Source organism: Myotis nattereri, assembly GCF_964212035.1.
Source record: "Myotis nattereri genome assembly, chromosome: X".
Taxonomy (NCBI): Eukaryota; Metazoa; Chordata; class Mammalia; order Chiroptera; family Vespertilionidae; genus Myotis; species Myotis nattereri.
This window is the reverse complement of record NC_138078.1, coordinates 143,997,578-144,069,666: the sequence shown is the minus strand read 5'-3', so window position 1 is coordinate 144,069,666 and position 72,089 is coordinate 143,997,578. Positions and strand designations below refer to the sequence as shown.

At 41.1% G+C, this 72,089-nt stretch overlaps 1 protein-coding gene across 2 annotated transcripts; it reads left to right on the top strand.

Annotated features, from left to right (window-relative positions):
* Positions 1-22,654: 22,654 nt before the first annotated feature.
* KLF8 (KLF transcription factor 8) lies at positions 22,655-53,543 on the top strand (the record flags this gene model as incomplete). Of its 2 annotated transcripts, XM_081115096.1 has the most annotated exons (5): positions 39,881-39,952; positions 44,990-45,554; positions 50,074-50,176; positions 50,798-50,937; positions 53,129-53,543. In XM_081115096.1, the coding sequence occupies 5 exons, from the start codon at positions 39,881-39,883 to the stop codon at positions 53,308-53,310; spliced, it is 1,062 nt and encodes a 353-aa protein (XP_080971222.1). The 2 variants fall into 2 exon arrangements, with proteins under 2 accessions (XP_080971223.1, XP_080971222.1); XM_081115097.1 differs by lacking the exons at positions 39,881-39,952; positions 50,798-50,937; positions 53,129-53,543 and adding an exon at positions 22,655-22,720 and having other exon boundaries at positions 50,074-50,180.
* Positions 53,544-72,089: the final 18,546 nt, after the last annotated feature.

Sequence of the window (72,089 nt, the reverse complement as noted above, 5' to 3'; positions counted from 1 at the left end):
TTTAGGCTAGCAGTCTAATGGGCAGGCTTGATTGAAACAGCAGCTGAAGCAATCCTGGTGTCTGGGTTGGCTCAGCATCTGAAACAGTTTTCCAGTTTATGCCTTCATAGGAAGTATGGTATGATTAATGATGCTTTCCCTCTCTGCACTGTTAAGAAGCATAAAATAATAGGTGTGGTGTTTTTGTTTTTATTGATTTTATTTATTTATTTTAATGAATTAAATTGATTGGGGTGTCATTGGTTAATAAGACTATATAGTTTCAAGTGTACAGTTCTATAATAAATCATCTGTACATTGCATTGTATGCCCACCTTCCAAAGTCAAATCATCTTCCATCACCATATATTTGGCACTTTTTACCCTTTACATCTCACTATCTCCCTTCCTTCTGGTAACCACTATACTGTCGTCTGTTTCTGTGAGTTTCACTTTAATATGCCACATATGAGGGAAATCATAATCCTTAGCTTTTTATTACTGACTTATTTCGCTTAACATAATATTCCTGAGGTCCATCCATGTTGTTGCAAATGGCAGTACTTTGTCTTTTCTTATGGTTGAGTAGTATTCCACTGTATATATGTACCACATCTTCTTTATCCAATCATCTATCGAAGGACACTTGGGTTGTTTCCATGTCTTGGCCACCTTGAATAATGCTGCAGTGAACATAGTGTTGCATATGACTTTGTGAATAAATGTTTTCAAATCTTTCAAGTAGATAGCCAGAAGAAGGATTTCTGGGTCATGTGGCAACTCTATTCTTAAATTTTTGAGGAGCCTCCATACTGTTTTCCATAGTGGCTGTACCAGCTTACATTCCCACTAGCAGTGAATGAGGGTTCCTTTTCTTCCACAATCTCTCTAACACTTGTTATTACTTTTCTTGTTAATAATAGCCATTTTAACAGGTGTGAAATGGTATCTCATTGTAGTTTGTTTTAATATGTCTTTGATTTTTTTAGAGAGAGATGAAGGGAGAGGGATAGATAGAAACATCTATCGTCTGCCTCCTGCACGCCCCCTACTGGTGATCGAGCCTGCAAACTGGGCATGTGCCCTGACTGGAAATCGAACTGATGACCTCCTGGTTCATGGGTCAACCACTGAGCAACACCAGCCGGGCTCATTGTAGTTTTGATTTACATTTTCCCAAATGGCTAGTGAAGTTGTGCATCTTTTCATATATCTACTAGAGGCCTGGTGCACGAAATTCGTGCATGGGTAGGGTCCCTAGGCCTGGCTGGCAATCAGGGCCGATCAGGGCTTTCTGGCTGCTGGCTGGGGCCTTCCTTCATTTCGCGCCACCCCCTGGTCATAGCGAGTGATCGAACTCCTGGTCTCCCAGTCGAACTCCCGTGGGGACAATTTGCATATTAGCTATATATATTGGGAGAAGTGTCTGTTCAGGTCCTCTGCCCATTTTCTAATTGCTTTTTTTTGCTTGGTGTTGAGTTGTATGAATTCCTTATAGATTTTGGATATTAACTCCTTATCAGATAGGTAGTTTGCAAATATTTTCTCCCATTCCATAGGTTGTGTTTTCAACTTGTTTATAATTTCTTTTACCTTTCAGAAGCTTTTTTAGTTTACTGTAGTCCTACTTGTTTATTTTACTTTTGTTTATTATGCTTTGGTGTCATATCCTAACATTCATTGCCAAATGGTACAAATTTCCATTTATAAGATAAATAAGTTCTGGGGATCTAATGTGCAGCATGGAGACAATAGTTAACAATACTGTATTATATACTTTTAAGTTTCTAAGAGAGTAGGTCTTAAAAACTCTCACCACACTCACATGCACACACACAAACACACACACAAATGGTACTATGTGAGGTGTTGGATGTGTTATCTAACCTTGTTGTGGTAATCATTTTGTAATATATATATATATATATATATATATATATATATATATATATATATTTATATCAATCATTGCCATGATCAATGTTAAGGAGCTTTTCCCCTATGTTTTCTTCTAGGAGTCTTTTGGTTTCAAGTCTTACATTTGTCTGTAAATCATTTTGAGTTCATTTTTGTGAGTGTTATAAGATGGTAGTTCAGTTTCATTTTTTTAAACATGTGAACATGTAGTTTTCCTAACACCATTTATTAAAGAGACCATATTTTTCTTATTAAGTATTCTTGGCTGACCTTTCAAATATTAGTTGATTGTATTTCCATGGGTTTATTTTTGGGCTCTCAATTCTCTTTCATTGGTTTATATGTCCATTTTCATGCTAACACTACAGTATTTTGCTTACTATAGCTTTGTAATATAGTTTGGAATCAGGAAGTGAAATCATTTCATTGTTCTTTCTAAGTTTTTTTTTGGCTATTTGAGGTCTTTTGTGGTTTCCTGAGAATTTTAGGATTATTTTTTTCCATTTCTGTAAAAAAAAAATGCCATTGCAAACCTGATAGGATTGTATTGAATCCATAGATGGCTTTGTGTTGTATGGACATTTTAATAATATCAATTCTTCTCAATGAGCATGGGATTTATATAAATTTATTAGTTTCTGTTTCAGTTTCTTTCATCCAAGTCTTGTACTTTTCAGTGTACAGAACTTTCACCCTCTTGGTTAAATTTATTCCTAAGTATTTTATTGTTTTTGATATAGTTATAAATGGGATTATTTTATTTATTTTTTAGATAGTCCATTGTTAATGTAGAAACACAACTTATTTTTGTATGTTGATTTTTTTATCCTGCAACTTTACTGAATTTGTTTATTAGCCCTAAAAATTGTTTGGTGGAGTATTTAGATTTTTTTATATAAGATCATGTCACTGCAAATAGACAATTTTACTTACTTTTTCTGATTTGGCTGCCTTTTATTTTATTTTTTATTGAGTTTATTGGGGTTTACATTGGTTCAAAAAACTATACAGGTTTCAAGTGTACAACACAGCAAAACATCATCTACACACCCATCTTGCACCCATTGCTCAATGCACAGTCTCTTTCCATCCTCATTTTGCCCACCTCCACCTTCTTTGATTCAGACTACCCCCACCTCCATCCCCTCTAACAGCCGACGGTATGTTCCATGTATCCATGTCTCTATTTCTATTTTGTTTGTCAGTTTATTTGTTCATTAGATTCCACATCTAAGTGGGATCATATGGTATTTGTCGTTCTCTCACTGGCTTATATCACTTAACATAATAATCTCCAGGTCCTTCCATCCATGCTATCACAAAAGGTAAGATTTCCTTTTTTTTTTAATGGCCAAGTAGTATATCATTGTGTGAATGTACACAGCTTTTTTATCCACTCATTTACTGATGGGCCTTGGGCTCTTTCTAGATCTTGGCTATCCTATATAATAAAAAGCTAATATGCAAATTGACCGAATGGCGGAACAACTGGTTGCTATGACACACATTGACCACCAGGGGGAAGACACTCAATGCAGGAGCTGCCCCTTGGTAGTCAGTGTGCTCCCACAGGGGGAGCTCCACTCAGCCAGAAGCTGGGCTCATGGCTGGCGAGCACAGTAGCAGTAGTGAGCGGGAGCCTCTCCCGCCTCCACTGCAGCGCTAAGGATTTCCGACTGTAAGCCGTTAGTCAGACATCCTCTGAGGGCTCCCAGACTGTGAGAGGGTGCAGGCCGGGCTGAGTGCAGGAATTTTGTGCACAGGGCCTCTAGTTGTAAATAATGCTGCTATGAACATAGGGGTACATACATTCTTTCCAATTAGTGTTTTGGGTTTCTTTGGATATATTCCCAGAAGTGGGATTGCTGGGTCAAAAGGTGTTTGTTTGTTTTTTAAATCCTCACCTGAGGATATTTTTCCATTGATTTTTAGAGCGAGAAGAAGAGAGAGGGAAAGACAGAGAGAAACATTGATGTGAGAGAAGCACATCAATTGGTTGCCTCCTGCACATGCCCAACCAGAGCCTGGGCCTGGGAGGAGCCTGCAACCGAGGTACGTGCCCTTGATCAGAATCAAACCCGAGACCCTTCAGTCCACAGGCTGACACTCTATCCACTGGGTCAAACTGCCTAGGGCAAAAGGTATTTTGATTTTTAATTCTTTTAGGAAACTCCATGCTGTTCTCCACAGTGGCTACACCAGTTTGCATTCCCACCAGCAGTGTACTAGGGTTCCCTTTTCTCCAAATCCTCTCTAGTACTTGTTTTTTATTGATTTATTGATGATAGCCATTCTGGCAAGTATGATACCTCATTGTAGTTTTAATTTCCATCTCTGTGATGACTAGTGATGTTGAGCATTTTTTCATATGTCTGTTGGCCACCTGTATGTCCTCTTTGGAGAAGTATCTACTGAAGTCCTTTGTCCATTTCTTGATTGGGTTTTTTGTCTTCTTGATGTTGAGTTGTATAAATTCTTTATATATTTTGGAAATTAACCTCTTATCAGATGTATCATTGGCAATTATGTTCTCCCACACCGTGGGTTCCCTTTGCATTTTGAGGATGGTTTCTTTTGCTGTGCAGAAGCTTTTTCATTTGATGTAGTCCCATTTGTTTATTTTTAATAAGCACCTATAATGTGATTTTATTCACAAGAAAAACATTCTTATATATAAGTACCAAAAACAGTGTGCTGTAGGAGGTGTGGTTCAACCATGACCTCCACATTTGAATTTGTATGATGAAATCTTTCAATGCTGTGATTTGGTAATAGGGGCAAAAGTCGAGATTTGATGTGTTTGGGAATGTGAGAATTGGTCAAAAGATTTTTTTTTTAGGCTCTGCTTGTGTTAGGCCATGTAAGGAACCTAAAGCTGTTTGGATACCTCTCTGAGGAATGAGTATCATTAAACATAGATGATTAGTGGCCAGTTATTACAGCTTCTCCAGCAGGAGTGCATCTGCCAGATGTTCTGTGCAGACTGACAGATGATTAAAATCAAGTGGCTCTAAGTAAAATTGATTGGGCCTGGATAAAGCTACCAGAGTCCTTTTTCCCCTCATACTAAAAATAATCTCCATAAAGAAAAAAATATGATCCTTAGCTATCATTAAAGCTAGAGTTCAGAAATATTTAGATGGGGAGTAGTGGCTGACCTTCAGCCTCTCCTCTGTAGCCTCTCCCGCTCACAATGCAGTCTCCCCATCTACCTAATTGATGGCTTGAGACAGACTCTGAACACTGGGAGGCAGTAGAGATTAAGCCCTCCTATACCCTGGCATGTACTTGGTTATGAGTGAGATATTAACTCTGAGTGGTTGCATGGATTAAATAAGACCAATATTAGGCTATTATTATTATTATTATTATTATTATTAATTTTCTCCAATTGTGTTCCTCTGAGCCATCTTTATCTTAGCCACCTTTTTCATCATGGGCCTTCAGCCCCTACCCAAGGCAAAATGGGAATCTCAATATTATAGTGAGGAACAAATAAGGGAATGCCTATAAAGTGCTTAGCAGAGGAGTAGGTACTCAGGATACGGTAGCCATTATTATTAGCTGCTTCTACAAAAAGGAATTTTAAAAATATTAACAATAGAAAGCATTCCTTGTTCTGAAGATCAACAAAAAGTACTTCCCATGGATCCACCAACTGCTGGTTTCTAACACCCGTAGAGCAATAACAGGCTAGCAGTATGTATATTCCCATTATCCTAATGAGCTAAATCCAGACCTTTAGTCCTCTAAGTGTGGCCCCCAGAATAGCAACATCAGCATCACTTGGGAACTTGCTAGAAATTAAAATTCTTGGGCTCCACCTGCGACCTACTAAACCGGAAACCTCGAGGGTGGGGCCCTGCAGTCTGTGTTTTGACAAGATCTCCAGGTGATTTGAATGCACATTCAAGTGTGAGAACCATGAAGTGCTGGAGTTTTAAGTGGTGCCACAAATTTTTTTTGTTAATCCTCACCTGAGGGTATTTTTTCCCCATTGATTTCCAGAGAGAGTGGAAGGAAGGGAGGAAAAGAGAGAGAGAAAGAAAGTTTGATGTGAGAAAGACACATTAGATTGGTTGTCTCAGAACTTGCCCTTGACTGGGAATCGGATCTGTGACCCTTCGGTCCCCAGATGGACGCTCTAACCACTGAGAAAAACCAGCCAGGGCAGTGTCACAAAATATTGATTCTATGAGGTACTTTTTAAAATAAATACTATGCATTTCTGAAACTCTAAGATGGGAACGATATCCCTGGTTGAAATTGTCAAGACTAGTTTTAAACAAACCCTAAATGCAAAAGTAATTCCACAGCAAATGGCCTTTTGGGTGGTCACCATGGAATAGTGCCTCCTGCTTCATTCCTACTGAGATCGTTAGCCGAGACTTCACTGTTCTCACTCTAACAAAATGTAGCCAAGGACAGATGTAAACATGCAAAAAGGACTGTCATATGGCAGAACTTGTGCAGATTTAAAATAGTTCCTTCCCCAGTCTCTAGAACCTACTTCTGAGGATCTGAAATCAATAAAAATATATTTTAAAAAACACCTTTTGATAGTTTAAATAAGAAATGATGTGTGTGGTTTGTATTAGTAGTATTATTTATATACAGGGGTTTGTGTATATGTAGGTTTAGAGTTATTTGTATGGAAAATAATACAGTATTAATAAATAATAACACAAGAATAAACTGTTTCACATACTCACAACTATAAACCTACATTTGCCCACTCCTTTACATATCATTTATTTAAGCTGATGGGATTCAGGCAAGTAAGGGTTATAGTACGTTTCTGATTTATAAACAATTCATCCTATTTGTTTTTTTCTAATTATAGAAATAATACAAATTTTTTAAAAATGTATTTTATTGATATTTTACAGAGAGGAAGGGAGAGAGATAGAGAGTTAGAAACATCGATGAGAGAGAAACATCGATCAGCTGCCTCGTGCACATCTCCCACTGGGGATGTGCCCGCAATCCAGGTACATGCCCTTGACCGGAATCGAACCTGGGACCCTTCAGTCCGCAGGCCAACGCTCTATCCACTGAGCCAAACCGGTTTCGGCATAATACAAATTTTTTATAGAAAACAGAAAAGTATAATAAAGGAAATGAAATTCCCATAATCCTTCAATGACCTGCAACGTTAATCCCATGTCCAACTCCAATATTGTTCCAATTATAAAAATAATTCATGTTCATTATAGAAAAATTTTCAATAAAATAAAATTTTCATATAATCCCACTGCTATCATTTTTTTAAATACTGAAATGTGTTTCTGTAGTAAAAATGTGTATGTCGTCCTAGTTGGTTTTGCTCAGTGGATAGAGTGTCGACCTATGGACCGAAAGGTCCCAGGTTCGATTCTGGTCAAGGGCACATACCTCGGTTGCGGGCTCTTCCCTGGCTCAGGCCCTGGTTGGGACTCGTACAGGAGGCAACCAATTGATGTGTTTCTCTCACATCTATGTTTCTCTCTGTCTTTCCCTCTCTCTTCCACTCTCTCTAAAAATCAATGGAAAAATATCCTCGGGTGAGGATTAAAAAAAATGCGTATGTCGGACAAAATTGTGTTGTTTTACACTTAACGTTTTTACATAAATATTTTGCATGCTCACTGAGAATATTGAAAAACTTAAATTGTAATGGCTATCTAATCAATTACATGGATGTACTATAATTTACCTAGCCAATATCTTATTGTGAACATTTTGCTTTTTTCCAACTGTTATTATTATAGTTAAATCTGGGATGCCCTTCCTTTGTCCCCATCTCTGCTTTTATGATAATAAAGGTATTTATATTTACCCTTGCACTTGGTTACCTGGCAAACATTGTGGGAAAGCATTTTGGCCTCTGTGAGATGCCATCCCTGGCCCGAAAGTCCTTATGGTTTTGCTCTAACCAACCAAGAAAACAGGTGGTTGATGGTATGGAAGCCATATTACACAAGGGATGGACTAAGCCGCCATGGATGTTTATGGGAGAGAAAAGAAGGTGAAACATTTGAGGGAATATGACATGGAAGAAGTAGCTTTGCTCTATTTCCCCTCAGATGTCAGTCCCAGAACTGATAGGTAAAACTCTCAAAGAGACATATTTCAGTTCAACATAATAATAGCAAAAATTTATATAGTGGGTACTCTGTGCCAAGGACTGTTCTAAGCATGTTGCATGTACATGTATTTTTCTTTTTCTTTTTCTTTCTTTGCATGTACATGTGTTATGTTATATAACCCCCTCAGTATTCCATGAGGTGGGTACTGTTAGAATTCCTATTTTACAAATGAGGACACCAGGGCCCAGATACATTAAATAACTTATCCAAGGTCACACAGCTGTAAGTAGTGAAGCTAGTATTCACACACAGACATTGTGGCTCTCAATTATCCCCTTCTACCAATTTTATTGGGTACTTGTCGTATTACAAGCACTGTGCTCAGAGCTAAAAGTATCAAGATGATCGAACTGACAATTGAACTTCTGACTCCATGCAACTGACAAATGGGTGAGTCTGACATAAAAAGATGGGTGTCCTCTAACGCAGTGATTCCTCCGAGAGAAATATGTCAGAGTGCTGGAATAGGGCCCTTTAGCCCAAACTGGAGGTTCAAGGAAAACGTCCTGTAGCCCTAGTCGGTTTGGCTCAGTGGATAGAGCGTTGGCCTGCGATTGAAGGGTCCTGGGTTCAATTCTGTTCAAGGGCACATACCTGGGTTGTGGGCCCGATCCCCAGTAGGGGGCGTGCAGGAGGCATCTGATCACTGTAGAAGTGTGTTCAGAAAAAGTGTAAGCTTCATCTAGGTTCCCTGGGAAACTTCCATAATCAGCAATTCTGCCAGGGGCACTAAAGGAGGAGGCAGGCTTGCTATGTATTTATTGATTTGGGAGTTCAACCTTTCTGTAAACCAAGGTGACTAGTAAAGGAACTCTTGAATTGGAAGGAGAATTGAATTCAATAATTGACTCCTAAAAGTTCAATTATTTATATTTCACTTTTACAATTTAGAGTTTTAGACCATAGCTGAGTACCACCTGTACCATGATTTACTTAATATGCTTCCTTAAATAAGCATACTTTATCTTCCTAAAAATATTTTATCAAAAATAACACAACCATAAATAGAAAACTAGTTTTACTCTCCATAAATAGAATGTATACTATTAGAAACTATTTATCTCTGTACCACCTAAGGTAATTCTTACATTACTAAAAAAATCATCAGCCGAAACCGGTTTGGCTCAGTGGATAGAGCGTCGGCCTGCGGACTGAGGGGTCCCGGGTTCGATTCCGGTCAAGGGCATGTGCCTGGGTTGCGGGCATATCCCCACTAGGAGATGTGCAGGAGGCAGCTGATCGATGTTTCTCTCTCGTCGATGTTTCTGACTCTCTATCTCTCTCCCTTCCTCTCTGTAAAAAATCAATAAAATATATTTAAAAAAAAATCATCAAAAATAGCACTAGCATAAATAGAAATCTAGTTTTACTCTCTATAAATAAATGTGTACTATTAGAAACTATTTATCTATGTATCACCTAAGATAATTCTTCATATTGCTATTGGAATGCATACCACATGTTGAAAAGCATTGGATAAAAATAATCTCTTCAGGCCCCTCCTACATCGGCATTCTGTGCTTGGGTGAATAACTCTTGCATCCAATGTGTGCCTCCAATATTTTTTAATGCATTTTTATTGATTTCAGAGAGGAAGGGAAAGGGAGAGAGAGATAGAAACATCAATAATGACAGAGAATCATTGATTGGCTGCCTCTTGCACACCCCACACTGGAGGTCGACCCCGCAACCTGGGCCTGTCCCCTGTCTGGAATCAAACCATGACCTCCTGGTTCATAGGTCCATGCTCTGAGCCAGGCCTTGCAGGCCCTCCAATATTTTATTGTCAGCATATTTGTGTATATTCTTTCTACCTGTCATTCACATAGTCCTGATAATTTGTTTTGTGTGTTTACACTATGTTAGCAGCTGTAGTATCTCCATGACATACTAATTAGACTCTCTTCCCAGATCAAATCATTTATCTCACCCTAGGAAGTGAATTATACTGCTAATGTGCCTGCCTTACTCTTTTAAATTCACTGCTAGCCTGGCTTGAGAAGGTGATGTCCTGACATTGTGACTTCATGGAAGGCTGCTGCAGTATTTGTAATATTAACTTGAGAGGCAATGATTACCATAATATAGGGCCATTTGGGCAAAGGGCAGAGGAAGGACGAATAAAGGTGCAGTACTTCAATAGGTGTGTTAGTGGGAAGGTTTAAAGAAAGACATACTTCCCTCCTTCTCTCTGTTTCACTCTCTGAGAGAAGTGATAAGACTACAATGGACAGAAGGGTGAAGGCTCATTCCCATTGGTTTGGAGGATAGTGGGAGATAGACACAACCCCTCTGTCAGGAAAGTGACAAATGCTTGTCATAATACAAGGATGAGAAGTATGAGCCTACCTGTAGGGGGCTTGCAGGACCCTGGCGTCTCTGAATTAGCTCAGTGATAAATAAGTTTCTGTTCTATTTATACAGGTCCTTAGACGCAGGAGGTGGGGAACATCCAGCCCTTGGGCCCTTGAAAAATCATTTGGTCTGGCCCTGCCAAGGCATTAGGGGTGAGTTAATTAAATGTCTGACCAAATGCAGCAGGCTAATTTTTAAGTTGATAATTTTGTATGGCCTGTGAATGATGCTATAAATATCCAAATGGCCTTCGGCAGAAAAAAGGTTCTCCACCCCTGCTAGACAATCGAGCGTATTTATTTGTTTAATATGAAAACAAGAATGCAAGTCTTTTTCTTGTACACTCAATAGGATCCTTCCCTGATTTAGGAATATACATTTTGGGGACCAGACTAAGGATGTTATTCTTTCCTGAAGATGAGACTGAGGCTCCCAGTTTTTCTGGTTTGGCTTGGTTGATGATTACAAATCTCCTCTCCTCCAGTTTATGGGTGTTGTAGCATCCAGGGTCTAACCTGGTGTGAAAAACCCATGCATACCTAATCACCTAGCCCCAACACACACATGCACACACACATACACTCCTACTCAAGCCCTTTGCAGATAAAGTTAGCAGTCAGAGGCACAGCTGAACTTTGGGAATTAACAGCCTGCCAGAGCTTGCCTTGGGATGGTTCTCTGTGAGGAGAATGTCAAACCCTGCTCAACCTGCTCCTGGTCCAGTGGCCATTCCTAAGCTGAATTTAGTCATGCGTCTGAATGTCTCAAGCAAGCAGTTTAGTTATAATTTCTGTAAGTTGGTTTATTTATATATACAAGATGGGAGGTACGGAAAACATGGAGGTATGGTCCCAACATCTGTGGCTAGAAAGAGACTCAGTCTAAAGCTAGTAGATTTAAGAGCTGTCATGGCTAAGAATGACAGTTATCCTTTATTAAAGTGCTTTCTTTATGCTATTCACTGTGTTTTTTAGGCTATCCTATCTAATCATAGACAAACATGGTAATTGACCATACCTTCGCTATACCTTCCATTGGCCAATCAGCATGATATGCAAATTAACCACCAACAAAGATGGCGGTTAATTTGCATACATAGGCTCCAAGCGGCGGAGGGAAGACTGAAGGCGAGCCAGAGCAGCGAAGATGGAAGATGGAAGGTGACTCCGGCCAGAGCGAAGGCCTGGGTCCTGGGTGCCGGAGGAAAACCTGTGCCAGCAGTCAGGAGAAGGGAAGGCCTATTGCACAAATCTCTTTGTGCAACAGGCCTCTAGTCCTATATAATAAAAGCCTAATATGCTAAATGTCCAACCACTCGCTATGATGCACACTGACCACTAGGGGGCAGATGCTCCAACTGGTAGGTTAGCTTGCTGCTGGTGTCTGGCCAATTGGGACTGGGCAAGATAGGCCAGACATGCCATGGAGCCCTCCCGTGGTCCCTCCCTGGCCCTGATTATGCACTGGTGGGGTCCCTCTGCCTGGCCTGCAGAAATTAGGCTGAAACTGGCTCTCCAACATTCCCCAAGGGGTCCTGGATTGTGAGAGGGCACAGGCCAGGCCAAGGGACCCCACCAGTGCACGAATCCGTGCACCGGGCCTCTAATTATCTCATAAGGGGCAAATCCAGGGCTTTGGGAGCCTGAAGCTTATCAATTTTGGGGACCTTCTTTAAGAAAAAAGCACTGTTTCATCTCTCCCAGTGTCTTGGAAAGGGCCCATTCAAATGAGGGGCCCTGAAGCTCGAGCTTTAATAATTTCACTGTAAAGCCAGCTCTGCCTCTTATTTAATTTTTTTGACAATTCTGAGAAGTCCTAGCAGCATACCTTTAAAAGAAGTAGGTGAGCCATAGCCAGTTTGCTCAGTGGATAGAGAATTGACCCACAGACTAAAGGGTCCTGGGTTTGGTTTTGGTCAAGGGCATGTACCTCAGGTGCAGACCGAATCCCCAGCCCCAATTGGGGCCCAGTATCTCTCTCACATCAATGTTTCTTTCTCTCTGTCTCTCCCCCTCCCTTCCACTGTCTCTAAAAAAAAATGAACGGAAAAATATCTTCAGGTGAGGATTAACAAAACAAAAAACAAGCAAACAACAACAAAAAACCCTAAAAAAAAAGGTGAATAAACTGAATTTAAGAGAAGTGAAGTTACTCGCCCAAGATTGTGCAGCTTGTAGGTGAAGTCAGTGTTTTTCTCCCACAATCTCCTTCCAGGCTTTCTCCTCTCAGCTAAATAGATTTCGTTCTCCAACACAAACTTACCCTTTACAGACAGTAACCTTAGTACTGATCCCTGGGATGCGTGAGGAACTTAACACTGGTTCAACATTAGCAGAGGGGCAAAAGGTCTCCTCCTAGAAGGAGGAATATGCCCGCTGGGAAACTGCAGAACAAGAAGAAAGTGGGTGAGGAGGGACATTTTTTTCCCATTAGAACTGAGCTATGCACTGGTTTCAGCTACACTTTTGTTGTTCTGTGAACAGTGACCTAGGAATGTAGGGTTTTTTGTTTATAGACTGCTTGACTTCCCTCCTCTCTCAGACCAGCTCTCCCCTGTTGTGCCCTAACTCCCCTTGCTCTCCCCACCCTTCCTCACTTCACCATAGTCTTCCCCACCTTCTTCACCCCAGCTCCCCAACAAGCCTTCTTTTTGTTGTTGTTGTTCTGGGAGCAGGGAGGGTGGTTTTCTTAATGAGGCTTTTCCTTCCTCTCTACAGCCCTCAGACTGGGCTCCACCCTAGTAGCTTGTCAGCTGGCTTTTGTGAAAAGGAGAAGCAGGAGGATGAAGAGGAGGAAGAGGGAATGGGAAGAACAAGCATCTTGTGGACCCTGACACATGTGGTGTCTGCATATTTATTTTTTAACTTTATTTTTATTATTGACACTAATACAGATGTTCCCCATTTTCCCCATCTTTACCCACTTCCACCCAGCCCAAATCCACCTCCCTTCCCTCTGGCCATCACTTCACTGTTGTCTGAGTCGATGGGTTATGCATATATGTTCTTTGGCTAATCCCTTCACCTTATTTCATCCAGTGCTGCCCCCTCCCCTCTGACAGCTGTTAGTGTGTTCCATGTAGCCATTGTTTGCATATTTCTTAGCTGTTCACTAGATCCATGATAAATTTAACTCAAACTTCTCATCTGACTCTTTGGGTATATAGAGGAAACGACAGACCTATTAGTTCAACCAGGAGTCTCCCTAAAGCTCAGAGTGAGATGGAAGCAGTTGAAGATATTATAGGCTGCTATTTCCTTCCTTCCTTCCTTCCTTCCTTCCTTCCTTCCTTCCTTCCTTCCTCCCTTCCTCCCTTCCTCCCTTCCTCCCTTCCTCCCTTCCTCCCTTCCCTTCCCTTCCCTTCCTTTTTTTTTTTGGTTAATCCTTACTCAAGGATATTTTTTCCATTGGTTTTGAGAGAGAGTTGAAAGGGGGGGGAGAGAGAGAGAGAGAGAGAGAGAGAGAGAGAGAGAGAGAGAGAGAGAGAGAGATGTGAGAGAGACACATCGATTGGTTGCCTCCCATACCCGCCCCCCCACCCCAACCAGGGCCAGGGATGGAGCTTGCAACCAAGGAATGAGCCCTTGACCTGAATCGAACCTGGGACCCTTCAGTCTGAGGGACCCAGGCTCTATTCACTGACCCAAACTGCCTAGGCCAGTGGTCGGCAAACTGTGGCTCACGAGCTACATGCGGCTGTTTGGCCCCTTGAGTGTGGCTCTTCCACAAAATACCGACTTCTGCGCATGGGCTACAAAGTTTCAATCGCATTGTACGTGCGTGCCTGCATGTGGTATTTTGTGGAAGAGCCACACTCAAGGGGCCAAAGAGCCGCATGTGGCTCGCGAGCCACAGTTTGCTGACCACTGGCCTAGGGCGATTTGGTTTATTTCTTAAACCAGCTAATACAAAGGAGAACCTGTTGTGCTCCCTAGTGTTGACTGAAAAGAATATTGACTAGGGATTTCATCTCCGAAAAGGATTTATTCGTGAAAAAGAAAGGGTTGCAATCCAGTGCTTGCAGACATGGCAAGCCATGTGCATTTTCTAGCCTGTATGCCAAGATGGAGAGGTATTTATATAAGGGAAAGCAGAAGTTAAGGGAAGGGGAAGTTAGAACCATAGAGCTTTATTATAAACACTAGAGGCCCGGTGCACAGATTCATGCACCAGTGGGGTCCCTTGGCATGGCCAGCGGGGATCTGCTGAAGCCAGCAGTCGAATGCCACCTGCTGCTCCTGCCTGCCACTCCCACTCATCCCGAACCCCACTGTGCCTACTGCGGGCTCATGCCCAGTCGGTCCCCATCGGGAGAGGCTCACACTGCTGCAGCAGCCACTCACCAGCCGTAAGCCCTGCGTCTGGCGCCCGTTAGTCAACTGAGTGGCGCTCTTGCTGTGGGAGCACACTGCCCACCAGAAGACAGCTCCTGTGTTGAGCATTTGCCCCCTGGTGGTCAATGGGCGCCATAGAAACCGGTCCTTTGGTCACTTAGGCTTTTATATCCTATTTAATGAAAGCCTAATATGCTAAGTGTCCAGTTGTCCATTCAACCAATCAAAGTGTAATATGCTAATGATATGCTAAGACTGCTCAACCGCTCTCTAGGATGTGCACTGACCACCATGGAGCAGACACTCCAATCAGTAGGTTAGCTTGCTGTTGGGGTCCAGTCAACTGGGATTGAGTGAGAGGGCCAGACACACCCTGGAGTCCTCCCGCGGTCCCTCCCAGGTTGGCCAACCTCCCGTGTCTCTCCCTGGTCCCGATCATGCACCAGTGGGGTCCCTCGGCCTGGCCTGCACCCTCTCACAATCTGGGACCCCTCGGGGGATGTTGGAGAACCAGTTTTGGCCTGATCCCTGCAGGCCAGGCTGAGGGACCCCACTGATGCACGAATTTGTGCACCTGGCCTCTAGTATTGGAATAATTATACATGGTGTCAGGTGGGTACAAGATATATTGGGGTATCTGTAAGTAATATAAATGTCTAACCACTATTCTGTACACCTGAAACTAATATAATATGGTATGTCAACTGTAATTTAAAAATTAAAAAAATGTCCCTAGCCAGTTTGGCTTAGTGGATAGAGCATCAGCCTGCAGACTAAAGGGTCCTGGGTTTGATTCCGGTCAAAGGCACATGGCTGGGGGTGTGGGCTCAGTCCCCAGTAGGGGGCGTGTAGGAGGCAGCTGATCAATGATTCTCTCTCATCATTGATGTTTCTCTCTCTCCTTTCCTCTCTGAACGCAATAAAAATATATTTATAAAAATTAAAAACAAAAGCAGTTCAATGTCTTTTCACACATTGGAATCTAAGAGAAAACTTTCCAGTATAGCTGAAAATAGTGTTGGTTAGAGTGGTGAGAATCCTATGTTTAGCAGAACTCCCCACATTTTAGACTAAAGCTGCCTGGCATAAAGTGATTATTTTCAAAGAATGTGTAGAGAGCTGTACACCTGTCTATGTGGTTCTGTGTCAATACATCTTACATGGTAAGCTGGGCAGATGGTAGAAAAATATGAATTAGTGAGATAGGGAGTTCTTTATAGAACCTCTACTACAGGGAAATTTTTTCAACATATGCATGTTACTTAATCTCTGTCCCTTCGTTTCCTTATCTGTAAAATATGGGCAGTAATAATATCTACCCATAAAATTGTCAGAAGAATTCAGTGTTCACACACACACACACACACACACACAGCTTGGAACAGAGCTTGCCACATAGTTAATGCTCAGTAACTATTACTATCCTATATAATAAAGAGCTAATATGTAAATGGTCATCACACCCTCACGCTATCATGTCTTAACGGCTCAGATATTCAACACTGGGGAGAGAAGAATGGGGACCAGCCAAGCTGTGGCCTGGGAGAGGGAGAAGCCGCATGCCCCGTGGTCCTGGGCGCCAGCAGCTGCGGCCCGGGTAAAGCCGCCTGCCCATGATCCCCTGCGGCTGCGGCTGACCCAGGCAAAGCTGGCCCAGGTCCTGGGTGCCTGCTGTTTGCCAGCAGGAGGGAAGCCCAGGTCCCAGGTGCCTGCGACTGGCCAGAAGAAGGAATCCTGGATCCCGGGTTTGGGGTGAGGCAGAGACAGTTAGGGGCAATGAGGCCAGCAGGGGAGCAGTTAGGGGCAATCAGGCTGGTAGGGGAGCAGTTAGGGGTGATCAGGCAGGCAAGTAGAGGTAGTTAGGGGCAATCAGGCAGGCAGAGGTGGTTAGGGGTGATCAAGCAGGCAGGCAGGTGAGCGGTTAGGAGCCAGCAGTCCCAGATTGCTAGAGGCAGTCGGACATCCCCCAAGGGGTCCTGGATTGAAGAGGGTGCAGGCCGGGCTAAGGAGACCCCCCCCTTGTGCATGAATTTCATGCACCAGGCCTCTAGTTGTTAATAATATTACCTGGCATGCAGGTTACAAGGACTTTATAGTCTAGTGGGGGGAGCAATTATATGTACAAATAGGTGCTCTGAGGTAGAGAAGAGCACCGAGGAATCAACTGTCAGTTTTGCCTGAAGGAATTAAGTAAGGAGGGGGATGATCTTGAGTTAATCCTTTCAAGAAGGATTAACAGAGTTTAAGCCATTTCAAATAGAGAAGCAAGGTGAGCCAAAGAATAGACATGGAAACAGGCATTCTCAGGGATTTGTAATACAGATTAAGCTCAAGAAAGTACCAAGATTTCTGCTGCTTCAGAGGTAGGCTGAGTCCAGAGTACAATAGGTCAGAGCAGTGATTTTCAACCGGTGTGCTGCAAAATATTTTTTAAAAAGCAATACCTTGAGAAAACCAAGATGGCGGCATAGGTAAACACCGGAGTTAGCTGCCTCGAACAACCACTTCACAAACATAACTAAAAGACGGAACGGACACCGCCCAGAACCACAGGAAGACTGGCTGAGGGGAAATTCTTCAACTGGAAGGAAAGAGAACAGCATACGAGACTCAGAGGAGGCGCAGTGCGGAAAATACAAAGGTGCGGAGGTGCGCGCGGAGCGGGCTGGTGGCTGTGGGCGCGGTTGTCGTTTTCAATCGGGAGGGAGTCTCAGATTCTGAGCTCCAGTTCTGGGCGAGTCTCTAGGGACCCAGACTCAAACGGGAAAAGCGGGACTGTCTGGCATCGGTCGGAACGCAAGGGCAGCTTTCTCTCCGAGGTTTGCAGTGGTTGCTGGGACTCTGAGAGGCAGAGCCTCTGGGGACGGGACTGAGAGCAGCCATAACTGCTCCCTCCACCCAATCTGTTGATCCCGTGAGACCCGCCCCGCCCAAGCCCTGTGCAGAGCCATTTGCCAGATAGCCTCAGGCAAAGGCTAGATTAGCACCTCCCTAGAGGACAGAAGTTTTCCCACTGCAGACACAGCTGATTCTCACAGCCAGTTGGCCTGGAGGTCAAATCCCCCTAGTATTAACTACAACAATCAAGGCTTAACTACAGCAAGACTGCGCACAAAGACCACTAGGGGGTGCACCAAGAAAGCATAAAAAATGCGGAGACAAAGAAACAGGACAAAACCATCAATGGAGGATATTGAGTTCAGAACCACACTTTTAAGGTCTCTCAAGAACTGTCTAGAAGCCGCTGATAAAGTTATTGAGATCCTCAAGAAATCTAACGAGACCCTCAATGTTGTGATAAAGAACCAACTAGAAATTAAGCATACACGGACTGAAATGACGAATATTATACAGACTCCCAACAGCGGACCAGAGGAGCGCAAGAATCAAGGCAAAGATTTGAAATGCGAAGAAGCAAAAAACACCCAACCAGAAAAGCAAAATGAAAAAAGAATCCGAAAATACGAAGATAGTGTAAGGAGCCTCTGGGACAGCTTCAAGCGTACCAACATCAGAATTATAGGGGTGCCAGAAGATGAGAGAGAGCAAGATATTGAAAACCTATTTGAAGAAATAATGACAGAAAACTTCCCCCACCTGGTGAAAGAAATGGACTTACAGGTCCAAGAAGCGGGGAGAACCCCAAACAAAAGGAATCCAAAGAGGACCACACCAAGACACATCATAATTAAAATGCCAAGAGCAAAAGACAAAGAGAGAATCTTAAAAGCAGCAAGAGAAAGAAACTCAGTTACCTACAAGGGAGTACCCATACGACTGTCAGCTGATTTCTCAACAGAAACTTTGCAGGCCAGAAGGGAGTGGCAAGAAATATTCAAAGTGTTGAATGCCAAGAACCTACAACCAAGATTACTTCATCCAACAAAGCTATCATTCAGAATTGGTCAGATAAAGAGCTTCACAGATAAGGAAAAGCTAAAGGAGTTCATTACCACCAAACCAGTATTATATGAAATGCTGAAAGGTATCCTTTAAGAAGAGGAAGAAGAAGAAAAAGGTAAAGATACTAATTATGAACAACAAATATGCATCTATCAACAAGTGAATCTAAGAATCAAGTGAATAAATAATCTGATGAACAGAATGAACTGTTGATTATAATAGAATCAGGGACATAGAAAGGGAATGGACTGACTATTCTTGGGGGGAAAGGGGTGTGGGAGATGCGGGAAGAGACTGGACAAAAATTGTGCACCTAGGGATGAGGACAGTGCGGGGGGGGGGGGGGGTAAGGGCAGAGGGTGGGGTGGGAACTGGGTGGAGGGGAGCTATGGGGGGGGAAAAAAAAGAGGAACAAATGTAATAATCTGAACAATAAAGATTTACTAGCCCTAGCTGGTTTGGCTCAGTGGATAGAGCATCAGCCTGTGGACTGAAGGGTCCCAGGTTCGATTCCAGTCAAGGGCATGTACCTTGGTTGCGGGCACATCCCCAGTAGGGGGTGTGCAGGAGGTTGCGGGCTGATCAGTGTTTCTCCCTCATCGATGTTTCTAACTCTCTATCCCTCTCCCTTCCTCTCTGTAAAAAATCAATAAAATATATTAAAAAAAAAAAGATTTACTAAAAAAAATAAAAAATAAAAAAAAGCAATACCTGACTATTTAGTCAGGGGCACTGACTTATTTTCCTTTAGACTGTCAAATTGAAAAATGACAACAACCAACACAACAATAACTGTGGGTGTGAATGCTCTGTCTTGAACCATAATTATATAGGTTATTTATAACAGTTGCATCTTATTGGTCACTGTGCATAATATGGTTGTGTTTGATTCGTTAACTCTTGGTACTAGAAATCCTTATTATACAAGTATAGGCACTTGATTTTTAATTTTTTAAAATGTATTTTTATTGATTTCAGAGAGGACAGGAGAGGGAGAGAGAGAGAGAGAGAGATAGAAACATCAATGATGAGAGAGAATCATTGATCAGCTGCCTCCTACACGCCCCCAACTAGGGATCGAGCTAACAACCTGGTCATATGCCCTGGCCGGGAATGGAACTGTGACCTACTGGTTCATAGGTCAGTGCTCAACCACTGAGCCATGCCAGCTGGGTGATACCTGATTTTTTAAAAAGTCACTTTGGAGCAAAAAGGGTAGGTAATTTGTCAGATTGGCAAAAAAATATGTTTTTGGTGTGCACGGAATTTTAGTATTTAGTTTATGTGTGCCATGAGATGAAAAAGGTTGAAAATGCTGTGTTAGAGGGTGAGTCCCCGGGTTCTGGTTTGGATGTTGGCTTGCATAATGATGCCATCCAGGTAGGTGGGGAACTATAAGAGGAGAAACACCACTTTGGAGGCAGAGTAAGAGAAGATGAGATGATTAGAAGACATTCAGGCAGAAAGATCAAGCATGTGGCATTTACGTCTTGGGAAGTACTGGTGTTGTAGGCGGGAAGGGAGCCAGATGTCAGACCGGACTTGGGTTCAGCAAACTTGGTACTTGAGTTCTGGCTAGGAAATAATTCAGAGCCAAGACTCAAACTATAGGAGAACATTTATTTGGAACATCACAGGCAGCGAAGAAGTAATTTGTAGAAGAAATGGGCTCAGGAAACAAGTTATAGAGGCAAAGGGAGTGAGAAAGCTAATGGTAATATGCTTGGGGGGATGGGAAGAGGGAAGGGAAAGGTGAGGCAGCTCTTGGGAGGGAGAGCTTACTGGGTCCTTTGTCCTAAGGGTTTTAAGGGTGGAGATATTAGGGGAGGTCCTGGGGGAAGATCTCAATAGAATATTCGGCAGTTTTCCAGGTGTGACTTTTCAGGTCCCACTGATTGATTGGTTGGTGCCAGGACAGGGGGTCATTATCCAATGCAAATGGTCCTGAGGTAAGCTGTGGGGTTACTGGTCTGGTTTTGCTTCTTTTCTGGTCCTGGAGCTGAAATACAACAGAGGCCTAGATGTTATCTCTAGGGAGGAAAGGTCAGGGGGTCCAAACCTCAGGACCAGTGATAAGCTAGTGGAGGAAAGGCCACCATGGGGGTGAGGCCCCACCCTACAATTGCTCGGCCCCCAGGGCTTTCTGTACCTGGCCCATCGTCCTTGCTCTGCTCCTGTCTGTCTAACTGCCAACCACACGGGGCTTGGAACTTGTTTTATCCTTTAAAAGGGGGCTTGAAGAGTATATTAATCTCTACTTTCCAGGGTCGTTGTCGGGAATAAGAAATGATAAATGCACCTGGCCCAGTGACTTGCCCATATTAGGTGCTGAAGACACAGGAGCTATTATTGCTCCTGTCTCTCTGCTTTCTCAGTCCCTCTTGCTTTGTTTTTTTGTCTCTCTGCTCTTTCCTCCCCTGTAAAAGAATTGTGGTAGGGATGAGGCACTGATAAGGGCCTGTGGTTGCTTGAGACTTCCTGACCTCCTATTAAAATGACCTAGAGAGGGACTTTCAGGCAAGGGCAAAGAAATCCTGGAAATGTGGCTGTTATCCTATGGATTCAGCTCCACAGGAATCTTAGCAATGCCTGGCTGAGAGGGAGCCTCAGGCAGTTGAGAACCCTATTCTTAGAGGTCTGGTGTCTGGAAGACTAGAAGAGCCTTTCTGTCTCCACAGTTCTTCGAACTCCTCCTTCTTCCCCACCCGTTCTTTCACCCTCACCTTCTTTCCTTGTCTCTTGCTACAACATGCCCCCAGCCCCATTCTCCTCGGCTTTTAGTTTCCACCTTGAGAAGACATTGTGACCTCGCTGTCCCTGCTGGTGTCTTCCTGTTACCATGGAGAGCTAGGAGGGTGGATATGATTCCCCTCGCCAGCCTTGCATTTCCTTTCCCCAATTCCTCTCTTTGTAGACAGCCTCTCACCCCAATTCCTTTTGCCCTCCCCTGGTGAGTTAGTTTAAAGCCGAGTGAATAGGTGACCAAGCAGAGCACTTACAAGCCTCTCTATGGGATGGGAAAAGGGGAATTGAAATTGACTCGAGTTATATACCTGCTGGGGCTGGAGACTGAGAAAAGCTGCTGGGAGGGGCAAGACCAGTACTCTCCGCCCAGTGCCCCGCCCCCCCCCACCCCACCCCCCTTTCTCCCTCCCTGGTCTCAGCCACACCCTTTTCCATCTCCTCCCACTTTTGACTCTCCTCTGGCAGACATCTGTCCCTTTTAAGGAACTCCACCCTCAGGGTGGTCACACCTCTCTTCTGGGTGTAACCGGCTAGAGACAGAGTTACCCCACCCACTCCAATTGCCCAGCTAGCACTTGAGGATCTCCCCAGTGTAGCAGCTGGGTGCTTCCAAGAAATGTCTTCCCAGGAGTTGGGGCCATTTTTCGCTGAAGCCCCTGCCCTGGGCTGGGGATGCCTCTCTATGTTTCCACCAATTGTAGGCATTTGCCCCTCCTTTCTTTCTCTTTAGGAAGGCGCTGGGGTGTGGGGCAGCCAAGGCTGCAGTCAAGATTCCTGTCCTGAACGAGTCCTCCCTCGTCCGCCTCAACTTTGTATTCAAGTATTGCTTGAATTGGGGTCTGGGTTGGTTTTCTTAGGTCCAAGCCCGGGCCCTCTCTGCCAGGGTATGTGGAGTGCAGAGGATGGGTGGAGAGTGGGCTTGGCCGGAACTGAATTGGTGGAGGTGAAAGGGGAACCGAGGATCCTCAGCTTTGGCCACTTCGACCCAGCGAACCCACTTTATTTTTAGCGGAGGGAAAGAGCCGCATGGGCAGCAGGGGGGAGATTCTTTTTAGGAAGTCTGCTTTGCTGGCCCCCCGATTTGGGATTGGATGCCTGAGAGCTTTGTTTCCCTGGTTGCGAGGGTGGCCCAGCTGAGTCTGAATTGACTCCCTCTGCCCTGGCCCTCCGCCCCATTTTCCAGCCAGGAGGAAAAGGGGAGGTGGGGGGCCCAGCAAGAGAAGGCGAGAGCGAGTCGCTGGCAGACAGGGGCGGGTGTGAAGGAAACAGCTGTCTTGCGATCAGCTGAGAAGTATGAGCCTCGGGGAGGACGGTATGAGGTCCGGAAACATCAGGAGTCCCCAGCTAGTGACATGGGCGGTAAGTGACTCTGGGATTAGGACACACTCACTCCCATCTCCTCTGTCGAGATTCAGCCCCATCCCCACTTCTGTGCTTTAGGTTTTAGCAGAGGGGGGAGGGCATAGGTGGGTTGGGGAGGAAGGGCACAAAAACTATGTGGAACCGAATGAAACTCAAGAGAAAATGACTTTGCTAAAGGGCTGAGCAAAGAAGGGATAGGAAGGTTGGGGAGCCTCGCGGGAGAAATGGAGGTGTGTGTGTGTAGAGGGCGGCAGGGCGGGGTGGGGGGTGGGGGCGGGGGGGATGGATGGCTTTGTCTAACTTAGTCCGCCCTGGCTCGGCACTCTCATTTCTCCTTAAGCAGTGAGGTTTGTCTTTCACTTAACCCAACCCAGCCTAAGCTGCAGCCAGCGAGTACAGGGTTCAGAAGGCCAGCACTCTCAGGTAACCCCCGCTAAGCAGTAACAGGTACCCAGAGATGCTTCTGAAAGAAAGGAGAAGGGGGAAGTGAGTTAAGGTTTGAGTGTAGGCTATTGGGGACGTTGAGCTGGCTGGTGAAGTCCCGGAGGCAGCCTGGGGGAGGAGCTGCTTTCGGCGTGCCTTCGCAGTGGTTCTCAACCTGTGGGTCGCGACCCCTTTGGGGGTCGAACGACCCTTTCACAGGGGTCACCTAAGACCATCGGAAAACACATATATAATTACATATTGTTTTTGTGATTAATCACTGTGCTTTAATTATGTTCACTTGGTAACAATGAAAATACATCCTGCATATCAGATATTTACATGACAATTCATAACAGTAGCAAAATTACAGTTATGAAGTAGCAACAAAAATAATGTTATGGTTGGGGGTCACCACAACATGAGCAACTGTATTAAAGGGTCGCGGCATTAGGAAGGTTGAGAACCACTGCAAGGGAGGCTGAGCTTGGCTTGAGGTGGAAACCTACGCCCTGCCCTACCTAGCTCTTTAAATCGTGGCCAAGGTGGTTGGTTCCTCAGTAGGTGTAATATTGAACCAAATTGCTGTAGCAAATCAACTTGCAGTGATTACTTGGAAGAAGTGTGTGTGTGTGTGTGTGTGTGTGTGTGTGTGTGTGTGTGTGTTTAACTCAGTGAATTTGGGGGGAATTAAATCACAAAATAAATAAAATTTATTCTTTGGAAAAATAAATCCAAACAGATGGTCAAAGGGACAATCCTTTATTTCCTTTGGTATTATTTAGCACCTGTCTGATGTCACTCAGGCTGATGATAACTAGGCAAAGAGAATAATCTTCAAGTTTGGGTTTGAAACTAATGGAAACTATGATGGCTTGGAGCAGCAGACATAACTGCTTTAAAACTAACATCACCACTTACTTGCTGCATTACCCTGGACATTGCTTGACTCCTTTAGAGAATATGGATTAATAATCTTATCTCAAAAGAAGTTTGGGTAGATTAAATGCCATGATGTATGTAACAGGCTGCCTGCTACTCCGTGTACTAGTATATCTTTGTTTCACTTCCTTTTCTTACTCAGCTCGCCACTCTTCTCTCTGGAACACTGCTGATAGAATTAGTGCTTTGCTATCTTTAAAACACCTTCCAGGTGGGGTGAAAGGAGACCTCACAAGATTGAATTTGCTTGCCCAAAGGCTGAAGTTAGAGCACGGGTTTTATTTACCTTTGATTTAACATTGTTCCCTCTGGACTTTAGCACCTCCTAGAGAATGGGCCACTAGTCTGCCTTTCCCCTCATTCTTTAGGCAACTTAAACAGGATGATATAACCAACAGGTCATTTGGACAACATAAACCAGTGACTCACAAATGACCTCATTCCGTTCTTCAGAATTTTTTTTGGTGACAACAGAGAATGGCCTGGGAACAGGGTCTTCAGGTTAGCTCGAAGGGCCGATAGGCAGGAAACATAGGGAAAACAGAAATATAAACTTAGCAAAAGTGACACATATATCCGAAAACCAAACCAGATAATGGCTCTATTTTCAGAGCTCAGGGGAGCTATAGGTCCCTCTTGTTTAGGCTTCCAGGATACATTGGAAAGAAAATTTGGGAGAAAACATGAACTAGCCCACTACCACCCTCTACCTCCCACCCCTGTCATTCTAGTATATGTATTTCTGAGATGAAGCCCTTATTGGTATAGCTAACCGAATTCCGATAATCAAGCCACCAAGCTTAGTCATCTTCCATCTCTCTAGGTTGCATGTGCCTAGCAGTGAGGGAGAACAACCATTTATTCTTTCTCATTCTGGCAGGGGCGGCATAGTAAACCCTCGATTTTGCAGACCTCGATTTAACAGAGTTTGAATTTAACGGACATATTTTCTGGTCTGTATGTCATATGTGAAAATTAACACCCTATTAATTTTAAAATACTTTTAACCAAAACTTGCTTATAATTACATTATCAGGTTATTTTTTTTTTGTCGAGAATTCACTTATTTTTTAAAAATATTTTTATTGCTTTTAGAAAGAGGAAGGGAGAGGGAGAGAGATAGAAACATTGATGAGAGAGAAACATTAATCAGCTGCCTCCTCCATGCCCCCCACTGGGGATCTAGCTGGAAACCTGGGCATGTGCCCTGACAGGCAATCAAACCATGATCTCCTGATTTATGGGCTGGTGCTCAACCACTGAACCACACCAGCCAGGCAATTCACTGTTATTTTAAACAAATTTTAGCGAATAGGCCATATGTTGGAAAAAAACACTAGTAATTTTGCCAACATAAATAAGTATTACATACCCACAACTATAGTCTACATATTTAAATCTAATAGTCATGGCTGATAAACAATGTTCAGCGAATGATTAGCATATGATCACACCTCATCAAGAGTGGTAATTGGTTCTTTATCTCCTGGTGTGACTTTCTTCTGCACCAGTTTTCAGGCATGCAGGGAAGATGTTCCCCCATGCGCTAAGCCACATCCCAGCCATATGCATTTGTTTATTCACGGTGATGGCGAATGCAGGCATTGACTAGACCTATTCAGTATAAATTTAAAATTACTATAATTCATATAGAAAACTTTTCTGTGAAACTAAACTTTTTATACATACTTAATTTTAATTATACAAATGTGTGTACAAATCTGTGTACAACAGTCAAAAACAGGTAAACTAAACTAATTTGTCAATGTTTTAGCATATGCATCTGGAAAACCTACTTTATTATATAACAGACTTTCCGCTTTAACAGGCACCTCCTCGTTAGTCCATTATATTGAGGTTTTACTGTATTATTATTTGACATATTTCTATATTTCCCCTTACCTTGAGTTGGTTATAGTTTATTGCCTCTCTTAAATTGATGAATAATGAGAAGATTGCCTTTGGATATATAATTTATTTAGCAAATATGTGTTGGCATACTATGTGTTAGACACTGAGAAATTTGATTAAAACTCATTTTGTATTTCTTTCATCTTACATGTCTTCCTTTTGCCTCCCCATTCAAACCCTATTGCAGCCCTTTGCATGTGCCTCACACCTTCCTTATTTCTTCAGCTATTTCTTAGAAATTGTACATCACTGTCTGGTCTGCTCAGTTGATACTTAACATAGAACTAGGGGCCGCCTCTGCCTCGGCCCCTGCCATCATAGCTTCGTCCAGAAGGTTGTCCGGAAGGACGTCCGGTGTAATTAGCATTTTACGCTTTTATTATTATAGATGTACTTACTTTCACGATTTTTTCTTAAAACAGTATTTATAGATTTCTTTCATTATTAATTTCAAATTAAATGCTATTTCTATGAAAATTTCCCTGATTCTTGCTTATAGAAAGAAACTCTTTGGAGTTTCCATTTCCCTTTACTTGCATTATCTGGAACGTCTGCTACACTGTTCCCTGTATTACAGTACTTTGTGTACATGTGTAATTACATTGTCATATTAGGCTCATTAGTTTATCAAAGACAATGTGAAACCTTGTTTGACTTTTTGATCTTCATATAATACTGTTTTCAATTTGGTTTTTATATCTGAAGTTGGGTTTCTGATGCATTTATTATCGCCAGCTCAGCTTTATCATCTAGCCTCTGTTCTCTCACCTCCAAAATGATATGGTAATTTGTGATTACAAAGAATGTAAGCTGCCGAAACCGGTTTGGCTCAGTGGATAGAGCGTCGGCCTGCGGACTGAAGGGTCCCAGGTTCGATTCCGGTCAAGGGCGTGTATCTGGGTTGCGGGCACATCCTCAGTGGGGTGTGTGCAGGAGGCAGCTGATCGATGTTTCTCTCTCATCGATGTTTCTAACTCTCTAACTCTCTCTCTTTCTCTCTGTAAAAAATCAATAAAATATATTTAAAAAAAAAAAAAAAAGAATGTAAGTAAAACACATTGGGCCCAGTTCCTGACTTCCATTACATATTCTATAAGTGGAAGTTGTCTTCATTTTTGTTACTTTAAGTAACTTATTTAAATGTTGCTTGTGTGTTTGGAGAAGAGGAAGGTAGGTTAGTGGGATAGGAAGCTGGATTTAAATGTAACATGCTAGGTACTTTGTATAATAAACTTAAAGATATTAATTGCACACTTATACAAAATAGGTATAATATGAACAAACCAAACTCTGGGATTATTAAACACTTTAAATTAAGGAGCTATAACCTAAGTCTAGAGCCAGATTCATGTATTTGATATCAATACAGGTATCAAATATCTAGCATTTTGCCTTTTTTTTGTAACCTCAATCTCATCATGTCTAAAACAGAATATGTCATTACCGCTAGACTCTTGCTCCACCCCTCATTCAAGACTTTTCCTTTTCACTTCCCTGGTTCTTCAATTTACCATCATCATAATCTCTGCACTTGCCTTTTTTTGTCCATGAATTGAGAATAATAGTAGAAATTACCTCATAGGCTTGCAATAAAGAAATAAAGTATTAATTTTTTAAAGCACTTAGAAGAATGCATGACAGTATAGTAAGCAGTGGGGAAATATGGCTGTTGTGGTTCTCTTACTCCATACTCAAAATGCTAGCATTAGACCTAGCTGGTTTGGCTCAGTGGATAGAGCATTGGCCTGCGGACTGAAAGGTCCTGGGTTCAATTCTGGTCAAGGGCACAGGCCCGGGTTGTGGGTTCGATCCCCAGTAGGGGGCGTGCAGGAGGCAGCTGATCAATGATTCTCTGTCATCATCGATGTTTCCATCTCTCTCTTCCTCTCCCTTCCTCTCTGAAATCAACAAAACTATATTTAAAAGAAATGCTAGCATTAGCTTTGCCCTCTTCCTCAGTTTCCTTATCTACTTAGTAGCCAAGGGCTCTTGTTAAAACTTTCATTTAAAAATGTATTTTAAATTGGTAATGAATTCCAAACTGCTCAAAGTTAAAAATATGCAAAAGTATATACAATGAAGTGTTTGCCTCTCTGAGTTATGTGTAGATTAGGAATCCTTCCATGGGCATTTTATGTATATCAAACAAATGAGTCTCTATATATACATATATACTCCCCATTGCCTTTTATACAAAGATAGTAACACACTCTGCATATCATTTTACACCTTACTTTGTCTACTTAAAAATATACTTAGGGGCCCTTTCCATATGTGTATGTAAAGAAATACCTCATGCTAAAAAAAAAGAAATAAATTGCTGCAAAATTAATTCAAAAAAATAAAAAGAAATACCTCATGCTTTTGTATGACTGAATAGTTTTTCACGATATGGAGGAGTCATAATTCATTTAAACAGTCCCCTATTGAGTGACTTTTATTATCCCCAAGTCAACTTTATCATTTAGCCTTCACTCTCACTCGCTGGGGCCCTATCCACTCATCTTTCTACTTCTGGGCGTGCTCAATGTAAGAACCGCCCCTTCGCCATCTTGGCCAATGGGAAGACTCCACAGTGCGCCCTGACTGGCTGTGGTAGTGAGGAGATTGCTGCTAGACCTGCCCTACGGAAGCCTGGAGATGTAACAGACCTCACTCAGCTTTCCTCTTCAGTGCACATCAGCAAAGGGGGACCACTTGGAGTCTCAGGACACCCGTTTGGCTCCCTGCGCGCGCCGCATCCTCTGGGCCACTCTCACACTGCCGTCCCGCCCCTCATAAGTGGCGAGTCAGGCCTGCGCTCCAACTGACAGCCGTCTACATTTGTTCTTTTAACAGAACACAGTAAGTACTCAGTGAGTGTTGGAAATTATTGTTCTTTGATCACCATTCTGTTGTTAACCTCATGTAATGGCGATGCTGCTGAAGGTTTTCCCAGAGATCCATTTCAAAACTACTCTCTGAAAAATATACAGTTAAACTGTCTGGCCCTGGCCGGATTGGCTCAGTGGTTACAGTGTTCGGCCCTCTGACTGAAATGTCTCAGATTCCATTCAACGGTCAACGGTCAACGGTCAACGGTTAACGGTCAACGGTTAACGGCCAACCGTCAATGGCACGCACTGTCGTAGCAGGAGCAGATTAAATTGCTGCCCCCAACCTGGACGCTAGCGAGAGGGAACCAATCATTGTGTCTCTCTCACGTGGATAGTTCTCTCTCTCTCTCTCTCTCTCTCTCTCTCTCTCTCTCTCTCCCTCTCTCTCTCTCTCTCTCCCTCTCCCTCCCCACCCCCCCCACACTCTCTCTCCCTATTTCCCTCCCTTCACTCGCTTTAAAAATCAATGGAGCCGCCGAAAACCGGTTTGGCTCAGTGGATAGAGCGTCGGCCTACACGGACTGAAAGGTCCCAGGTTCGATTCCGGTCAAGGGCATGTACCTGGGTTGTGGGCACATCCCCAGTGGGAGATGTGCAGGAGGCAGCTGATCGATGTTTCTCTCTCATCGATGTTTCTAACTCTCTATCTCTCTCCCTTCCTCTCTGTAAAAAATCAATAAAATATATTTTAAAAAAAAATCAATGGAGCCGAAACCGGTTTGGCTCAGTGGGTAGAGCGTCGGCCTGCGGACTGAAAGGTCCCAGGTTCGATTCCGGTCAAGGGCATCTACCTGGGTTGCGGGCACAAGGCAGCTGATCGATGTTTCTCTCACATCGATGTTTCTAACTCTCTATCTCTCTCCCCTCCTCTCTGTAAAAAATCAATAAAATATATTTTAATAAAAAAAATAAAAAATAAAAATCAATGGAAAAAATACCCTCACTCTGGTGAGGATTAAAAAAAAAAAAATACGGTCTGAAAATATCTGTGTACTCATTCTTTCTATTATTTTAAAAAACTTTTAAGATTTATCTTTATTGTTGAAAGTATTACATGTGTCCCCTTTTCCCCATTGACCCCCTCCACCACACCTGCCCCCCTTTCACCACCCTATTGCCTGTGACCATGGGCTATGCATATATGCATATAAGTTCTTCGATCATTTCAATCACTTCGCACCGACCCGCCCTGCCCCACCCCGCCCCACCCCTCCTTCCCCCTGAGATTCCCCAGTCTGTGCCATGCTTCCAGGCCTCTGGATCTATTTGTTCAGGTTTTTAAAAATTTTTATTGTTGCAAGTATTACATATATCCTTCTTCCTCCCGCATTGTACCCCTCCAGTTTGCCACCCCCCCCCACCTTCACCACCATCTTGTCTGTGTCCATAGGTTATGCAAATATACATAGGAGATCTTTGGGTGATCACCCACTCACCCACCTTTCTCCACCTCCCCTCTGAGATTCCAAAGTCTGTTCCATGAAACCGGATCCACTCCATTCATCCATTTATTCTGTTCATTAGATGCCACATCTGAGTGAGATCATGTGATATTTATCTTTCTCTGACTGGCTTATTTCACTTAGCATAATGCTCTTTTGCAAATGGTAAGAATTCCTTCTTTTTAAAAAAATATATTTTATTGATTTTTTGCAGAGAGGAAGGGAGAGGGTTAGAGAGCTAGAAACATCAATGAGATGAGAGAGAAACACCGATCAGCTGCCTCCTGCACATCCTCCACTGGGGATGTGCCCGCAACCCAGGCACATGCCCCTGACCGGAATCGAACCTGGGACCCCTCAGTCCGCAGGCCGATGCTCTATCCACTGAGCCAAACCAATCAGGGCAGAATTCCTTCTTTTTTACAGCAGTGTAGTATTCCATTATGTACCACTGTTTTTAATCCACTCATCTGCTGGTGGGCACTTAGGCTGTTTCCAGATCTTAGCTATGGTGAATTGTGCTGCTATGAACATAGGAATTCATATATCCTTTCTGATTGGTGTTTCTGGTTTCTTGGGATATATTCCTAGAAGTGGGATCACTGAGTCAAATGGGAGTTCCATATTTATTTTTTTGAGGAAACTCCATTCTGTTTTCATAATGGCTGCACCAGACTGCACTCCCACCAATAGTGTATGAGGGTTCCCTTTTCTCCACATCCTCACTAGCACTTGTCATTTGTTGATAATAACCATTCTGACAGGTGTGAGGTGATAGCTCGTTGTTGTTTTAATTTGCATCTCTCTGATGATTAGTGACTTTGAGCATTTTATCATATGTCTCTCGGCCCTCTGTATGTCCACTTTGGAGAAGTGTCTATTTAGGTCCTTTGCCCATTTTTTAATTGGATTGTTTTCCTTTTGTTAAGTTTTATGAGTTCCTTATATATTTTGGAAATTAAGCCCTTATCAGATGTATCATTGGCAAATCTGTTCTCCCATACAGTGGGCTTCCTTTTCATTTTGTTGAAGGTTTCTTTTGCTGTGCAGAAACTTTTTAGTTTGATGTAGTCCCATTTGTTTATTTTCTTCTTTGTTTCCCTTGCCCTAGGACAGTGGTCGGCAAACTCATTAGCCAACAGAGCCAAATATCAACAGTACAACGATTGAAATTTCTTTTGCGAGCCAATTTTTTAAACTTAAACTATATAGGTAGGTACATTGTTATTAACTTAATTAGGGTACTCCTAAGCTGGCCTTTGCTAAAAACGTCCTCAATTTGAGGGGTCGACCTCAGCAAACGTACCCCCACTTCTTCTAACGCCACTTCTTCAAAATAGACTTGCCCAGGCCGAAAACTGACTTCTGCGCATGGGCCACAAAGTTTCAATCGCGCTGTACGTGCGCGCCTGCATGTGGTATTTTGTGGAAGAGCCACACTCAAGGGGCCAAAGAGCCACATGTGGCTCGCGAGCTGCTGTTTGCTGACCACTGCCCTAGGAGATGTATTGGCAAACATGTCGCTATGACAGATGTCTGAGATTTTGCTGCCTATGGTTTCTTCTAGGATTTTTATGGCTTCATGACTTACATTTAAGTCTTTTATCCATTTTGAGTTTATTCTTGTGTATGGTGTAAGTTGGTGGTCTAGTTTCATTTTGTGCATGTACCTGTCTAATTTTCCCAACACCATTTACTGAAGAGATTGTCTTGACTCCATCATATGCTCTTGCCTCCTTTGTCAAATATTAATTGAGCTTTTGGCATGCTCAGTGTAAGAACCTCCCCTTTTCTCCACATCCAATGGCTTGGGTTGATTTCTGGGTTCTCTGTTCTGTCCCATTTATCTATATGCCTGTTCTTGTGCCAGTATCATGCTGTTTTGCTTATAGTGGCTTTGTAGTATAACCTCATATCTGGTATTGTGATCCCTCCAACTTTGTTCTTTCTCAAGATTGCTGTGGCTACTTGGGGTCTTTTTTGTCTCCATATAAATGTTTGGAGTGTTTGTTCTAGATCTGTGAAATATGCCATTGGTATTTTAATGTTATGTTGAGGTATGACCCCTCTATTCCCACTTTCCTGAGAGTTTGTATGAAAAAAGGGTGTTGGATTTTGTCGAATGCTTTCTCTGTGTCAATTGATATGATCATGTGATTTTTGTCTTTCAATTTGTTTATGTGATATATCACATTTATTGATTTGTGAATATTGTACCAGCCTTGCATCCCGGAATAAGTCCCATTTGGTCATGGTGTCTGATCTTTAAAGTATTGCTCGATTCGATTTGCTAATATTTTGTTAAGGATTTTAGCATCTGTGTTCATCAGGGATATTGGCCTGTAATCCTCTTTCTTTGTACTGTCTTTGATTTTGGAATTAGGCTAATGCTGGCCATGTAAAAAGTGCTTGGAAGTGTTCCTTCCTCTGAGATTTTTTGGAATAATTTGAGGAGGATAGGTTTAGCTCTTCTTTGAATGTTTGGTAAAACTCTCCTTCTAGTTCTTTTTTTTTTTTTTTAAAGTCTATTTTTATTGATTTCAGAGAGGAAGGGAGAGAGAGAGAGAGAGAGAGAGAGAGAGAGAGAGAGAGAGAGAAACATCAATGATGAGAGAGAATCATTAATTGGCTGCCTCCCTCACACCCCCCACTGAGGATCCAGCCCAAAACTCAGGCATGTACCCTGACTGGGTATTGAACCGTGACCTCCTGGTTCATAGGTTGACGCTCAACCACTAAGCCAAACTGGCTGGGCTCTAGTTCTTTAATAACCTTTTTCAAATATTAAAAACACAGGTAATGTGTTTTAAAAAACTGCCTATAACCTCAAAACCCTAAAATGTTGATTTTCTTTTTAAAAAAATATATTTTATTGATTTTTTTTTTTTTTTTTTTTTTTTTACAGAGAGGAAGGGAGAGGAATAGAGAGTTGGAAACATGAATGAGAGAAACATCGATAAGCTGCCTCCTGCACGCCCCCTACTGGGGATGTGCCAGCAATCCAGGCACATGCCCTTGACTCGAATCGAACCTGGGACCCTTCAGTCCCCAGGCCAACGCTCTATCCACTGAGCCAAACCGGCTATGGCTGATTTTCATTTTTTAACAGTTTCAGCATTTCTTATAGTCAGTGGCTGAAAGTGACCTATACTTCTCAATATCTTTCTAAATGATTGGTATGTTGTCTTTAATCTTGTTTATATTTTAGTAGACAGTTTTTTATTTTCTTTTTTATTAAATTTATTGGGGTGACATTGGTTAAGAAAATTATATAGGTTTCATGTGTACAATTCTATAATATGTCATTTCTATATTGCATTGTGTGTTCACCACTCAAAGACAAGTCTCCTTCTGTCACCATATATTGACCCCCTTTACCCTTTGTTACCTCCCCACACCCCTCTCCTCCTCTGGTAACCACCATACTGCTATCTGTGTCTATGAGTTTTTGTTTGTTTGTTCATTTGTTGCTTTCAGTTTTATATCCCACATGTGAGTGAAATCACATGGTTCTTGACTTTTTCTGCCTGACATTTCACTTAGCATGACATTCTCAAGCTCTATCCATGTTGTCACAAATGGCAGTATTTAACCTTTTCTCTGGCTGAGCAGCATTCCACTGTGTATATGTACCACACCTTCTTGATCCAATCATCTATGGAAGGACACTTTGGTTATTTTCTTTTTAAAAATATTTTTTTGGTTTTTTACAGAGAAGAAGGGAGAGGGATAGAGAGTTAGAAACATCGATGAGAGAGAAACATCGATCAGCTGCCTCCTGCACACTCCCCACTGGGGATGTGCCTGCAACCAAGGTACATGCCCTTGACTGGAATCGAACCTGGGACCCTTCAGTCCACAGGCCAATGCTCTATCCACTGAGCCGGTTTGAGTAGACAGTTTTTTAGAAAGAAGGTGCTCATCAAATTTGCAATATTAGAAAGTAGTAAGGGAGCACTTGTAATTTGAGTTGGAAGATAAGGGTTCCAGTTCTGATTTTGTCACTTCTAAACATGTGACCTGAGCTTCCAAGTTCATTATCTATGAAATGGGAATGGTATATGAGCACTATTTCCCTGCTGTAAAGCTATGTAGATGTGCATGAGGGATGATTATTTGTGTTCTCCACATGCTCTATCTTGTTAAGATATTAGGTACCTTCTTAGGTCTGTGTCAGGGTTCCCAATGCTCTGCATTCTTTTGAAGTTGTAGGCCCCAGTGACTCTGCTGTGCTTCCCTCCTTAAAGGTTTAACTTCTTGATTCATCCCTAGACATTTTTTTCCTCTCAGGGCTGGCCAAAGGGTGAGATGCATTCTTATTAGCCAGCCACCTGCTCTTGTCCTTTAGAAGCACTGTTTACTTTCATATAACAAGCAGATCACTATGGAAAATGTGTAACAAAATAACCTTAGGAACATGACAAATGTAATATAACATTAGCAATTTTCTGTGGTCATGGTCCTTGTAATATGAGGTGTGAAGTTATGCATATATTAGACATTGACCCCCTGTGGAAGGGGTTCAATCTTCCTTCCTATCTCCTCCTTTATTTCCTCTTCCAGTACCCTGTACATTAGGAGAAGGACCAGAAAGTCTGGCTTCCAGACACAAAGGCTTGAAGAGCCATACCAGGCAGAATAATGGTTATTAGCTCAGTACGTTATTTGCATTTCTGAAGCGCTCCTGACTGTGTGATTCCATCTGCAGAGCTCAAGACAAATACCTTAACCCCTTTGGGTATTTTCCCACCACTTTCCTCACAGATTCTGTGCAGCTGTCTGGTTCTAGACACTTAAGAGCAGCAGCTCCAACTTTAGAGAAAAGTAAAAGGCTTTTAAATGCCTTTAAAAAAACAACAACCCTGAGCATTTTTTTAAAAATATATTTTATTGATTTTTTACAGAGAGGAAGGGAGAGAGATAGAGAGTTAGAAACATCGATAAGAGAGAAACACCGATCAGCTGCCTCCTGCACACCCCCTACTGGGGATGTGCCCGCAACCCAGGTACATGCCCTTGACCGGAATTGAACCTGGGACCTTTCAGTCCGCAGGTCAATGCTCTATCCACTGAGCCAAACTGGTTTCGGCCCTAAGCATTCTTTAAAACCATCCTGTTGGCCCCAATTTTTAAAATTTTAGCTGGGTAAAATATTAAATAAAACATTTTTAAAAGAGAAGGTCATACACATTTCTGATAGCTTTCTCTATATCCGTTCCTACCAACATTTAGAGTGTTGTCCATGGTTATCTAATGGCAACTCCAATTGACTATCTTTTGGGTGAATGTGCAGTTAGCAAAAATGGTTGAGACATTCCTGATTGTCAGCTTATGCCATTTGACTAATATACGTAAAAAAATTTATATTGATTTCAGAGAGCAAGGGGGAGGGAGAGAGGGAAACATCAATGATGAGAGAGAATCATTGATTGGCTGCCTCCTGAACACCCCCCACTGGGGATTGAGCCTGCAGCCTGAGCATGTGCCCTGACTGGGAATCGAACCTCCTGGTTCATAGGTCGACATCCAACCACTGAGCATGCCGGCCGGGCTGACTAATATCCTTCTTTAAAAAAAATATGTTTTTATTTATTTCAGAGAGAAAGGGAGAGGGAAAGAGAGATAGAAACATCAATGATGAGAGAAAATCATTGATTGGCTGCCTCCTGAACACCCTCCACTGGGGATTGAGCCAGCAACTGAGACATATGCCCTTGACTGGAATTGAACCCGGGACCCTTCAGTCCACAGGCTGACACTCTATCCACTGAGTCATACCAGCTAGGGCAATGACTAATATACTTTTAATGCAATTTGGACAGGAAGTATTTTTCAGACTCCTTAATTATTGCTACTTTAAATATTAATATTATTGATTATTATAGTATACTAGAGGCCCAGTGCATGGATTCGTGCACATTGAAAGTAAATTAATTAGAAGGTGGCAAGTGGGGTGGGACTGGGTGAGATGGGCTGGACATGCCCTGGAGACAACCTCCCTTGGTCCCTCTCCCAGCCACCTGGGACGGTGCTGGGGCTCGAAGGGCATCTGCGGAGTAAGCGGAATCCCTCCGGCCGGTGGGGTCCCTTGGCTTGGCCTTTGGGGATCAAACCAAAACCGACAGTCTGACATCCCCTGAGAGGTCCCAGTGTGTGAAAGGACACTCTGCAAAGTTGCTGTTGCTCCGCAGCTCCTGCATCGAGTGTCTGCCCCCTGGTGGTCAGTGCACATCATAGCTACCAGTCGGAGCGTCTGCCTCCTGGTGGTCAGTGTGCATCCTAACTACCAGTTGGATGGTCACTTTGGCATATATATATATATATATATATATATATATATATATATATATTATTGTTATTAAATAACCTTCCTTATTCCTATGATCATTCATTCATTGGACATTAGCACACTACATGGAGGAGATACTCTGCTAAAAAACTGGGACACAGAGAGGAGCAAGACTAGGTATCTACTGAGGAGCTCACCTGATGTTGCCTCTTTGTACAAGATACTATAAACACTTGAATACATATTAACTTGATAAGTACAACAACCTTATGAGCTGGTACTATTATTGTTCTCATTTTGCAGATGTGGAAAAACTTACCCAGAGTCTTACTGTTAAGAAGTTGCAGAGTCGGGATGTGACCCTAAGTGCTCAGTCCAGATCCCACATGTTTTTACCACACTTGGGTTGCAGTGTGGGAGAATGGACTAAAAGGGGAAGTGACTGGGAAAAGATGAAGGGCCAGGTTTAAGAGAGATTTCTTCGGTAAAATTTATTGCAGCTGGTAACCAATTGGCTGGAGATGGAAAGAGAGGAGTCAAAAGTAACTGGCCCTCAAGTTTTTAGATTGAGACGGGGTTGATGGTGGTGCTACAAATTGAGATTATAAATATAAGAGGAAGAGAAGGTTTGTGAGAACACTTAGCTTATGAAAGAACTATTTGATGCCTAGGAGATACCCTTCTGGGCCAGACCTAAACATGGCCATCAACAATAATAATGGGGGTGACTTTAATAATAATTAATTATATTGAGAACTTTTCATATGCAAAGAAGTACATTTGCATGTACTGATTCATGGAATTCTCACATTAAACCTATTAAATCAGTATCATAACCCCTTTCCTTGGCAGGTGAAGAAACTGAGGTTCAATAGAGGCTAAATAGGTTATCAAAGTCACTTTGCTCCCTCAACCCTGCTGTCTCATAATCCACAGGGATTGAGGAAGACCAAATAGGAGATGGCTCTTATCTAATAAGTTGCCCCAGATAGGACTAATGAGGCATAATTGAAGAATATGTGAATGGAGAAGAAGAATGGAATTCTCTTCACTCTCCTCCAGATTTTTTCTGGTAGCAACCAAGCAAGTGCTCCTGACTCCATGGTGCCCTCCTCTGGATTATATGAGAGTTATCTGACCTAACATTCTTTTTTTACTGTTGTATCTCCTTTTTCACTCCTCCTTGAAATCACAATAAACTACTGTCTCTGGCACATCATACTTCATAGTTAATTGCATGTCAAACATCTCTCATACATAACCTGTCTAATTTTCTTTTATTCTTTTCTATTCTTGTCTAACTCCTGTACTCGAGAAAACATGCTTCCTCATTCCCCTTTTCTGTCACTCATCAAAAACCTTGGGAAATGTATTGAACACCTACCACGTGCCAGGCACTGTCCTAAACGCTTGAAATACATCACTGGAAGAAACATCAAAGATGAAAATCTCTTCCTGCAAAGAACCTACAGTCTAATGGAAAATACAGTTTTCTGCATCTGACTTCTATGCTAATTCTTCACTACACATCTTCCTCCATGAACCCCACCCCCACCCCCAAGAGACTTCTCAGATGCCTTAGGACTTTGCAGAGAACAGTTTGAAAATTTCAAATTCTAGACGGAGAAGTTAAAGCTTAGAAAGAAAAAGGCCTTGACAAAGATTATGGGATGTGATTTGTGGGCATTTAACTCCCAGGTCAGTACTCTCTGCTGTACTTGCTGACTCTCCATATCTGGTTGACTCAGATCAAAAACTGATAACAACTTGCCCACTATAACTTCTAACACGGTAATTATGCAGAGATGATTTGGTGAATGATGGATGTATATGTGAGCAGTTCTACTCATATACTTGGAACAAAGAAAAGAAAATCTATATACTTTGGGAGTAAATTTGTGATATTTTAAATTGTTAAAATTCTCCAAACTCTTGCTGGTGTCTCAGAAGTTTTCTCACAATCCCAATAGAAGATTCTTTGTCTATTATTGCCACTCAATTGAGACTTGTTTCCTCCATTCCTGACTTTCAATAAATAAAGGAATTGTGTTTAGAATTATATTTTACTTTGTGTGTGGTCGTATTATAATTTTCTATTCCTGCTAATTGTGCATTTGTTGTATATTAACTGCATTTGGCCTTAAATGGCTATTGTGAAGTGACCTGTAAATGACCATTTCTATAGGTAAATGTATTTGTTGAGCAAAACAATTAACTGATTTAGGGACAACCTTTTGAAATGCAACCAGATCATAAATGAGGAAACTAATTGTAATTGACTTGGAGACACTTAGCGAAATCTGAAATCTGACCAATTAAGTCATAAGCAAGCTGTGGATTCATCTACCTCGCCCTGTGCTTTCCTCTCTAGTGAGATTAGACTGTAAATAGATCAAAGGAAATCTGGTAAAAGAGATGCTGGTATGTGCTTCCGGTGGGGATTATGTGCTTCCGGTGGGGATGATTGTGATGGTGCAGGGCAGCTGAATGAGGCCACCAAGTATCTTTGTTTCGTAGGAGGAAAATCTATCTAACAGGGAAATAAAAGATTGCTCATATTAACTCCACCTGGCTTGTATGTTAAAGAGAGGTAGAAAGAGAAAATATTCCTTTAGAGAGAATTGACGCTGATGTGTAAACAAGTTCACTAGGGTAAATATCCATACAGGAGCATGGGACTCCTTAGAACAGTGATGGTGAACCTTTTGAGCTCGGCGTGTCAGCATTTTGAAAAACCCTAACTTAACTCTGGTGCCGTGTCACATATAGAAATTTTTTGATACTTGCAACCATAGTAAAACAAAGATTTATATTTTTGATATTTATTTTATATATTTAAATGCCATTTAACAAAGAAAAATCAACCAAAAAAATGAGTTCGCGTGTCACCTCTGACACGCGTGTCATAGGTTCGCCATCACTGCCTTAGAATGAGAGCTAGGCCAGGAAGGGGAGCATTCTGGAAACTATGTAGCTATGCTGATGTTCCTATGGTGGGTTGGAGAGATTCGAAGAAACAGATTCACATGCATACAGAATTTGAGGGGAGTAGGCAACTCATATTATTGGGGACAAGCCAGGGCCATCTTGATGAACATAATATATAAATTAGAATGTTGTCCAAATGCTGACTTCTCAGTATCTAGTAAATCTTGAGAAATCATGTTAATAAAAACACAAACAGGTGTAACCAAGAATAAATGACGTACTGTATGTGTATATAGTGGGTTAGATCCTATTTTAAAATTATCTTTCTCTTGTCTCTTTTCCAGATATGGATCAATTCATAAACAACTTGAAGGCCCAGCTTAATTCAGAAGGTAGCTCAATGCATGTATTCAAACAGGTCAGTTATCAGGAAAAAGAGATACTAATATTGTGCCATAATACTGTTGAGTGCCTCATAATCATTATCGAGCTGAAGATCATTTTTTCTTTCAGACAACATATTGAGGACTGAGAAGGGATGAAGAAGGGAGGTTTGTAAGAAGTACCTGAATGCTCAGTCTTCAGATTCAAATAGGGAGTAGATCTGGCCTTAAAGAAAAATAGTCTCTGGGATCAAGGCAATAGGGGCAAGATGGGTATAAAACAGCAATCATTTATCTAGCACTATTCCATATTTCAGGCACTCAGATTAAATGCATTGTCTTATTTAATCTTCATAATAACTTTGTTGGGTAGTGTATTAGTAAGGGTTTTCTAGAGAAAAACAACAGAATGTGTATGTCTCAATCTCTCTCTCTCTCTCTCTCTCTCTCTCTCTCTCTCTCTCTCGATATAGATAGATATGTAGATATAGATAAATTTTGTTTTACATATATAAAGATATCTATCTATCTATCTATCTATCTATCTATCTATCTATCTATTATCATTTATTTATCTAAAGAGAGAGAAAAAATATTTTAAGGAATTGGCTCTCATTATTGTGGAATCTTGGTGAATCCAAAATCTAATGGGTAGGCTGGCAGGCTGGAGAGCCAAGGCAAAGTTGAATTTTGAGTTCAAGGGCAGTCTGCTGGAAGAATTCTTTCTTGCTTGAAGGAGGCCAGTCTATCTATTAAGGCCTTCAAGTGGTTGGATGATGCCAACCCACATAAAGAAGGGTGATCTGCTTTACTCAAAGTCTGGTGCTTTAAATATTAATCCCAACCCAAAACACACCTTCACTGAAACATTCAGAATAACATTTGACCAAATATCTTGGCACTGTGGCCCAGCCAAATTGACACATAAAATTAACCATCACAGATAGGTATTCTTAATGTTCCAATTTTACAGATAAGAAAATTGTGAACTTGGGTGTCCCCACAGCAAGGATTCAAAACAGATTATGTTTTTTGTTGTTGTTGTTGTTCATCCTTACCCGAGGATATTTTTTCCATTGCTTTTCAGAGCGTGGGAGAGAAAAAGAGAGAGAGAAACATCAATGTGAGAAAGACATACAGATTGGCTGCCTCTGGCACATGGCCCATTGCAGCCAGAGATTAAACCTGAAACCCAGGTACATGCCCTTGACTAGAAATTGAACTCCCCACCCTTCCAAGTACGGGCTGATGCTCTAACCACTGAACAACAGCAGCCAGGGCAAAACAGATTATGTTTTTTATAGCCAAGCACTCTATGTTAGATGTGGAAGTCCCATTTTGCTCATGGTTAAGTTCTAAAGTTGTTGCATATGTGAAACCCAAATACAGTAAAAGTTACCCTTAAAAATCTCTTAAATTGCTTATAAAATTAAGTATATAGTTTTATATATCCAGTACAGATTATTTTTACTTTTATAAAATATATTTTTATTGATTTCCAACAAAAAGGGAGAAGGAGAGAGAGATAGAAACATCAATGAGAGAGAGAATCATTGATCTGCTACCTCCTGCACGTCCCCTCTGGGAATCAAGCCCGAAATCTGGGCATGTGCCCTGATTGGGAATCGAACTATGACCTCCTGGTTCATAGGTCCCCGCTCAACCACTGAGCCATCCCAGCTTGGCCAGATCCCTTTTTTAAAAGTCACCAGATAAAGTATCTTGGCTTATGAAAATGTTTTTAGCCGAAACCGGTTTGGCTCAGTGGATAGAGCGTCAGCCTGCGGACTGAAAGGTCCCAGGTTCGATTCCAGTCAAGGGCATGTACCTGGGTTGCGGGCACATCTCCCAGTGGGAGATGTGCAGGAGGCAGCTGATCGATGTTTCTCGCTCATCGATGTTTCTAACTTTCTATCTCTCTCCCTTCCTCTCTGTAAAAAATCAATAAAATATATTTTTTAAAAAAAGAAAATGTTTTTAATCATTAAATGTTTTGCCCTTGGTGTGCAATTGAATTTGTTTAAGTTGCATGTACATATGATGCCTTTGTACTGTTTTAATGATATTTGTAGGTGTGGCCATTTGGGGACTATTAGCATATAAACACTTGCTAATTATTCCAAAACATCTGCTGTTTGCTGGCTCTTAGTCATAGTTAATACTAAAAGGAAGCTGAGCCCTGATGGACTGAAGGGCCCGGGTTTGATTCAGGTCAAAAGCGCATACCTCATACCTAGGTTTCAGGCTCGATCCCTCAAACTACCAGCAACAAATTGATGTGTCTCACTCACATTGATGTTTTCCTCTCTCCTCCCCACCCCCTTCCTCTTTAAAAATCAATGGAAAAATATCCTTGGGTGAGGATTTAAAAAAAGGGAGGCAGCTGAGTGTAAGTGTTAGAGAAAAATCTATTCAACTTGTAATAAAAAATAGTGAAATGTTGTCAAGCATGCATGCACAACTACCTTATTTGCAAATCTCTGTACACCTAAATACAGTTTGAAAAATGTTTTTCAATGTGCTGTTTAAGTATATTAAGGTTCCAGAATTTGAAGCACTTTGAAATTGGTTCAATGTGTAGAAATTCTGGATAGTACGTGATCTAAGCACTTGTTTTTTTGTTTCTTGTCATTTCCAAGATACCTTGGTTGTAGTACAGCAAAGGTGCTTATGGTACATGGCCACAGAACACTGGTCAGGCCCCAGGGGACAAAGACCCAGAGCTTGTAGTCTATAACAAGACTGTGCTGGCCACATCCTAGTGGGCAGAAGCCTCCTGGTTTGGTCCATTGTATGATTTGTTTATGTCATGAGGTAGGATTGATGGGTGGCTCTCTAGCTCAGTACACACATGCTGCTCCCCCTTCTTCAAATTCTTATATCACCAATGAATGAGCACTTGGTTGCCACCTGCCCTTTGTTTCTAGTTTCTGATTATTTCCTGAAAGTACAATTTCTTGGACCAAGTGTATGAGCAGCTTTAGAGTTCATATTGTAGTATATATGTCTCCCCCCTCCAATTTATTACTCTTAACATTTTGGCATATATTTTCGCATTTTCATATTCTTCCTCTCTCTCTCTCTCTCTCTCTCTCTCTCTCTCTCTCTCTCTCTCTCTCTCTTTCTTTCTCTCTCTCTCTCTCTCCTCATTTCTTACCTTTGAAAGCAATTTGCATCAAGGAACTTCACCCCTAAATAATCCAGTATGCGCCCTAGCTGCTTTGGTTCAGTGGATAGAGCGTCAGCCTGTGGACTGAAGGGTCCCAGGTTCAATTCCCGTCAAGGGCACATGCCTGGGTTGCTGCTTGATCCCCAATAGGGGGCGTGCAGGAGGCAGCCAACCAATGATTCTCTCTCCTCACTGATGTTTCTATTTCCTCTCTCCCTTTCCCTTCCTCTCTGAAATCAATAAAAATATATATATTAAAATAATAATAATAATAATAATAATTCAGTATGTATCACCTATAAATACTGACTTTTTCCTACCTAACAACATCAACACTGTTACAACCAGGAAAATTAATAATATCTCTGTAATATTAACTATTTGGGTCATACAATTCTGAAAGATTCTTAGTGATACCTTTCCCTATGCCATTCTTTCTGCCTGGCATGTGCTTCAATGAGTCTGTCTGATTTACCAAATCCCACACTTACCTTAGAGTCCAAATTCCAATTCCATTTATTTCATAAAACTTTCACTGATAACTCCAACTCTCCCTGATCTCTAGTACACTTGAGCTCCTGGAATGCTAAAATACCTGTATCAGTCACTCATGTGGTTCTGCTTATTACTTGTTCTCGACACCCACAGTCTATATTCTTGTGGAAAGTGATACTACACTTAACCTCTTCTTATGCTTTCTGTTGTAACTTTATTTCTCAAAATTATTGATAGTCATGAGAGAGGGACTATAAGAAGAAATACTTCTTCCTGTTTGTTCTTAGAAATTCCTAGTATTCTGCCTCTTTAATCTGGGAAGGGGACTAGCCAGGTGAAGAGATACATGGGGGATGTGGGAAAAATAAGAGTTTAAGTTGATTTGGGGATTCAGAGGACAAGGAATTTGTAAGTTAAACAGAGCCATTTTTTGACAACTTCCTCTCCCTATCCTCCCTCCTCCCCACCACCAACAGGATTCTATTGCTCCCTTACCTGGATGGAGTGTATCCACCCATGAGGGATGGCGTAATTTAGAAGTATGTGAAACAGTGGGACAAATCACAGAGTCATGTCTTAGAGAAGCAGATTGAAGCAATATTTGGACCCTGAACAAGGCCTGAGTTGAGATGCGGGATTGAAAATGAAAAAAACCAAGAGTGCGATAGCCTAGCAGAGGGAGAAAGCAGATGGCAGCCTGACTAAATGACATAGATGAAACATGGATGCTTCTTTGTGCTCTTTTAAAAATATTTTTATTGATTTCAGAGAGGAAGGGGGAAGGAGAGAGAGGAACATCGATGATCAGAGAGAATCATTGATCAGTTGCTCTTGTACACCCCCCCACTGGGGATCGAGTCCACAACCCGGCCATGTGCCCTGACTGGGAATAGAACCATGACTTCCTGGTTCATAGGTTGATGCTCAACCCCTGAGCTATGCTGGCTGGGCTCCATTTTCCTTTTCTGAAACACCTCGTTTATATGTCTGCTGCATCGCTCACTATGGCATGACTTATAAACTACTCACATCATTCTATCATTATAGTTAGTATATTAGTACTTTTGGTTATACCTCATTCATATGTGCCCTCACTGGACTTAGCCCAGTATTTATAGTGGATACTTAGAAAGTGTTGACTTTAATTAATCTTGCAGAATTATTATAAAGATTATTGTAAAACAATTTGTATCAATGGCCTGATACAGTGCCTAGTACCGATCCTCGGGAAAGTGTCCCTTCCTTTTCCCTCTTTAATGTACTCCTGCCTCATTTCTTCCAATTCCTTATATATTCTGTCCGTGAGAAGAGAATGGAGATATCTTCCTTTCATTGCTCGCATGTCTCTTCTTCAGGGCACTAGCACTGACTGTTTTGCATCTCTCATTTGTTTATTAATTTATTTCAGGTCACTGGCTCTCTTCAAATCAGAGATCCCCCAAAGACAGCAGGCAGAGGCAATATGACATCTCTTCCATTTCTGGATGCCAACCCCATGGAGAACCCAGCACTGTTTAACGACATCAAGATCGAGCCTCCAGAAGAACTTCTGGCCAATGATTTCAGTCTGCCCCAGGTGGAACCAGTCGACCTCTCCCTTCACAAGCCCAAGGCTCCTCTCCAGCCTGCCAGCATGCTGCAAGCGCCAATCCGTCCTCCCAAGCCGCAGCCTGCTCCGCAGACTCCTGTAGTGTCCACTTCGACATCTGATGCAGGCACTTTAGCAAACATCCCTACCGTTCTGACTCCAGGCTCTATTCTGGCCTCCTCTCAGGGCACTGGTGGCCAGCAGATCTTCCATGTGATTCACACCATCCCCTCAGTCAGTCTGCCAAACAAAATGAGTGGCCTGAAGACCATCCCAGTAGTGGTACAATCGCTGCCCATGGTGTATACTGCTTTGCCTGCAGATGGGAACCCTGCAGCCATTACAGTCCCACTCATTGGAGGAGATGGCAAAAATGCCGGATCAGGTGAGCATCATTGTGCCCCTTTCCTCGGCTTCACCTCCATCAATCTATTCTCTCATTTATTTATTGACAGTATTACAGATGTCCCCAATTTTCCCTATCTTTGCCCCCCCTCCACCCAGACCCCACCCCACCCCGGGCCTTCTCCACTCCATTGTCTGTGTCCATGGGCTATGCATATATGCATATATATTCTTTGGTTCATCTCTTCTCCCACCCCCTGCTCTGAGATCTGTCAACTTGTTCCATGCTTCTATGTCTCTGAACCTATTTTGTTCATCACTTTATTATGTTCATTAGATTCCATATATGAGTAAGATCATGTGATACTCATCTTTCTCTGACTGGTTTACATAGCTTAGCATGATATTCTCCAGGTGCCTCCATGCTGTTGCAAAGGGTAAGAGATCCTTCTTTTTTATAGCCTCATAGTATTCCATTGTATATATGTACTAAAGCTTCTTTCCGAAAATCTTTATTGTTGAAAGTATTACATAGGTTTTCTTTTTCCTCCCATTAGCCTCTTCCAGCCTGGTCCCATCCTCCTCCCCCTGCTAGGTCCTCACCCCATTGTCTGTGTCCACGGGTCATGTATATATGCATACAAGTTCATTGGTTGATGTCTGTACCACAGCTATTTTTATCTACTCATCTACTGATGGCACTTGGGCTGTTTGCATATCTGAGTTACTGTCATCTATTCTCTTTTTGAGTTGCCCTATCTCCTGTCTCTTTTTACCCCCTCCTATTATCCTGGCACACAGCATCAAGCACAATCTTTCATACACACTGTTTTTATCATGTCTTTTCAATGCTTAAGAATGTACAGTGACTCTTTTGTTTAGCCCATGCTTCTCAAACTGGGGTATACATATCCTTGAGTGAAATACGATATATCTTCCTGGAACCTATATATTATTTGAGAGTTCAGAATTTTAAAACCTTTTATATTTTTAAAACATGATTTTATTAAAGAGAAAAATGTAAAATTTGAATAACATTTTAAGATAAAACACAAACTTCAAAAATAGTTTTATGCTTACTAGGCTTGGGATTTTCCAGAAGAGTGTTTTTAAGCTTCTTTGCCATTAGGAATGCTTTGGCAAACAAGTTGATAATGTTTCTAGCCCTGCATACTTAGGCAGACTTAGCTCCTGCTAAGCTCCTAACACTGTATTTTTTTCCCTTGCAGGTAAAAGTCTCCTTTGAAATATTACCATCTCCTTATGTTCCTCCTCATTTTAGCATCTGTCACCCTCCATTTTTCTTTTTTACTCTCCTGTATCACAGTATATGGGCATTCTTCCTAACTGAATTGTAAATTTCTCAAGGACAAAACTGTTTTATTTCTCTTTTGGTGTCTTCAGAGAACCTAACACAGTGGTAGATAATACTTGTCTCACAAAAAATAATTTGATGAGCCCTGGCCAGTTTGGCTGTGGATAGAGTGTTGGCCTTTGGACTGAAGGGTCCCAGGTTCGATTCTGGTCAAGGGCACATGCCTGGGTTGTGGGCTTGGTCCCATTGTGGGGCATGCAGGAGGCAGCCAATCAATGGTTCTCTCTCATCATTGATGTTTCTATCTCTCTCTCCCTCTCCCTTCTTCTCTGAAATCAATAAAAATATATTTTAAAAATATGATTAACGAACTTAGACATTTGTCCAGGAGAAAGTTCATATACTATAATCTTTCCTTCTGCTTAATTTTTAAAATAAGTTTAGAAAGTAAGTCTCCCTTTCACCACTATCCCTCAACCACCCAGTTCCCGCCCCACTCCCAGAAGTAGATCCATTGTAGTTTGTAATTGGGAATGATCCAAGAAAAATATATGGCTTTTCGAAGTTTTCAAGATATTTAGCTTCACCACATCTGTAGCATTCTGATCAGCTTTGGATGTTATGCCTTAGGAAGGATGTTAGGAAATTGGAGTATACTTAGAGGAGAGAGATTAGAATCGTTCAAGGACTCAAATCCATGTCAAATGAAGAGCTGATAAATATTTAGGATGAATCAAAAAGGGGCCCTAACCAGTTTGGCTCAGTGGATAGAGCGTCAGCCTGCTGACTGAAGGGTCTCAGGTTTGATTCCAGTCAAGGGCATGTACCTTCATTGCGGGCACATCCCCAGTAGGGAGTGTGCAGGAGGTAGCTGATCAATGTTTCTCTCTCATCGATGTTTCTAACTCTCTGTCCCTCTCCCTTCCTCTCTGTAAAAAATCAATAAAATATATTTAAAAAAAAAAAGACCAAAGGGAAGAGATGTGGGTAGAATTGACTAGGAACCAGATTTCAGCTCAATATAAAATAAACTGTATATATAATAAACTTTCTAAGTGTCTTCAAGCTTTGAAACCCAATGCCTTGTGATCGTTGCATCACTAAATGTAGGGTGCTGAAAAACAACATACCAAGTATCAAATTGCTGAGACTCTGCTGTGTTCTTTTAAATAAAAACGCCATCATTGACTAGAGGATAAGTTTGGTAATGTAAGTATTCTTAACAATCTTTTTTAAAATATTTTTTTTATTGATTTCAGAGAGGAAGGGAGAAAGAAAGGAGAGAGAATCATTGTTCAGCTGCCTTCTGCATGCCCCCTACTAGGGATCAGCCCCACAACCTAGGCATGTGCCCTTGACTGGAATTGAACCCAGGACCCTTCAGTCCGCAGGCTGATGCTCTATCAACTGAGCCAAACCAGCTAGGGCTACAACAATCTTGTTTTTGAGATCTCCTGAGGAGGTTAATTAAAACATAGTTATCAATTCTTGTATAGGGAGAGAGAGCCAAACAAAAAACAAAATGGAAAAATAAAATTCCCCGCGTGAGAATTTACTGTTCTAGGCAGTGGTAGCACCTCAGGATGGTTTGAAGGGGCTTTGAATTCCCACCATAATATCCATAAGTCTGTTAGAGCCCTTCTAAATAAACAATACATTTTTAAAATGTTTCATGTAGTTTCAAGCTAAGCTAAGACCGTGAGCTCAGTGTTCTCCAAAATGGTAGGCTTCCACCTCAAGAGAGAGAGGTGCACAAAGCAATTAGAGCACAAGGAGAAAGTATCAGCATTTCTCTTTGTATTTTCTCGCCACTTACATATTATTTTTTGTTTATTTTCATAATGTACACAAAATTTTAATATACTGGCACATTTATATCATACACACACATGCAAACACATACATATTGAGATCCATACTTAAAACTTAACTTTTTCTTAATCCTTACCTGAGGATATGTTTATGATTTTAGAGAGAGGAAGGAGGAAAGAAAGAGAGGGAGAGGGAGAGAGAGAGAGAGAGAGAGAGAGATCAATTGGTTGCCTCCTGTATGCATCCCGACCGGGAATCAAACCCACAACCTACTAGTAGGTATGTGCCCTGACTGGGAATCGAAACTGCAACCTTTTGGTGTACAAGACAATGCTCCAACCAACTGAGCCACCTGGCCAGGGCCATGTTTAAAACATTTTAGTGAATGATGTACAATCAATGTATGGAGGCGATTGCACAAGCCAAGTCCTTCCCCATTCAACCTTATTAGCACCCTTAAGTTTCTAGCTTTTACTGGATCTAGGAGACCGCTGACCACAGGACTGAGTTTTGTTAGGTGTCGGAAACACAAGTAATTGATAATAAGAAATATTTGAGGGCTTCTCCCAACATAGGGAAAAGGATGGATGTAACATGTATCAAATACCTACTAGGAACCAGGTATGTGTTTCATTGGCTTGTTTTCATTTAGGAGCACAGAAGCCGAAGGATGCATTATCACCTGTGGGCTGAGACTAAGCATTTGTCTTAGGACAGCCAAGGAACTATTCAGAGAATATGATTCAACAAGCACACATTGAACCTGGGGGCTGGAGATAGTGTCGATTTGTAACCAGACCCTATCCTAGAGAAGAAACTCACTGTCCTATCTCACTCACTATCCTCGAGAAGCTTATTCTAGCACCAGAATGTTCCAGAATGTACCTGACTATCTTTCCCTCAAAGGAATTTCTGTTTCCAGCTATGCTAAATATTTTAAATATTCTTCTCTTCCTTCTACACAAATACACTTCTTCCATCTTGGCCTTTCCTTTACAGCAGTAGGTCCTCGGGTTACGTCTGAGGTCCGTTCCTACGGCGCAACATTACGCCATTTTTGCCGTAAGTCGGAACCCACCTACATAAGCACCTACATCACTCACATGGAGCACACACACAGCAGTAATGAAGTGAAACAGTAAAAAAAAAATTAAAAGAAAGATAACAATTCCTGACCTTTACTTGTGGTAAATAAATAACAAAAAATATAAAGCACATATGTACATACGTCAAAATGACGGAACTTTTTTTATAAATAAATGGGAGATGGTGATGTAACCACGAAACGACGTACGTCGAATCCGACGTAACCCGGGGACTGCCTGTATTTCTCTTCCTGCTCCTTCTCATTGTGGGCCAAACTGGGAATCCTAAAAATGATAACAGAGGCACATATATTTGTAGCCACATTGCTCCTTTTCTTTGCTTTTAGTGAAAGTTGACCCCATGTCCATGTCTCCACTGGAAGTCCCAAGTGACAGTGAGGAAAGTGCAAATGAGAGTGGATCCTTGGCCTTCCAGGGACTGCAGCAAGAGTGAGTACTTTTGTCTTTATTTCAAGTCCCTTTCTATGTATATATGTGTGTCTTTGGTAGAAATGGAGCAAATTCTCAGACATAATAGTAAGAGTTTGGGGACAACAAAATATAGGAAAACCTTTCCCAGCAAAGGTATGAGTTTGTGTGCATAGACATGCATATTGTGGCAGAGTTAGGTTCTAATTGTAGATCATCAATTTTACCCTTGAAAAATCTGCAGATTTCCTGTAAAGCACAGTTACCTAAGGTTTCTTTCTGTACGTTTAAAGCAGCCTTGTCGTCCAATGTTGGGACTAATAAAGTAGTTGGCTTGTGTTTTTAGCAACCATGTTGTATGAAAAATGTATTTCTTTAAACACAAGTATGAGACTTGTTAGAGTGAGATGCTCATACTCTTTGGGAGCAGAAACCACCCAAGGAAACATTGCCACCTCCTGGAACCTGCATGTACTGAGCAGAATGGGCTAGTTGAGGGAATTGCTTGTACTGTATTACTTCTTCTTTTAAGGGTCTAGTAATAAATTTGCCTGTATGAAGTGGTCCCACTGTATGTATGTCCATTTATTTAGACTTCACGTTAAAATCATTCTTTGGCCCTATTTCTCTTTTTATGCTCAGACCAGTAGCAATGACCCAAATGCAGGGAGAAGAGTCCCTTGACTTGAAAAGAAGACGGATTCACCAATGTGACTTTGCAGGATGCAGCAAAGTATACACCAAAAGCTCTCACCTGAAAGCCCACCGCAGAATCCATACAGGTCTGTCCACCTTCACCCCACCCCCAACACACACACACACACACACACACACACACACACACACACACACACACCATACACAGTCTCTGAGACTGATCCATTTATACTCATGGATCAGGTTCCATTCATGGCTTTTATTCTTATACCTTGTTCCTACTCTAAGGTAGCTTTTATAAAACCAGCCTATGACTACACTTAGCCTGGTGTCTTCTGAATGGCCATCATCCCCAATTGATCACCTGTAGGTCTTTTTTTTTAATTAATCTTCATCTGAGGATATTTTTCCATTGATTTTTTTTTTAGAAAGAGTGGAAGGGAGAGGGAGAGACAGAGAAACATCTATGTGAGAAAGACAACTTCAGCAATTAGTTCAGTATGTGGCCAATTTTGTTCCTTCTACACCCCTACCAACTCCCCCATCCCACACTATTATTTTGAAGCCAATTTCAGACATCATATTATCTTTGCCATAAATACTTAAGCATATATCTTTAAAAGGCAAAGGACATTTAAAAATAAGCTGAAGGGAGTGGCGGGAGATATTTAAAGTGCTCAAAGAAAGGAATCGAAAAATTCCTTAATATCAGATTTCCCCAGTTGTTTAATAAATGCTTTTTAAAAGTTTGTTCAAATCAGTATTTTAAAAAAGGTTCTTACATTAGATGACATAGTTAATGAGAAGGGAATAAGTTTGTCTTGTTCTAATAACTAACGGAAGCCCAGCATTTGCTAGGGCATATTAAGTGCAGTGGTTGGTGGTGGAAGCATGGAGTTGCAAGAGTAGAAGGGGGCCCAGCCAGAGTGGCTCAGTGGTTAAGCATTGACCAGCAGCATGCCCCTATTGGGGACCAAGCCCACAACCCTGTCATATGCCCTGACCAAGAATCAAACTGTGACTTTCTGGTTTATAGGTCGACCTTCAACCACTGAACCACACTGGCCGGGTTTTGTTGAAAGATTTTTGATTACTGACTCAATCTCCTTATTTGTTGATGGCCTGTTTAGGCTTTCTACTTTTTTTGAGCCAGTTTTGGTAGGTTGTATGTTTCTAGGAATTTATCCATTTCTTCTAAGTTACGTAGTCTGTGGGCATGTAATTGTTCATAATTGTCCCTTATAATACTTTTTATATCTGAGGCATCCATTGTAATGTCTCTTCTCTGTTTTATGATTCTTAGAATTAGTGAGATGATCACATTACTATGTTGTACATCTGAAACTAATATAATATTGTATGTTAACTATAATTAAAATAGATGTAAAACAAAGAAAATTAAAAATTTATTATAAGATACGATATCATGATTTTTAAAACATTCAGTTGACACAGAAAAGTAAAAAGAGAAAGTCCTTTTCCCACAGTTTTTCTCCTCACTTTCCAGATATTCACTTACTGTTAATAATGTATCTCATAATTTGCATTTAAGTATATCGATATTGCACCTTTATTCTGAGTATTTCAACATGTACTGTGTGATCTACACACCCTAATAGGATCCTCTTGTGTTAATGTATTTTCTATTACCTTTTTCTTTTAGCTTTTTATCCAGAGCATACATATTCCATATATAACCCAGATGCAACCTGCGGATACTGAGCATGAACTATTTCAAAAAATTTGACTTAATGCTTCTCCTCATCCCACTCCATGCACTTTAATTTCTGACCTGACACAGAAGAAGGCCTGTGGACTGAGCTGAGGGCTCCTTCTAGTGAATCACATTTTCTTTCTGTGGATATGTCTCTACTTGAGACTATTTGCTGGGAGGTATTAGAGGAGAGGATGTGGCTGCTACAGCGTGGTACAGGGTCAAGTGTCAAAGACCTCAGTTTGGAACCCAGGTTTATCATTTACTAGCTGTGTTCAGAAAAGAAGATATGTCAAACAGCCCTGCGAGATATTTTCTTCACCTTTAGAGATGATTAAACAGACCCGGCCAGAGAGAAGTTACTTATTTCAGGTCACACAGCTGGTATGTAGGAGAGCCAGGATTCAAGCAAAGGCCTGTTGGAGCCAGCGCCTGCCGCCTTAGCTTCTCTTTAGCGCTTCTGTAAGGTTGAAGGAGAGCCTGTCTTCAAAGTGATTGCCTCACCTTTTGACCAAAGCCTTGATAAAAGCTTATGGTCTCTGTTATCTTTGCAGTGTCCAAGCATCGCTGACTCCCCTTGTTTTTTCCTATTCCCCTTTTAGGAGAGAAGCCTTATAAATGCACCTGGGATGGCTGCTCCTGGAAGTTTGCTCGCTCAGATGAGCTCACTCGCCATTTCCGCAAGCACACAGGCATCAAGCCCTTCCGGTGCACAGACTGCAACCGGAGCTTTTCTCGCTCTGACCACCTGTCCCTGCACCGCCGGCGCCATGACACCATGTGAGCTCCACAGTCCTCACTAGAAGAGCTGCGCTGGTCTCATTCCTGTGTGTGTGCTGAGGTCATGACCATCTTTTCCTCTTTGACTTCAGCTTGCCTCTGGGATGGGACTGGAGTAGCTCACTGAGCCAGGTTGATGAGACTGGAGGAAAAGATAGCTGATTTCCCATGGTGGCTCCTCATATTCCATCTTCACGTCTTCGTATAGGTTGAATAAAAAGTGTGGCACCCATGGTCACAGATGGGACACTTTTTCTACAATAACAAAACAGGAATCCAACTCAAGGCTGTGAACAAACATATGCTGCTTTTTTTCCTGTTTTTCCCTCCTTTTGTTCTAGAATTCTTATCCATATTTTTGAAAAATCAGTACTTAAAAGTGGTTGGTAGTGTTTTAAAATGACTTTTTTTTTCAAGTTCCTAGAGAGAAGAGGGCATAACAGTGTAGCTTATTGGTAGCATGGATTGGCATCCTGAGCACAGGACACATTCTCAGTGAATATACTGAGTCCCACACAAAACTCAAAGGTTTTGTAAATCCAATCCTATTTGTCCTTACAGTTTGGTTTTCACAGTGCGGGCACTTCTGCCTCTTAAGTCCATTGAAGGGAATGAAGTGGTCTTGTCCATCTCCTTCTCCTTCCTTCTCTTCCTCCTTCAACATTAAGGATTTTACAGCACAGTCACCTTCTCTTTGGGTTAAATATTAGTTAGGACAAATATTTGAAGCACACATTGACATGCCGGTAGGATGAAAAATGTTTCAGGAAGAGCATGTTGGACCATGACAGGAAGAAGCAGAACCACAATAATCCTGAAAACAAATAGAGAGGGACTTTCACTTAGATATGACGCTAAAAGTGCTGTAATCACAAACCTCATTCATATGGCAGCCTGTTGAGACAGTGTCTTGAGGGGCTGTACTGTACTGTTTATTCTTTTGTTTACATAAAGCAACTATTATGAGTGTAATGCATGATGAGAAATCATACACTGGGGCCATGTCATAGAAAGGTGAGGGGTTGTAAGAAAAATGTTTGTTCATTCCATGGCATTATTAGCATGCATTCCTGTGTTTCATTTGGAATAGGAGGCTTTTAGTGAAAACTGAGCTACAGAAAGTAATTCGATGTTCTGCAACTGCGACGAGCACCTATGGCATTTCTTTTAGCCATTATAGCATATTGCATAATATAGACATTTGGTTACCAAATCTGACTATTTCATAATAGTCTCTGAGACATAAAACCCTGTGTTCCAGGCTCTGGACCTCAGATCTACCTCCACATGTCATATTTCCTCTCTTCAGGGGGAGGGGGAGTTTGTATCACTTAACTTTGGACTCAGCCTCTCTCCTAAAGGTTCATATGGAACCCCTTTTCCTTGGCAGATATTCAACCAGTCCCTGCTTACATATTTTAGGTTACTACCTCCCAAGGTTTGTCCATTCTGAATACATCATAGAATTCTAGCACCAATGAGGGATCCTATTAGCCATCTAGTCCTATCCATCATTCATATTTTACAGATGAGACAAATACGGGTCAGATTCTTTCCACAGATGTTCCTTGAGGCCTTATAGACCTGCACACTCATTCTCCTAGGGGTCACATTGTTAAACCAGATTAGAGAAAAATTTACATGATTGGTTGCAGTATTTGTCCAATTTCATATGTTATGCTTCAGAGAACTTTAGAACACTCAGTTGATTAGATAATAAGTAAACTGTGCCTGCGGTATGGGCATATAACATTAGGTACACAATATTTCTCTTCTAACACTTTCTGTAATATCTCAGAATTGATTTACCTCATTTAAACATACAATGTCCAGATCATAAACCTTTATAAATTCAAGGCCTGCCTGTATTATTCAAAATGACACATGGATTTTTTCTTCTCATTGTTATTTTGAAACAGACTTTCCCCTGACTTTTGGTGTGTAAGTTCCATACTATAGACTGAAAGGGAACATTTATGTAGCGCTAAGATTGTTAAAGGTGACTTACCATCATACATATTGGCTTAAGCTTATAATTGAGTAGATGATACAGTGTTTCACAGTAGAGTCCAAGGACCCATTTTCTCCAGAGTTTGGATCCTGAGATTCCCTTTTCCAGAGTTCATAACTGTCTTACAGCCCCAGACCTCAGGATCTTTTGCATTGGAGCATATAACCTGTTTATAAATAAAGGCTATCAAATATACTATTGTACTAACTATGATGATCAAATTAAAATTTCTAATATTGCTATCTCTGCCACCCCTAAACCTTTATTCATTTTTTTCCTGCAAAGTAAAGAGGGATTTTGTTACTGCTTTATTAATAGCCACTCCAAATAACAATAAAATCATTCCAATCATTATATATTCTTTAAGAGATGTGTCAAAATTTATTAAGAGTATTTCATACCATACAGGGATTCAAATACAGTACAATACAGTACTGCACCAAAAGCACATAGAATTTTGTTAAGTAGACAGATGAAAAGGAATGGTAGCTCTCTTTAAAAAATGTTTTTATTTATTTTTAGAGAGGGAGGAAGAGAGAGAGAGAAAGATAGATAGAAACAACCATCAGCTGCCTCCTGCAAACCCCCTACTGGGGATTGAGCCTGCAACCCAGGCATGTGCCCTGACTGGGAATTGAACTGCGACCTCCTGGTGTGTGGGACAATGCTCAATCCACTGGGCCACACCGGCTGGGCAGGAACTGTAGCTCTTAAGTAGCCTTGTTCGCTGGGACTGAACAATATCCTGGGATTTGTTACAGTGGAGTTCCTTCATCTGTAGATAATTGTCAGTTGAACATAACTATTGATGATTATAATTGGAAAATTCTGGAAAAACTGAAGAATGTGAATTGTTACTTAGATTAGGTGGAAAGAATTGTGGGCAAGACAGAAAGATTTGTGAGGGTAACTTCTTTTTAAATAAAATGTTTATTTTTAGGACAGTTGCACATTTACAGAAAAATTGTGAAGATTCTACAGAGTTTCCCTATACCCTACATTCAGTTTATTAACATCTTTCCTTAGTATGGCACATTTGTTAGAATTAATGAAGTAATATTGATGCTTTATTAACTAAAGTCCAAACTTTATTCAAATTTCCTAAATTTTTACCTAATATCCATTTTGTTGTTGTTGTTACAGCATCCCATTCAAGATACCATGTCACATTTAGTGGTCATATCTTCTTGGGCTTTTCTTGAATGTGGCATTTTTTCAGATTTTTGTTTCCTATTGACCTTGACACTTTTGAGTAGTATGTCCCTCAATTGAGATTTGTCTGATATTTTTCTTATGATTAAACTGAGGTTAAAAGGAGGAAGACCATAGAGGTAACCAGCTCTTGTCATCACATCAAATTCACATGGTTTAATCTTTGATGTTAACCTGGACTACCTGGCTGACATTGTGTTTGTCAGCTTCCTCCTTTGTAGTTTCCCCCACATTCCATACTGTACTCTTTGCAAGAAAGTCACCATGCAGCCTGCACTTAAGGAGAGCGGAGTTGTGCACCACATCCTTGAGTGTATCTACAAAAAAAAAAAAATTATTTGGAATTCTGCATGGGAGATTTGACTCTTCTCCCTCATTTATTTATGTAATAGGTTTACTTGTATCAGTATGGACTCACATTTACTTTATACTTGGGGTTATAAGCCAATAAAATTTTATTTTGTATGCTCAAATTGTTCCAGCTTTGGCCATTGGATGCTCTTTTGGGTTAACTCCCGAGTCCTTTTGACATACCCCCGTCATTTTCTTTTTAAGCATATATTTATTTGTTGGCACTACAAGATGCTCCAGGCTCATCTTGTATATTTTTGGCCCACTCCTATAATCAACCATTTCTTTAAGGAGCCCCGATTCCTTTTAATGGATAATTGTATTAGAAACCAAGATTTAGGGTTAGGTATGCTTATGGCTACTGGGGTATTGTTGCTTCTAGGCCATCTCAGCTGACAGAACAAGCAAATATATGTATATACACTAACTCATGTATATATACACATATCTACAAAGATTTCTATATGTAATCTTCCATATCTTTATTAAGCTAAACGTGAGTTCATACTGATGTTGCCAACAGCAGTCCATCACCAAATGTATCATTCTAGCCCTTTCCCTTTGCTTATTTGTAACCTCCCACTCAAACAGTAAAAAACCTGTCTCCCTCACTCTGACATCTACTTGCTCAATTGTGCAATTCTAGTATAAATATATAGCAGTATCTGAATTGTTAATCTGTACACTGTGGATAACAGCTAGAACACAGTGCTTATGTGTATGATAGTAACATTTTTTCAAACTCCAACAACTTTTTGAAACAAAGTGATCTGCAAAATTTAGGAATTAGGGATTTCTATGCTCTTGGTTCCAAGGATTTGAGAATCTATTCTGCCCCCCAAAAGTTTCTTCAATAATCAAACCATTAGGGATTGAGCCAACCTTGAATAAGCCTAGGGAAATTATTGATTCCCCCATAGTGTGCCAATATCTACACAGAGAGATGGACACAGAAGAAAGTAGGTGTGCCCAATTAAAAGTAAAATATAACACTATCCTTTCTCACTGGCAAATATGGCTCTCTGACATTAAGGGTGCTACCCTAAGTTACCTCTCCCGTATTTTCCCATCTCTCACTTGGTTGACCTTAGGCAAGTCACATCACCTCTCTGTGCCTCAGTTAACCCATCTGTAAAATGGGAATCTAAATATCTACCTCACAGGAATGTTGTGAGGATTTTTATTAATGGATGTTGGCAACAATGATGGGAGATGCCTAAACGAATAAAAAGTATTATGATCATCACTATGATGAAAATTCTAATAACCTATATTTTCCCTAGAAAATAGAGAGGATTTGGCTTTCTGGGTGATATAGAGCTAAATTTGAGTCAGTAATAAGGATAATTGAAGAGTGGTCACTGGAAGCAATATTATTTCCTGTTCTACTTTCACTTTTCCTACATTCTCCTTGTTATTAACTATAGAATTCTGATCTGTTTCCAGACTCAAAGCATATTAGAGCCTAAAGGGATAGGTAGGCAAAATCCATTGCTACAAATGCTGTATTCCCCTTTCTTCACTCTGCCTGGACCACATTACATGTCATCCTGTCAGAAGCACAAAGGCAATTTCCCAGAGCCCTTCAGACACTGGTTCAACTTCACCAGTTACATTTCTCTCTTTCCCCACTTACTGTACCCTGAACAGTATAGGTAGGAGGGAAGTGAGGTGGATGTTTGGGATGGGAGTGGATTGGAAGAGGATGCAATTTATACCAATGGCAGGATGATTCTCACTCTGGTTTCACCTTCCATTTCCTTTTCTGATGGTGGATTGAGGGCTGAGGGAGAGAGATTATTTTAACTGTTTAGCTCTCTTTCCCTTCCAGTAGATGTTTCCCAGGATCAGTAGTTGTGTTGGACATTACTTTTTAAGTATGTTGTAGGCAGTGCTGTTTTCATTGTATTTCTGAATGAAAAGAGGAAGAGAATCCCTAGTATTGTCCATCCCTGGTTTTTTGGCAGGAGGTCACAGCAGCAGAGCAGTCCCCGAAACTTTTTTGTGTATGTGTGTTGGGGAAAGGAGCCCGAAGTGAAGGGACTGACTGATTTTTTTTGTCATTGTTAATTTGTTTAAAGAAATTACAGAACAGTATATAAGCTTTAGTCTCTATAACTCTTATGTTTGTGCCTCGTTATTTCAGTGCATTAGAGCAGCACCCCATTTTCCTCTATGTTATTCTAGTTCTTGCTCCAGAGATATGGCTTTGAGGCTAGGATCATGAACAATCTCTTATATATGAGCCTGTTGTGCACCTGGAAATACTCAAGGATTTCCTCAGCTAGCATGGCCACTTTAGAGGTTACTCTGTTCTAACCTAAAGAGACTCTTCCTCTGTGGCATCCAGGCAGAGCGTGTGCTTGGGTACTAAGCAATCTTGTTATGTTTGATTATTGTACTTTTTTATTAATAAAGTATTTTAAACTTCAGATACCATGAATATTATTTTGACTTTGTCTCTATTTTATGTTTCCTCCACATGGCATAGCATAAATAGATAGCCCCCCCCCCCTTAGCTGTGTAAACTATAGTGATGAAACTATTGTATATTAGCATGGGGCAATGAAAGGAAGCTGGTCTGTCTTAAGCACAATAATTTCTCTGTTTAAGCACATGAGGCCCTCCCCATTCTTGGTAATCTAGTCAGAAATGTCCCAGAATAGGGCCTCATGAAGACTATGCTTTTTAAAAAAATATTTTTTATTCATTTCAGAGAGGAAGGGAGACAAAGAGATAGAAAATCAACGATGAGAGAGAATTATTGATTGGCTGCCTCCTGCACACCCCCTAATGGGGATTGAGCCTGCAACCCGGGCCTGTACCCTGATGGGGAATTGAACCATGGCCTCCTGGTTCATGGGTCAATGCTCAACCACTGAGCCATGCCGGCTGGGCCTGAGTGCGTTTTTAAAAATATATTTCCTATAAAGACTCTTGTGGATACTGAATCAGTTGGCCGGCTTTCCCTGCCCATTCCTATTCTCCCCATTATTTTGTATTTTTGTTTTTTTCTCAGAAGGACTACAGGAGAGGAGGGCATAGGGACAGCTTTAAACTCCAAAGCTACTCAGTATAAATACCACCCTTCGGTGGGGATGTGAGAGGCTGTCTTGTTCAAAGACTCTGCTTTGGGAAGCTTTGTCTTTCAGAGACACTGGGGAGAAAGTAGAAAGGGGGAAATCCTGTGAGAAAGATTGAGAACAAGATCTAGAAAAACAGATCGAAGAGTGACTATTCCTGGAGCTGCCAGAAAGGGATTTTTTATTACAAATGATACAAAACAAGAATTCTAGGGCTTATAGGTTTTCCAGTAATATTTCTTTATTCTAAGAGTCATTGTCATCCCTTTGGGTTAAAAGCATAAGCAACTGGATGCTACAAATATTGACTAAAAAGCTACCAATAATCCAGCCTCTTTGCTGGTTGCTATGGAAATGAATAAAATACAGGTACTCTCAAGCAATTCACTTCCTAATGAGGGATACAAGAAAGAAAACAACACAGTAGTGTCTTAAATATCATAATAGATACGTGTTCTATATTTCTGGAGATTAAAAATATGTGAATAATATAAGATACCATAAGAAGGTAAAACACAGCCACACATATAATAACACAGTATTTGTATCCAATATACACACTTTGAATTATTATTCATTTCAATGGGTTAAGTCTGAAAATAGAAAAACATCAATTGAGCTATCAGCTGTTAAGTGTGTATACATTTTTGGGACACCCTATATATAAATAAATCACAAATAATAAAATGATAAAATGAATAAAAATTAGCAAATAATTCACATATAGATTATATATAGTCAATAAACATAAGATATGTTCAACCTCGCTACTAATCATGGAAATAAAATTAGAATGAGAACTATTTTTTTACTCATTTAAATGGCAAATATTACAAGTTTCATAAGACCAAGTGTTGGCAGAATATATGAAAATGTGCAAATATAATTCACTACTGGTTGGAGATAAAAAGTGGTAGTCATATTGGAGAGAGATTTTCCTGTATTTATTATGACCAAAAAGACCATATACTCTATATCTTAAAAATTCTACTTTTTGGTGTCTATAGTACAGGGACAGATGCTCACATATGTAGAGGTTTGTGCATATACAATAAAGATGTTCATTTCAGCATTGATTATAATAATGACAAATTATGGACAACCTAAATGCCTATCAATAGGGGAATGACTATAAATTATGGTATAAGCTTTTCTGTGGAATACAATGTAGCAGTTAATAAGAATGAAGTAGATCCGTATTAATGTACAGGGAATGATCTTGATATCATATTTTAGAAGAATCCACACCAACTAGATTGCCGTACTTTTTGTGAGAAATGAAGGACCTGAGTTTGAGGGTTTAAAATAAGTCTGAGATACAGGAGGGAAACAACTTGTAGGGCTGGCAGAAAATATGGTCAAGGGAATAGTGAATACAAAAACGCCTCTCTTCTGAATCATTTTATTAAAAAAAATCACAGGATTAGTTGGGAGAGTTAATACATAAATTCATATTTGAGCACCCACAAGTATATTATTCTGATTCATTTGTTGGATTAGGTACAATCACGGGGCAGAGAATGAGTGGGGATAGGTGAGAATGGGACCAGGTACATTTTTTTGGTTAATCTTCACCCAAGGATATTTTTTCCATTGATTTCCAGAAAGAGTGGAAGGGAAGGAGGAAGTGTGTGTGTGTGTGTGTGTGTGTGTGTGTCTGTGTGTGTGGAGGGGGGAGGGAAACATCCACGTGAGAGAGACACGTCAATTGACTCCCACTCTCACCCCTACTGGGGCTGAGGGACCTACAACAGAGGTAAGTGCCCTTGACTAGGAATCAAACACGCGACCTATGCTCTAATCATTGAGCAAAACTGACTAAGGTGGGACCAGGTATATTTTCAAAAGAATTGAAGAAGGTTAGCAAGGGGAAGGTGCATATCCTGGGGAAATCAAAGCAAAGAATCATTGCATCTGGGCCGAAAGATCATAAGAAGCCAGAACAACTGGGTGTGAATGGCCTATAATACAGGCTTTTCACCCTTCTCATGAGGGGAGGGATGTAAGGAAAACTGACCTGATAGCTTGGCTCTTCGTGCTGAATATCTGAATGTGTTGTTTTAATTCCATTGCTGATATTTTCCCTCAGCATTTTCTCCAAATTACATTTTTTTCTACCAGCTTTATTGATTTATAATCCTATATAATAAAAGCCTAATATGCTATGTGTATGACCATTTGATCAGTCACTATGACGTGCACTGACCACCAGGGGGCAGACACTCTGACCAGTAGGTTAGCTTGCTGCTGGGGTCCAGCCTATCAGGGACTGGGTGAGATGGGCTGGGCACAACCTGGAGCCCTCCCATGGTCCCTTCCCGGCCCCAATTGTACATCAGTGGGGTCCCTCAGGCTGGCCTGCACCCTCTTGCAATTGGGACCCCTCGGGGGATGTTAGAGAGCCGGTTTTAGCCCCATCCCAGCAGGCCAGGCTGAGGGACCTCACTGGTGTATGATTCCACGCACTGGGCCTCTAGTTGATTAATAATATTGTGTAAATTTAAGGTGTAAATGTGATGATTTGATACATGTATATTGTGAAATTAAGCTAGTTAACACATCCTTCACCTCACATAATTGCCATTTTGTTGTTGTTCTTATGGTGAGAACATTAAAGCTCCGCTTTCATAGCGACTTTCAAGTATACAATACCATATTGTTAACTATAGTCACTACCACACTGTACATTTGATATCCTGAATTGGTTCATCATATCACTGAAAGTTTTTACTCCTTTGACTAACACCTCTCCATTTCTCCCACCACTCAGCACTGGCAAATACAATTCTACTCTCTGTTTCTTTGAGTTTGATATTTTTAGATTCTGTTTATAAGTGAGATCTCACAATATTTGCCTTTGTCTGACTTATTTCACTTAGCATAATACCCTTTAGGTACATCCATGTTGTCACAAATGGTAAGATTTCATTCTGTTTTATGGCCAAGTAATATTTCATTATATTAATGTACCACATCTTTTTAAAAAAATATTTTTTATTGATTACATAGAGGAAGGGAGAGAGAGATAAAAACATCAGTCATGAGAATCATTGATCAGCTGCCTCCTGCACGCCCCCTACTGGGGACTGAGCCCACACCCCTGGCCATGTGCCCTTGACCGGAATCAAACCCGGGGCCCTTGAATCTCCAGGCCGACACTCTATCCACTGAGCCAAACCGGCTGGGACACCATATCTTCTTTATCTAATCATCTACTAATGGGCAGTTAGGTTGCTCCCATATCTTGTAAGTAAGGCTGCAATAAACATAGGGGTGCATATACCTTTTGAGTTAGTGTTTCTGTTTCCTTCAGATAAATTCCCAGAAGTGGAAGTTCTGGGTTGTATTTTTGAATTTGGGGGAGGTTTCAGTTTGGGGGCATCTCTATGTGTTCACACAGCAGCACCCCAACAGTTATGCAACCTCTCCTGGTGGGGTAGCACTGTGTGTGCTCACTGTAGTGCCTCACTAGTTCCACACTTTCTCCAGACAGGGCAGCCCTGTGTGCTTGCACTTTGCTGGTTCTGCACTTTCTCCTGGTAGAACAGCTCTATGTACTTATGCAGAAGCACCCCACTATCTTTGCACTTTCTTTGGACAAAGCAGTGCTACATGTGGGCACCGTAGTGCTTTGCTAGTTTCATCTTATCTTTGGGCTGGGAAGCTTTATGTGCACACGCAGCCCATGGGTGTGTGCAATAGCACCACGCCATATCCATCTGATCTATCTCTGGGTGGGGAAGCCTCATGTGCACGGGCTATGGCACCCTCCTGTCCCTACTGGCACTAGCTCTGGAGGGGTGAGCAACCCTTCATATCAGCCATTGAACCTGGATGGAGCTTTCACCTGATATCCAGGGATAGGTAAACAATGGTGCTCACCATTTCCTTCTTTCATGAGAGTTCCCTCAGCTCCCAGAGACCTCTCGTGGCTCCCCAACTTTCTTTATGCAGTCTGTCTCTTATTTGTTGTGTAGAAGCTGTTCAATTGGCTCTCAGTTGTCTCTAAGAAGGAATTATTCCAAATTTAGGTGTACATTTGATGTGTTCTTGGGAGGAGGCAAGCTCAGTATCCTTCTAAGCTACCATCTTGGACTCACCCTTTTGGTAGTTTTATTATAATTTGTTTTGGAGAAAGTCTTTTGGCTTTGCTATAATGGGGTACCTATTAGGTTTGTGAACTTGAATTTCCAAATCTATCCCCAGGATTGGGAAGTTTCAGCTATTATTTCCTTTTTTTTTAAAAAAAATTTTTTTTATTGATTTCAGAGAGGAAGAGAGAGGAAGAAAGAGATAGAAATATAAACGATGAGAGAGAATCATTGATCGGCTGCCTCCTGCACACCCCACACTGGGGATCAAGCCCGCAATCCGGGCATGTGCCTTGACCAGGAATCTAAGTGGGACCTCCTGGTTCATAGGTTGACGCTCAACCACTGAGCCACACCAGCTGTGCTCAGCTATTATTTCTTTACATAAAATTTCTGCCACCTTATCCCTTTCTTCTTTTTCTGGAGTCCCCATTATTCTAACATTTTCATTTTTGGTTGAGACCCATCGATTATAAGGATTTCTTTGCTCCTTTTCGTTTCCTTTGTTCACTCCTAACATTTTTTATTTCAAAATTCCTATTCTCTTAGTTACTTATTCTATCTTCCATCTGCTCTACTCTATTGAAGATGCTCTCTAATGTATTATTCACCTCATTTATTGAATTTCTGGGTGTTCGATGATTTCTAACTCTTTGGCAAAGAGCTTATTTTGTTCGCGTATTTTTCTAATATAATTGAACTTTCCTTTTGTGTTTTCTTTGTAGATTATTGAATTGTTTATGCATTTATTCCAAATTATCAGCTAGATAACAGTATTCTATAGCTTTAAGCTCGGTTTTTTGAAGAATTATTGATATATTTTAGAGGTGACATATTAATGTTTTCTTGATTTTTTAATATTTTTTTTACACTACTGTTTTCTCATTGAAGTAGTAGACACCTCCTTAAATCTTTATTAGTTGCCTTCAGATGGGGTACAAATGATTAGTGTTGCCATATCTGGTGTTTCCTTAGCTTTCATGTGGGCAGAGCTACTCCATTCTTCTTGTTTCCTCATGACAAAATCTTGAAGATTTTGTATGTACTAGTATTTTGTGGGGTTGTATAATTCACCAGTCTGGCTACAGGCAACTTCTATTTTATTTTCCAGAAGGTGGTGCTATAGCTTCAGTTTGTGGCCCCCTTGCCCACAGACCCTTGTCCTTATTTCAAGAGCACTGTGATCACTGCACCTGCTCTGGCTGCTGCACTTGGAAACATGTACAAGGATCTGGTCACATAAATAAAACAAGGAGGTATAGGTTAAGAGATGGGGGTGCCTGCTGGTCCAGTGAGGCGGTTTTTGACTGGGACACTCCCAGAGGCTTGTGAGCTGCCTTCTTGCTGAAGTCCCGAGGCTTCTAGTAGGAATCAAGCTCCTTTAATGCCCTCTGATATTCTTACCCGCTTCCTTCCCTTTCTCATTCCTCTTCCTCCTCCCTCCCCCCAATAATGGAGTTTCCACCTTACTACTCTGGGTACTACTGGTGAAAAACAGGTTTCTCCAGCTGTGACCCACAAAACTGGGGTAACTGGGTAGTCATCCACTGCTTTCCACTTCCTCTCTGGTATAACTCACCTCTGGTGGTAGTGATGGCGGCGGAGCTCTAGAAGAGCTGACTTATTCAGCACTCTCCAGTTTTTCCCCCTTACCATGGTGATGGGATGGCACATAATCACTGACTCCCTTGGATCCACATTCCTTACCAGGTCTGATTGTCTATTTTCAGATGCACAGGTGAGCTATAAACAGCTCCCACTGAGATACTTTTGTTCATGTATGGTTGTTTAATTAATTGTTAAGAAGGGGGGAGGAATGTCTTACATTGATAGTATGCTCTGATTGGAGTATTTTTATTAAAATTTGGGGGTTCATTGGTTAATAAGATTACATAGGTTTCAAGTGTACAGTTCTATGATGAATAATCTGTATATTGTATTAGGGGGAGAAAAAGGTAAAAGGGGTTTAAAAATGGTAATGGAAGTTTATTTGACTTTGGGTGGTGGGTGGTGGTGATTGGAGTATTTAATCCATTTATATTTAGAGTAAAATGATATGTAAGGGTTTAATGCAAAGTTATTGTTTTCTGGTTGTTTGTAGTTCTTTTGTTCCTTTCTGCCTCTCTGTGTTCATTTGTGGTTTATTTCTTGTTGCAGTGTGATTTAATTCTTTTCTTTTTATCTTTTATGTGTCTAGTAGAGAGATTTGTTGTGTACCATGAAAATTACATAAAACTCTTTCTGGTTATAACAGTTTATTTTAAGCTGATTATAATTTCTTTTCACTTGTATGTAAAAATCCTACACTTTTATTTCTCCTCCCACCACAATTTATCTATTTTTATATTGTTTAATCAATGAAAAATTATTGTAGCTGCAATTACTTTAAATACTACTTTTCAAACTTTTATACTAAAGATAAAAATTATTTATCTCTATCTTTATACTATGGGGAGATAAAAATGTAAAACTTTAATATGCATTCATATTTAACTTGTCAGACAGTTGGTTGATCTCCATTTTATTAAAGTCAATCACTAGGTCTTCATTTTGTTCTTTCGTTGCTGTCATTTTTACGTGATTCTTCATAATACTTGCAATCTTACATCGGTGTCTATGTATTTGAAAAAGCAGTCATCTTTTCCAGTCTTTGAAGACTGGTTTAATCTGGGAAAGCTCTTTCTCAGTCGTCTGGACAGAGATTCTGTATGGGCTAGTTGTGGAACCAAGGGTGAGCCATGTGACAGAGTCCACAGGCAAGCCAGTTGGAGGGATCCATGGTAGGATGCCTCGTGGGATCTATGAGTGTTCCAGCTGCCTGCTTTTGTAGGCATGTGGGACTGGGGCCATTTTCCGTGGATGGGCAGGCCTAGTGCCACAGCCCGAAGTCAGCCCTGGTGCCAGGGTCTGTGGGCAGGTGGTCTAATATCAGAGTCTCTGAGTGGGCCTGGGTGCTAGGTCCCTTCATGGGTCTCTTAATTTCCCTTCACTTATTCTAGGCCAGGGGTCCTCAAACTACGGCCCACAGGCCACATGCAAATACAAATATTGTATTTGTTCCCGTTTTGATTTTTTACTTCAAAATAAGATATGTGCAGTGTGCATAGGAATTTGTTCATCTTTTTTTTTTTTAAACTATAGTCCGGCCCTCCAACGGTCTGAGTGACAGTGAACTGGCCCCCTGTTTAAAAAGTTTGAGGACCCCTGTATCTAGGCCAATTTTATTTTGGAATACATTTCATACTAAATCATTCATTCAATCTATCAGCTAATTATTTTACTACTTACCTGTGTACATTTTTACTTGCAATATTTTAATTATTTATAACAGCCTATTCTTATTTCATATGTATGATATCCTTTTTTGTATCTGTGTGGATATTAACTATATATAAAATTATCCTTTTGTTTTCTTGCATTCATCCTTATGTCTTCCATATTGAGTTTGGTCCATCTCTTTTAAGCTGTTGTTTTTCCTCAACTATTTTCTGACAATTGTTTTTAAGCTTACCTTTAAATTTGACATTTTTTTTTTTGTTTGCTTCTCTGTGGATTCTCTTTCTGGTCACCACAGCCTATCTCCAGTGATTATGGGGGAAGAATGGAAGATCACACCAGAAAAGGTGTATAAGCAGATTTTCTGAAGGACATGGAGATCCTGCAGATCTGTTGTCACCACCATTCAAAGCATTCAGTTTCTTCTCTAGTCTAATCATTCACATATATTGCTACAGCTTAATAGCAAAATCCTCTGCTATCTGATTCTTGATGGAGGATGGAGAGGTGATATATATGGCTACTTCAAACATAATATCTCAGCTAATCATACTGATAATTGCTCCCAGAGTTCCTATTGCATTCTACATTTGTCTACTTAAACCATTCATTCATTCATTCATTCATTCATTTGTTTAGTTATTTACTTACTTACATACTTAAAAATCCCAATCCCCATGGGAATGAAATTGATACTCTGGGATTTCTATTTCAGAGATGTGTTCCTTTTTTTAAAAAAAAAATTATTTTTATTGATTTCAGAGAGATAAAGGGAGAAGGGGAGATAAAAACATCATCAGTGACGAAAGAGAATCATTCATCAGCTACCTCCTGCACGCCCCTACTGGGGATCAAGCCCCCAGCCTGGGCTTGTGCCCTGACTGGGATTCAAACACTGACCTCTTGGTTTATGAGTTGATGCTCAACCACTGAGCCACAACAGCTGGGCTACTTCAACTGTATATTGCTTCTGAGCCACCACTATCTTGTATGAGTATATTCATGATTACAGTTTCCTTTGTCAATCAATCTTATTTGTGTTCATCTTTCAGAGAGTCCTCTAATTCTTGGTACAGCAGAAGTGCCCTTTTGTTTTCCAGAACTGTAATGGACTCTTTTTCTATAATTTCTGGGAATTTAGAGCAGGGGAAGGGGTAGGTGCATGTACTCAGCTTACCATTTTTAGCCAGTCAAAGACAGTGACCACTACTATTCATTATCCTCCTTGTCATTCATTTTCTTTCATTATTATTATGATCATCAACATCATCACTATTATCCTTATTACTTTAAAAGGACTACATCTTCTGAGCAAAACAGACCTTGGAATTTACTTTAGCTGTTTCAAGTAATTTGTGTACAGAAACTATTCAAGATACCAAATAGAAGTAGACGATGAAACTGAAATAACAGTGTAACTATTAAATATATCCTGAAATACATGTTAAGAGTAGAATATCCAAAAAGACTTTCTGGCTTTCTTATCTTTAACATATCACATTATGTTCGACAATAAGAGTCCATCTTGCTAAATTTGTTACGAGGTGATAGCGCAATACTTTCCTCAGCCTTATCCATTCAGACTTGTTTGAGAACTTAAAAAATGCATGAAGCTTCACTGATGTTTTCTGCTCTTCAATTTTAGGTTTTCTTTACATATTTATTGTTTAAAATGATATATATTTATTATTAAAATATTAAAATAATGTATAAAATACAAGAAAGTAAAAGTAAAATGTATCCCAAATTCTATCAATCAATGATAACCACTGCTATCTAAGAAAACATTCTTCATTTCTCTCTTTTTCGGCAAGAAATAGAATATGCAATTTTGAAAATAGGGTCATTCTTTTCCTGATATTTTTTTTTAAAGAAAATATATTTTTATTGATTTTTTACAGAGAGGAAGGGAGAGAGATAGACAGTTAGAAACATCGATGAGAGAGAATCATCGATCAGCTGCCTCCTGCACATCTCCTACTGGGGATATGCCCGCAACCCAGGTACATGCCCTTGACCGGAATTGAACCTGGGACCCTTCAGTCCGCAGGCCGACACTCTATCCATTGAGCCAAACCGGTTTCGGCTCTTTTCCTGATATTTTAAAGCCAATTTTTACATAACAACATAGTCTGACATTTTCCAAGTCAACAAGCATCATTATTATCATTATTATTGACATTGTTAAATGTGCACTGTTCTGTTATATGGATTAAATTACAGCTGCATTAACTGACCCTAAATGATAGATGATTATATTGTTTAAATTGGACTTATTGTATATTGTTAAAGTAGGTTTTTAATTAAAATGTTTTTCCATACATTTTCTTTTTATTTGTGTTATTATCTACTTATAGTGACTCTCTGGAAGGGGAATTGTTTGAGCAACAATATATGTATTTTACATTTTGATATATATTGCCCAATGGCCCTCCAGAAGACACTGATTTACAGTCTTACCAGAAGTTTATGAGTATTCCTGTTTCTCACTGTTAGCATCAGTTAACCAAGTTGTGACTTTCCTGCTCTTGTTATTATGGGTGATTTTTTATTGTATGATAGACACGTTGGGTATTATATTGGGACTAGAGGCCCAGAGCACAAAATTCCCTCAGCGTGGCCTGCACCCTCTCTCAGTCCAGGAGCCCTTGGGGGATGTCCCAGGGGGAATGGGCCTAAGCTGGCAGTCAGACATCCTTAGCACTGCCACGGAGGTGGGAGAGGCTCCTGCCACTGCCGCTGAGCTGGCCAGCCATAAACCTGGCTTTCAGCTGAGCGGTGCTCCCACTGACCACCAGGGGCCAGCTCCTGCATTGAGTGTCTGCCCCCTGGTGGTCAGTGAGTGTCATAGCGACCAGTCGTTCCGCCATCGGGCTGAAACTGGCTCTCTGACATCCCTCGAGGGGTCCCAGATTGCAAGAGGGAGCAGGCCAGGCCAAGGGATGCCACTGGTGCAGGATCTGGGCCGGGTAGGGATGTGGGAGGTTGGCCAGCTGGGGAGGGACCATGGGAGGGCTACAGGGCATGTCTGACCCATCTAGCCCAGTTCTGATTGGCCGGACCCCAGCAGCAAGCTAACCTACCGGTTGGAGCATCTGCCCCCTTGTGGTTAGTGCATGTCATAGCGACTGGTCAACTGGTTGACTGACTGCCCCCCTGGTGGTCAGTGCATGTCATAGCAAACGGTTGAGCAGTCTTAGCATATCATTAGCATGTTACACTTTGGTTGAACAGCCGACCCGATGACAAGACACTTAGCATATTAGGCTTTTATTATATAGGATAATCTTGATTTTAATAATATTTTAAAAAAATGTTAATAGGCAGTCACCCTGTTTAGAGATGGCATGTAAGTCCTGGCCTAATTTCGTGTAGTTTGGTCCCAATAACAGTCCAATTTTAAGAGCCTATGCAGTACTATTTAGTATGCTTTATTTAATCTAATTCAACCAAAGCTCTCCACAGTTTTTGCTGTTGCTGTTTGAGGGGGTAGAAGTAGTTTACCCAGGCTGGGCCAGTTGTTTCTCTAGATAGGGGAAGGGTTTCTCAGGCCTGGGACAGAATTTGATGAATGGGAGGACAAAGAGGACTCCCTGGACCTGGAACTTGTTATGGCAGGATGCCTTCTGCCTGTGGGGTATAGAGACCATTTCCAGGGCTTAGTGGTTATACGGCATGATTTCATTTGCACTCATTCCCTAGCAATGTGATTATCACTAAATATGGAAAGGTTGTTGCTCATATTTTTATACTAATTTTATTTTATTTTTTAAAATTTTTTTATTGTTCAGATCATTACAGTTGTTCCTCTTCCCCCCTCCCCCATAGCTCCCTTCCACCCGGTTCCCACCCCACCCTCTGCCCTTACCCACCCCCCGCCACTGTCCTCATCCATAGGTGTGCGATTTTTGTCCAGTCTCTTCCCGCACCACCACACCCTTTTCCCCCTGAAAATTGTCAGTCCACTCCCTTTCTATGCCCCTGATTCTATTACATTCACCAGTTTATTCTGTTCATCAGATTATTTATTCACTTGATTTTTAGATTCACTTATTGATAGATATGTATTTGTTGTTCATAATTTTTATCTCTACCTTTTTCTTCTTCTTCCTCTTCCTAAAGAATATCTTTCAGCGTTTCATATAATATTCGTTTGGTGGTGATGAACTCCTTTAGCTTTTTCTTATCTGTGAAGCTCTTTATCTGACCTTCAATTCTGAATGATGGCTTTGCTGGGTAGACTAATCTTGGATGTAGGTTCTTGCTATTCATCACTCTGAATATTTCTTGCCACTTCCTTCTGGCCTGCATAGTTTCTGTTGAGAAATCAGCTGACAGTCGTATGGGTACACCCTTGTAGGTAACTAGCTGCTTTTCTTTTTCTGCCTTTAAGATTCTCTCTTTGTCTTTTGCTCTTGGCATTTTAATTATGATGTGTCTTGGTGTGGTCCTCTTTGGATTCCTTTTGTTTGGGGTTTTCTGTGCTTCCTGGACTTGTAAGTCTATTTCTTTCACCAGGTAGGGGAAGTTTTCTGTCATGATTTCTTCAAATAGGTTTTCAATATCTTTCTCTCTTTCTTCTTCTGGCATCCCCATAATTCAGATGTTGGTACACTTGAAGTTGTCCCAGAGGCTCCTTACACTATCTTCATATTTTTGGATTCTTTTTTCCTTTTGCGTGTTTTATACTTCTTCGTATTTCAAATCTTTGACATGATTCTTGTGATCCTCTAGTCTGCTGTTGGATCTCTGTATAATA